A 72,089-nucleotide genomic window follows, 5' to 3' on the forward strand; every position below is an offset into this window, starting at 1 on the left:
GATTGCCTACCTAGAAGAGGTTGCCTACCAGTTCTTTATGTAGATAGATGATAATACAGAAAAGAATATAGGCTCCACTAGGATAAAATATGAGACTTTGGAAGCTGTGGCCAGTAAAGGCATTACCCAACCACCTATCCCTGACATACCAGTTGGGAAAGTCTGCTCTACAGTACTTACCTAGAAGTAGACTTGATGCTTAAAGGCTATGTTCATCTTCCACTTTAATTAAACCTCTGTTGTAATTTTTTTTCCTTCTCACCATTATCTGAGTGTCTCTGTTCCACATATCCTTACCAACATTTGGTACTATCATTTTACTCTTTTTAATTCATTGGTTTCTACTTTACCTTTTTAAAAAAAAGAAAATAGAAGGCAGTTAACCACTACTATTGAATGCTTCTTGCGTGTATTTTCATTCTTTTCTATTTTATAATGAAAGTGCTTGGTACTATGAACTCCTCTGAAGTCACCTTTTGTCTACCATGTGTTTTTCTCATTTTCATTATTTTCTAGCTGTTTGCAGTTGTGGTTTCTATATTGTCATGGAACCAGGAATTAATGTCAAGAGGTTGGGGTTTTTTTCTTTTAAATATTCAAATTTTGCTTTTTACTTTTTTTTCCCCTATAAAGTCAGAAACATAAGTCCTGGGCCTGAAAAAGAAAACTATAGTAATTAAAACAGCTACCTTGGTTGAATACCTACTGTGTAATATAGTATTTTGTTCAGTGCTTCACATACAATGTTTAATTTAGATCTCTCAACAACCTGTTCTTTTACACAGGAAACAAAGACACAAAGGTTATGGATCACACAGTAAATGGTGAATGCAGGATTTGTATCCAGGTGGTATGACTCCAAACCCCATTCTTTCAGTCACCATGCTCTACTAACTTATACAAACTATTATCAGAAATACTCCCAAATAGCACCTGGGTGGGTCAGTCATTAAGCCTGAGCCTTCAGCTCAGGTCATGATCCCACGGTTCTGGAATCTAGCACCACATTGGCCTCCCTGCTCAGCAGGAGGCCTGCTTCTCCCTCCCCCTTTTCCTCTCCCCCTGCTTGTGTTCCCTCTCTTTCTCTCTCTGCCAAATAAATAAAATCTTAAAAAAAAAAGAAATCTTCCCAAATAAAAGATTAACTATCAGAAGTACATTAAAGAATAGAAGATCACATTGGGGCACCTGAGTGGCTCGGTGACTTAAGCCTCTGCTTTCGGCTCAGGTCCTGGAATCAAGCCCTGCATTGGGCTCTCTGCTCGGCAGGGAGCCTGCTTCCCCCTCTTTCAGCCTGCCTCTCTGCCTACTTGTGATCTCTCTTTCAAATAAGTAAAATCTATTTTCAAAAAAGAAAATAGAAGATCACAGAGATAGCAGTGCAGTTTTTTGATTTCCCCAAATCCATTGAGGCATAAATCATGCACAACATCTACAACAAATCTCGATGACAATGAGTCCCCATGGTCCCAAAAGTTGTTCAGGTAATGACAAACTCTAAGACCTGAATGGTACTGGCTGTCTGTTTAGAAAGCCACAGAGAAAAAGCAGTGGGACAATGGATAACTTTGAGAATTAAGAGATCCCCTAAATCAACAGGTTTCCACTAGAAAGCATGACAGGCTAATTAGAGAACAACAGCCCAAAAGGAAGGTTCCTACAGATGTCAGTTAGCTGGTGAATTAGAGGGGACTGTGCTAAGTTCTGAAGATGTTGGAGTAGTCTAGGTCCTTATGAACTTTTTTTGTTGTTGTTCCTTATGAACTCGTGAAGCTAGCAAATAAAAGCTTTACTCCCAAACAGCTCAATTAAGCAGAAACTGCTGGCTATAGACACAAAATTGATCAGGACAGGGATAGTAGGGACAAAAGAAAGATAATGTACAGACAAATGCAGGAGAGACTCAGAAGAAGCAAAATCTCAAAATGAGGTCATTTTGTGAAAATAATAGAATTTCATCCTTTCTACCTCCTAAAAGGATAGGAAAATATATTTCACATAGACGTGAACAACAGAATTGTAGAATTTAAAACAAAAATAGAGAACAAAACACAAAAGTGCTTTAAACCAAGTTATAAGAATTTAAGAAAACTATGAAAGCTAGAAATGAATTAGAAAGGCTCAGATTAGTGGATGAAATATTTTAAAAGGTCAGTGACAATTCAGCGAAGTACTAGAAATTAAAGGGAAAAAATCACTTTTAAAACTGAAAACTCGGGGAGTGCCTGGGTGGCTCAGTGGGTTAAAGTCTCTGCCTTTGGCTTGGGTTGTGATCCCAGGGTCCTGGGATCGAGCCCCGCATTGGGCTCTCTGCTCAGTGGGGAGCCTGCTTCCTCCTCTCTCTGCCTGCTTCTCTGCCTACTTGTGATCTCTGTCTGTCAAATAAATAAATAAAATATTTTTTAAAAAAAAACTAGAAGGGATTCAAAATAAGTAAGACACAACTAATAAATTCCTAAGAAGAGGAGCATAAAAAGGAAGAAAATGCTTTCCATCATAACAAGAGACTTAAAAAGGATTCAAGAAAAAGTGTTACAAAATATAGAAGACTTGATACCCATATAAAAGGAATCTTCAGAGAAGAAATTGAGGCAATGGAAAAGAATATTTAGAAACTATACAGAAATCCAAAGCAATAGAAAAGAACAAATACTTAAAACCAAATGCCAGTCATTTAGATTAGTTCTCAGCTCATAGGCATCCAAACCACAGTTTTGGCTGGGTCTTTGTTAGCCTGTACCAATAGGGGACAGTAGAGGACAGCTGCAAGCATGAGGGAGAAAGGATTTGTTCCTTCCTGTCTGCTTCCTGGGTTTTATGTCTGCTTGTGGTTGTGACCATCATTTCAGAAATGTTACTTCATTCTGGAAGCATCACCTCTTTTCCCTAGCAGGAACTCATTCCAGGTGCAATTTTCACAACACTTACAGGGCCACTTTCATCATGCCCCCGCTGTGGGACACCAGCAGCCCCTCTTCAGTGATCTGGGTCTTAGGCCCAAGATCAAACCAGCACCAGCATCCTTCCTCAGAGGTCTGACTCAGTTCCATGAACTCCTATCTCCTTTATTTTGTTCTCTCATTCCTGAGAATTTAAGCTGCTACTTCTACAACATTTTGGTGTTTTTATTCTTTCAGTAACCTACTTAACTCTATACTTAGTTCATTTGTTTTCATATTCCCTCTGCTCAGATAACCAACATGGCTTCTCTGACTTTACTGGACCCTGACCAATACGCTGTAATTCAAGGGAGCTTCCCTGAAATTAGAAAGACTTTAAGTGTTGGAGCCCAGGGGTGGCTCAGTCGGTTGAGCGTCAGACTCTTGGTTTCAGTTCAGAATCATGGAATCAAGTCCCAAATTGGGCTTTGTGCTAAGTAGAGAGTCAGCTTGAGATTATCGAGCACGCACGCACGCGCTCTCTCTCTCTCTCTCTCTCCCTCTTCCCCCACCCCCATCCCTCCTCCCACTCACATGCTCACTAGCTCTCTCTCAAATAAATCTTTAAAACAAAGAACGACTATATATTGAAAAGATAAAGTGTGTGCCTAGGCATGTGACCCAGAAGAGTCATGGCCAGAAATACTTCTATTGTTTAAAGAAATTCCTCTGAGAATCCAGGCCAAAAAGCCAAGACACTTCTAAGGGAAGGTAAATCTCATGATTTTCATAGTTCTTCATAATGACATTCTATACCAGAATACAAAGAAGTAACATAAACTTACTCAGGATTTTATATCCAAAGAAATTGACTTATTTTTTATTTTTTAGATTTTTAAGATTTTATTTACTTATTTGTGAGAGAGAGAATGAGAGAGAGCACGAGAGGAGGGAGAGTCAGAGGGAGAAGCAGACTCCCCACTGAGCAGGGAGCCAGATGCGGGACTTGATCTGGTACTCCAGGACCATGACCTGAGTCAAAGGCAGTCGCTTAACCAACTGAGCCACCCAGTCACCCTGTTTTTTAGATTATTTATTTATTTATTTATTTGAGAGAGAGCACAAGCATGGGGAGTGGCAGGCAGAGGGAGAAGCAGGCTCCCTGCTGAGCAGGGAGTCCTTGATCCCAGGACGCTGGGATCATGAGCCAAAGACAGACATTTAACTGACTGAGCCACATAGGTGCCCCACGAAATTGACTTTCAAGTATAAAAACCACAGGCAAACTATCAATATGCAAACTCATGGAACCTTGTTTCCATGATCCCTGGACCTGAGTCATCTACTAGAGAATGTGGTTCAGATAACTAGATTTATTAGAGGGGCATTAACATGAAGGGTGATAGTTTTATCAAGTATCAAGAAGGAATAATAAAATTAGAATCCCACTCTTTTGAATTAATAGATCTAGGCAGTGACCATCCGTGGCTGCTACTGTCACTACAGGAAGCCAGGCGTTTTACACTTCCCGATGGGAAGCGTAGCACCAGCTGAGCAGTGCATCCCCTCGGAGGTCTGAATTTTAATTCCACAGGATTCTTCCAGGCTTTTAAGGATTAAGAATTCCAACCTCTCCTCTTCCTGCCCCCCCACCCACCCACCCACTCCTAGTGCTAGAGGTGGTAGAAGCTCTGGAATTGCTGCTTCTATAGCACCTTAGTGCTCTCACTGTGCCTTCTTAGCTCTAGAATTCAAATAACTCATGTGGTTTCAGTCTCCCAGTCGATATAGAACCATCCATGAAGTAATCTTGCCAAAATAATTCAATCTTTAATTTCATCAAGACCCTAGATCTAATACTCTGGTTTCTCTTCAGATCAAATGAATTTTCTGCCTTTAAAAAAAAAAAAAAAGTTAAGGGGCACCTGGATGACTAAGTTGTTAAGCATCCACCTTTGGCTCAGGTCATGATCCCAGGGTCCTGGGATTGAGCCCTGCATTGGGCTCTCTGCTTGGCGGGAGGCCTGCTTCTCCCTCTCCCATTCCCCCTGCTTTTGTTCCCTCTCTCACTGTCTCTCTCTGTCAAATAAATAAATAAAATCTTTTTTTTTTTTTTTAATGAAACTTCTTTAAAAAAATTTTTTTTTAAAAACCTAGATCTAACTGCTTGTTTTCTGAAAGACACGGGTCAGAGAAACATATTTAACATCATTAGGATGTAACCAGCAAAACCCAAATCCTGGAAGACTGTACAGAATAAACAACAGTTTAACAAAAACTTACAAGGAAAAAGTAAGATACAACAAAAGATTCTGTAGCTTAAAAGAGAAGTCGGAGTCATGTCAACAGATTGTAGTATGTGAAACTTGTTTGAATCCCACTTTAAACAAATGTGAACACTGGATATTTGATGATATCAAAGAATTGTTATTTATGAGGGTATAATAGTGACATTGTGCTTATGTGTGTTTTAAAAAGTCACTGCCTCTTAGTAGATGAAATTATATGAAATCTGGGACTTCAAAATACTTTGGTGGAGGAGGAGAAGTATATGAGAACTGAGATGAAACAAAATTGGCCATGATTTCATAGTTGTTGAATCTAGGTGACATGTACATAGGGACTCATTGTATTGTTACTCACTTTTGTATGTGAAGTTTTCTATAATTAAAAATATTTTATTATTTTTTAAAGATTTTATTTATTTATTTGACACAGAGAGAGAGACCACAAGTAGGCAGAGAGGCAGGCAGAGAGAGGGGGGAAGCAGACTCCCCGCTGAGCAGAGAGCCCGATGCGGAGCTCGATCCAGGACTCTCAGATCATGACCTAAGCCGAAGGCAGAGGCTTAAACCACTGAGCCACCCAGGCGCCCCAATAATTAAAAATATTTTAAATGATGAACTATTACCCATGGGTGTTTATGCCAGGAATGTAAAGGTGTTTCAATATATAAAAACTATAAAATATATCAAGTTAAGAAAGTAATATCAATAAATATAACATTTGTACCTGATTTGATTTTATTTTAATTTTATTTTATTTTTTTAAGTAGGCTTCACACCAACATGGAGCCCAACGTGGGCTTGAACTCAAAACCCTGAGATCAAGACCTGAGCTGACGTCAAGAGTCAGACGTTTAACTGACTGAGCCACCCAGGTGCCCCTTGTACCTGATTTTAAGACATAGGTAAAATTAGAACAAAAAGCTATTTCTTATCAAAATATAAGTAATATTAGTATTAATATATACATATAGACCCAGCCAATAATTAGAATATTAGAAGCACTGTTCCCAAAAAATATCAGAAACCTACCAACTATTAACCTTATGTAATATTTTAAAATTAGACTATATTTAGGTAATTGTAGATTCATATCAAGTTGTAGGAAATAATAGAGATCACACATATCATTCACCCAGTTTTCCCCTATGGTAACATCTTGCATAACTATGATACAGTATCACAATGGGAAATCAAACATAGATACAATCTCTTATCTAGGTGTACCAGCTTTACACGCACTTGTGTGTATGCAGTGTTATCATGTATAGACTCTTATAGTCACCACTATAATCAAGATACAAAACAGTTCCATCAATACAACAATCTCGTATGACATTCTTTTATAAATACATCCACCTTCCACTCCCCTTCTCCTCTTCCTAACCATTAACAACTACTAATCTATTTACCATCTCCATAATTTTGTCATTTCAGGAATGATTGTAATCATACAGTAGGTAGCCTTTTCGGTTGACTTTTTTCATTTGGCATAATATCCTTAAAATCTGTCCAAGTTGCTTTGTGTATCAACAGTTTGTTCCTATTTACCCGAGTAGCATTATTAATGTAACACAGTTTAACAATCCATGCATTGAAGGACATTTGGATTTTTTCCTGTTTTGGATTATTAGAAATAAAGCCACTGAGGACATCTGTATACATGTTTTTGTGTGAGCATAAGTTTTCATTTTTTTGCAAGTTTAATAAATCACATGATTTTTTATGGGATTTCTGTATCAGGTTGCAGTTTAAAAGAAGTTATATGAAGATAATGATGTACAATCAATATGAATCTTGTTAAATCTCTCTTCCATGGACTTTCTCCATCTTCCTGCTCAGCAATAAAAGGCATTTTTAGGTTTATATAAACATTCTTTACAGTTGTCCTCTTAACAAAAAATTAGTCTATAAGTAGCACTAGGCATTTAGTAAATAATTCACAGGCCAATAAATTTAATTGTGCAGTTGGCAAATGTAATGTGAAAGAGCTTGAAACCTTAAGACTGGGTGATCTGCAGTGTTTCCAACATGTCTTTGACTGCTTTAAGAGAGTATTTGGTTTCCTTCTTACTTCGACCTGCAAACTGATAAGCTCTGTTTATTTGACCAGCTGCCCAACTAGCGTATTTCATGTTGTCCTTTTTTGTTTTTGCACTTGCTTTTGCACTTGTTTTTGCACTAGCACTTATAGAAGCAATATGAATTGCTGACATGAAAAGCCCAAACAAAGCTCTCATATTTCTGTTGCTCAGTTTCAGTGCCTCTGCAAAATACTTTCTTGAAAGTTTGAGGTTTTCAGGTCCACCTCGGGTATATTTAACTTCAGCATACTGCTGACAATGTAAGTGACTGTGTGGATTAGCCATCATTAGCTCCTCTAAACAAAAGGTTGCCTTAGCATAGTCATGTTCATTGATAGAAAGTTCTGCAAGTTCATGCCAGGCTTCTTGGTCCCCAGCACTTTGTTCCAGATACTCATTCAGTTCCCAAATGGCCTCGACATTTTTCCCCTGGGCTTTTCAAATGACAATCAGGAGTTCTTGCAGCAGTGTTAGCTGGATCTTCTTGTAAAATTTTACCATGTAGTTGTATAGCATCATCATATCTTTCCATGGCTTCAAATCTTATGCCAGTTAGTCTCTTGACTCCGTGACTGCCAGGGAACTGTCTTCTCAAGTCCTGAAGACAAAACGATGCCAAGTCATCTCAACTATAGTCTAGGGCTGCAATCATCACTTGCTCATATATGACCCGAATATCATCTCCAAGCTTAGATCCATATTCATTAATTAATTCTTCTAAACTTCCACAATTTGCTCACTGTTTCATGAGTTTTCTTCTCTCCATTTTCTCATTTCATCTCGCATTTCTTCCCAAAGCTCTAAGACCTTTGCCATCTTCTCAGAACCTGGAGGCAGGGAATAAGTTTTCATTTTTCTAGTCTAAATGCCCAAGAATACAGCTGCTGTGTTGTATGGTAATTACACAATTAGTTTTATAAGAAACTGCCAAGCTTGGGGCACCTGGGTGGCTCAGTCGGTTAAGCATTTCAGCTCAGGTCATGATCTCAGGTTCTGGGATAGAGTCCCGCCATCAGGATTCCTGCTCAGCAGGGAGTTTGTTTCTCCCTCTACCCCTCCCTCTACTTGTGATCTCTCTCATGCTCTCTCTCTCGGTCAAATAAATATTTTTAGAAAGAAAGAAAGAGAGAAACTGCCAAACTTTTCCAAAGTAACTATACCATTTCATAGTCCCACCAGCAATGTATAAATAATCCAGTTTCTCTGCATCCTCAGCAGCATTTGGTGTTGTCAGAACTTTGTTTTTAGCCATTCTTACAGATGTGTAGTTCTATCTCATTTTAATTTGCATATCCCTGAGGGTAATGATGTTGAAAACATTTGCATGTGGCTATTTGTCATCTATATATTTTCCAAGATGAAACATCTCTTCATTCTTTTTTTTTTTTTTTTTTTTTTAGAGTTTATTTATTTGACAGAGAAAGATACAGCCGGAGAGGGAACACAAGCAGAGGGAGTGGGAGAGGGAGAAGGAGGCTTCCCGCTGAGCCTGATAGGAGCCTGATGCGGGGCTCCATCCCAGAACCCTGGGATCTTGACCTGAGCCAAAGGCAGAGGCTTAACCCACTGAGCCACCCAGGTGCCCCATCTCTTCATTCTTTTGCCTGTTTTCAAATTTGATTGTTTTTATTGTTGAGCTTTGAGAAATCTTTATATATGTAAATATTAGTCCTTTATTTTTCCATTTATGGATTGTGCTTTTGGTGTCACAACTAAGTTTTCTTTACCAGACTGTAGATCCCAGAGATTTTCTATTTTTTTTAAAAGATTTTTTATTTATTCATTTGACAGAGAGAGAGAGAGCAAGTGAGCACAAGCAGAGGGAGAAGGGAGAAGCAAGCTCCCCACTGAGCAGGGAGCCCAATGTGGGGCTCAATTCCAGGACCCTGGGTCATGAGCCAAAGACAGCCACTTAACCAACTGAGCCACTTGGTGCCCCCAGGTTTTTGTTTATAAGGGTTTTATACTTTTACATTTTACATTTAAGCTTGTGAAATATTTTGAATTAACATTTGTATTTAGGTCAGAATTCTTTTTTCCCCTTATGGATATCCAATTGCTCCAGCATCATTTTTTTAAAATTTTTTTTAAAGATTTTATTTATTTATTTGCCAGAGAGAGAGAGAGAGAGAGAGAGAGTGAGCACAGGCAGGCCGAGTGGCAGCAGAGGCAGAGGGAGAAGCAGGCTCCCTGCCGAGCACGGAGCCGGATGTGGGACTTGATCCCAGGACGCTGGGGTCATGACCTGAGCGGAAGGCAGCTGCTTAACCAACTGAGCCACCCAGGTGTCCCACCAGCATCATTTTTTGAAAGGCTATCCTTCCTCCACTGAACTTATTTTACATCTTTGTCAAAAACAATCGGTTAGGGGTGCCTGGGTGGCTCAGTGGGTTAAGCCGCTGCCTTCGGCTCAGGTCATGATCTCAGTGTCCTGGGATAGAGCCCCGCATCGGGCTCGCTGCTCAGCAGGGAGCCTGCTTCCTCCTCTCTCTCTGCCTGCCTCTCTGCCTGCTTGTGATCTCTCTCTGTCAAATAAATAAATAAAATCTTAAAAAAAAAAAAAAAAAAAAAACAATCGGTTAGACACAGACATTCAGCAAACTAGAAATAGAAGGGAACTTCCTTAACATGACAGAAAGCATTTATTTAAAAAAAACAAAAAAAAAACCCACACACATACAGAGCTAACAGTAAACTCAATGGAAAGCTTAAGAGCTTTCCCCTTAAGTTCAGAAACAAGGTAAGAATGCCCACTTTCATCACTCCTACTCAAGATTGTACTAGGAGTCCTAGACAGAGCAATTAGGCGAGGGGTGGGGGAAGGAAGGAAAGAAAATGAAAGAGAAAGAAAGAGAAGGAGAGGAACAAAGGGAGGAAGGGAGAGGGAGAGAGAGAAAAATCCATTTTGTTTGAGAAATTGTAGATGGTACTGTTTTTCATTTTGGTTTCCACATTTTCATTGTTCATATAAAGAAATATTATGTTTTGTGTATTTATTTTATATCCTGCAAATCTGCCAAATTCACTTTGTTCTAGGAAGTTTTCTTGGTAAAAATCTCTGAGATTTTCTACATAGACCTTGTCCCCAAAACAGACAATTTATTCATTTCTAACTGGTATGCATTTTCTTTCTTTTTCATTCTATTCTGGAAGTATAAACTTTTAAAATACTACACAATATTATCAAATAGAAGCACAAAAATATTTACTGAGTATACCTAACATGTGCCAGATAGCTATTGGGAATACATCCTTGAACAGAATAAAATTTGACCTCACATGGAGCTTGCATTCTAGTGAGAGCTGATAAACCATAACTAAGCAAATAGGTCAAATATATACTGACTTTGAAAGTGTTAGATAATGTGTAGAAAAGATTCTGGAGTCATGTGTTTGAGAGGAGAGGGGATCTAGTTCACAAATGGAGGAGTTGACCTTTGCTAGAAATATGGACATTTCATCCGTTGTAATAGAAGAAAAGAAATATACAGGTACAGATGTAGGTAGGTCAGGAGGTATGACTTTAGAAGCTTGTGGAACTTATTTTCTGAGTGCTTCTGTTTTCTCAGTGAAATAGGAAGCAAGGTTATCTGCTGAAAATGAAGATGAAAGAGAAAGCATTAGACATTTGAAGAAAGAGGATATGACATGACATAGATTTTAATAGATTAAAGAAAAAGTGTGTGGTTGCTAGGCAGCAGAGAAGGGTCCCTAGAGATTAATAAACAGAATCTAAAGACAGCAGTCAATATATATGGATTAGATGGAGAGTTGGATTTGAGATGATTTTGATTTTTGCCAAATGAGTTCCATTAATCAAAAATGGGGCAGAGGAATTAGAACATTTGCAATTCTAACTTATAATTATAAGTATTAAGTACTGTTTTATTTATTTATTTATTTATTTATTTATTTAAGATTTAATTACTTGTTTCAGAGACAGATCATGTAAGAATGCCATGTTTGGGGGAGGGACAGGAGAGGGAAAGAGAGAATCTCAAGCAGACTCCCCACTGAGCATGGATCCCAATGTGTGCCTTGATCTCATAACCCCAAGATCATGACCTGAACTGAATTCAAGATTCAGCAGCTTATCTGACTGAGCCACCCAGGCATCCCTTAAGTACCATTTTGTTGAGTGCTTACATCTACTAGGAACATTAAAAAGGAGAAAAAGAAAAAGTAAGGTTTTTTATTTACATGATCTCATCCATTCTTACATTATTTCTAGGAAATAATGTTGACTCTTGATTCTACTCCCTGTTTACACAGACCAGATTTTCTAGGAAGATGGTAAGGGAAGTGAACAAGCTAGAAGTGGTTTTTTAGATTAAATATAAATGGTTTAAACTCTCCAACAAAAAGACAGAGATTGGCAGGATGGCTTTTTCTTTTTAATACCTTTTTTTAAAAAGATTTATTTATTTATTTATTTATTTTTGAGAGAGAGAGAGAGAGCACAGGCAGGAGTGAGAGGGGAAGAGAGGGATAATCTCAAGTAGATTCTGTTCTGAACATGGAGCCAACATGGAGCTCAATCTCATGCCCCTGAGATCACAACCTGAGCTGAAACCAAGAGTTAGATGCTTAACCAACTGCAGAACTGAGGTGCCCCAGAATGGCATTTCTTTTCCTTTATGATTTTATTTATTTATTTGAGAGAGAGAGAGCAGGGGAGGAGCCAATAGAGACAGACAAGACTCCACACTGAGCACAGAGCCCAATGTGGGGTTCAATCCCATAACTCTGAGACCATGACCCAAGCCAAAATCAAGAGTTGAATGCTTAATTGACTGAGCCACGCAGGTGCTCTGGCAGAATGGCCTTTTTTATAAATATGCAACAATATGCTGTCTAAAATAAAAGTATTTTAGATTCAAAGAAACAGGTTGAAAGTGGAAAAATGGAAAAATATATTCTATGCAAATAACAAAAACAGAACAGTGGTGGCTATACAATATCAGACAGAATAGAGTTTAAATGAAAAAGTTTACAAGAGGGGCACCTGGCTAGTTCAGTCAGTGGAGCATATGACTCTTGATCTACGGGGTCATGAGTTCAAGCCCAACATTAGGTGTAGAGTTTACTTTAAAAAAATGAATAAATAAATAAATAAGTAAACAAACAAATAAACAAAAATTTTTAATTAAAAAAGTTACAAGAGGGGCGCCTGGGTGGCTCAGTGGGTTAAAGCCTCTGCCTTTGGCTCAGGTCATGATCTCAGGGTCCTGGGATCGAGCCCTGCATCGGGCTCTCTGCTCAGCGGGGAGCCTGCTTCCTCCTCTCTCTCTCTCTGCCTGCCTCTCTGCCTACTTGTGATCTCTCTCTGTCAAACAAATAAAATCTTAAAAAAAAAAAAAGTTACAAGAGACAAGCACATATATTAATGGAAATGTCAAATACAGCAAGAAGATATAATGGTAAAGATTTTTGCACATAATGACAACATAAAAATATTTATGAAGCAAAAATTGACAAAATTAAAGGGAGAAATGGTTCTACAATAACAGATGGGAACTTCAATATCCTACTCTCCATAATGGATAGAACAACCATACAGAAGAGAAGTAGAGGATTTGAACAACACAGTAAGTCATAACTATATTTAATAGGCATATACAGAACACTTTACCCAACAATAAAATACACATTTTGCTCAAGTACATGTTCTCCAAGACAGACTGTGTGTTAGGCCACAATTAAGACTCAGCTGATTTGGGGCACCTAGATGGTTCAGTTGGTTAAGAGCCTGTTTTCTGGGTATACACACAAAAGAACTAAATGCTGGGTCTTGAAGAGATGCCTTTACACTAATGTTTATAGCTAAAACATGGAAGGAACAAAAGTGTCCATCAATAGATGAAGAGATAAGCAAAATGTGGTATATATATACAATGAAATATTATTAGCCTTAGAGGGACGAAATTCTGACACATGCTACAACATAGATGAAACTTGAAGACATTGTGCTAAGTGAAATAAGCCAGTCACTGCAAAACAAATACTGTATGATTCTATGTATGTGAGGTCGTCAGAGTAGTCATAATCATAGAGACAGAAAGTGGAATGGTGGTTATAAGGGACTCTATAAAATAAATTCCAGGGATGCCTGGGTGGCTCAGTTAGTTAAGCCAATGCCTTCAGCTCAGGTCATAATCCCAGAATTCTGGGATTGAGTCCTGCATTGGGCTCCTTGCTCAGTGGAGAGCCTGCTTCTCTCTCTGCCTCTGCCTGCCACTTTGCCTGCTTATGCTCTCTCTCTCTGACAAATAAATAAAATCTAAAAAAATAAAAATAAAAATGAATTCCGGGGCGCCTGGGTGGCTCAGTGGGTTGAGATTTGCCTTCAGCTCAGGTCGTGATCCCAGAGTCCTGGGATCGAGCCCCGCATCGGGCTCTCTGCTCAGCAGGGAGCCTGCTTCCCCCTCTTTCTCTGCCTGCCTCTCTGCCTACTTGTGATCTCTCTCTGTCAAATAAATAAATAAAATCTTTATAAAAAAATAATTTCCAGAAAGGAGTTGGAGGGGTAAATAATTTTCCAAAATAGCACAATCAGTTCTTTTCTAAAAACTAGTATTACATGTGTAATATATACCTGTATGCCCAGAAAGAGAGCACTCATGATCAAGTAAATGGAGTAAAATGTTATCAGTAGGTGACACTCATTAAATGATGCTATATGGATGTTCTTTGTATTATTCTTTTTTTTAAAGATTTTACTTATTTGACAGACAGAGATCACAAGTAGGCAGAGAGGCAGGCAGAGAGAGAGAGAGGAAGGGAAGCAGGCTCCCTGCTGAGCAGAAAGCCCAATATGGGGCTCAATCCCAGGACCCTGGGATCATGACCTGAGCCAAAGGCAGAGGCCTTAACCCACTGAGCCACCCAGGTGCCCCTTCTTTGTATTATTCTTATTCCAACTTTTTGTAAGGTTGAAATTATGTACAGATTTTTATAAAAAATGTTTTTAATTTCCCAGATTAGAGAAAGAGTTGTATAAATGCTAGAAAGGGTTGATTAAAAATGCCTTACAAGATAAACTTTATAATTCTTTCCCACATCTATTACAAGACTGAAGACTCTTCAGACTGTCAATATTCGAGAAAGTGTCAACATTACTCTGAAAAAACACACAGTTATGGTGCACGGCCCCAGAAGAACCCTGCAAAGGGACTTCAATCACATCAATGGAGAACTCAATCTCCTTGGAAAGAAAAGGAAGAGACTCTGACAAATTCTGAGGAAACAGGAACTGGCCACTATTCCCATGATTTTCATTAACAGAACATGATCCTAGGTGATCACACTGAGCTTCCATTACAAAATCAGATTGTTTATGCCTATTTCCCTATCAAGCTTATTATTCAGGAGAACCAGTCTTTTGTTGAAATCTGGGATTTTTATGGGTGAAAAATACATCCTCAGGTTTCAAATGAGGCCAGGTGTTCCTTTTCCACTATCTCAAGCCCAGAAAGAGGAGTTAATTCTTGAAGAAAAGAACATTGAATTTCTATTAAATTCAGCTGCTTTGATTCAGCAAGCTACAACAGTTGACAAGGATGTCAGAAAAATATTTTATGGTATCTGTGTCTCTGAAGAAAGAACAGTTCGGCAGGCTAATGATTAAGATCTAAGTTAGCTACAGAAACAACACGATGCCAAATGATTCCTAAGACCTATTTTAGTAAGTAAAAATTGGGACCTCCCACTACAAAACACTTAGACCCTATAATATACACATACTTTACATACACAAAAGTCAATTCAAAATGGATTTAAGACTTGAAAGTAAAACCTGAAGTGATAAAACTCCTTGAAGAAAACATAGGTAGTAAGCTCCTTGACATTGGTCTTGGCAATTCTTTTATTTTTTTTGGATTTGACACAAAGCAAAGGCAACAAAATATAATAGACACAAGGAGATGTCTCATAATGATAAAAAAATGAGAAATGAAGTATAGAATGAAAATGTCTAACATAATCTAACCAAAGTCTCAAAAGGGGAAAAGTCAGAGAATGAAGAAGAGCCAATATGATAGAAGAGATAATGGCTGATAATTTATTGGAACTGTTAAAACTATAAATTAATAAATACAAATATATATATATATATATATATATATATATATATATATATATAAAGAAGTATGATAAAAATACACCTATATCTGGAGCACATGGGTGGCTCAGTTGGTTAAGCATCTGACTCTTGGTTTTGGCTCAGGTCATGATCTCAGGGTTGTAGGGTCAGGCCCCACATGGGGCTCTGTGCTAAGTGTGGAGCCTGGTTGAGATTCTCTCCCTCTCCGTCTGCCCCTACCCCCCTCACTCTCACTCTCTCTCTCTAAAAAGAAAAAATAAAAAACAGAAACCTACATCCGAGCTATAGTGTCATACAGAATTTTAAAAAAAAGAAAAAAGAAAAAAGACCAGAATGAAAAAGTTCAGGTACAAAGGAATGAAACATTGATAGCAGATTTCTCGATGACAACAATGGACAGAGAACAAATGGAATACTATTTTTAAGCACCAAGAGAAAATTGTTATCAAATTTCTGTAGCCAGAGAATCTATTTTTTTAATAATGCAAAGACAAAATTTTTTTAGAAAAATCAAAGAGTTCATCACTGAGACGTCTTCACTAAAGAAATTACTAAGGGGCACCTGGATGGCTCAGTCAGTTAAGCATCTGCCTTCGGCTCAGGTTGATCCCAGGGTCCTGGGATTAAGACCAGAATCAGGGGTCACCTGGGTGGCTTAGTGGGTTGAGCCTCTGCCTTCGGCTCAGGTCATGATCTCAGGGTTCTGGGATTGAGCCCCGCATTGGGCTCTCTGCTCAGCGGACAGTCTGCTTCCCTCTCTCTTTCTGCCTGCCTACTTGTGGTCTCTCTCTCTGTCAAATAAATGAATAAAATCTTTAAAACAAAAACAAAAACACAGAATCAGCCTCTCTGCTCAGTGGGGAGTCTGCTTCTCCTTCTCCCTCTGCCCTCCCCACCACCACCCTTGCTCATGCTCTCTGACTCTGTCTCAAATAAAATTAAAAAAAAAAAAAGAAAAAAAATAATAAAAAAAATTAAAAAAAAAACAGAAATTACTAAGGAATATACCTCAGGAAAAAGGAAAAAAATAATTTCAAAAAATTCTCAGGTGCAAGTAATAATGGTAAACAAAGAAATTGGTAAATATGCAAGTATATTTAGACAAGTACTATTATTTTTTAAAGATTTTATTTATTTATTTGACAGAAAGAGAAATCACAAGTAGGCAGAGATGCAGGCAGAGGGGGAGGGGGAAGCAGGCTCCCCGCTGAGCAAAGAGCCCAGTGCACAGCTTGATCCCAGGACCCTGAGATCATGACCCGAGCCGAAGGCAGAGGCTCAACCCACTGAGCCACCCAGGAACCCCTAAACAAATACTATTATTAATAATTTCTAATTCCTGTGGTCAAAAAAAGTAAGACTAGGCAGCAATACTATTTTATTGAGAGGGGCAATCAGATTACAAAAGTGTCCTAGGTCCATGGTTTAATTGTGGGACTGGGTTAAAATATTGACTAACTTTATACTCTAAGTATGCATATTAATACATCCCAGGAAACTACTAAAATAATAAGAATGTATAACTTAAAAACCAGCAGAAGAAAAATCTGGAATTTTTTAAAAAAATCATTGCGGGGCACCTGGGTGGCTCAGTAGGTTAAAGCCTCTGCCTTCGGCTCAGGTCATGATCCCAGGGTCCTGGGATCAACACCTGCATCGGGCTCTCTGCTCAGCAGGGAGCCTGTTTCGTCCTCTCTCTCTACCTGCTTCTCTGCCTACTTGTGATCTCCATCTGTCAATAAATAAAATCTTAACAAAAAATAAAAAATAAAAAAATCATTGCAAAAGAAAAATAAGGCAAAAAACAGGGAGGTTAAGTTAAACAAATTTATGTGAGAAGTAAACTGGCATAAACATTTGAATATATCAATAATTATAATAATTCTAAATGAATTCAACTTGTCCATTAAAAGAGATTGTCACAGTGGATCTGGTAAGAATGGCTAAAGCCAACAACTTAGGAAACAACAGATTTTGGTGAAGATGTGGAGAAAGGGGAACCCTCTTGCACTGTTGGTTGGAATGCAAACTGGTGCAGCCACTCTGGAAAACAGTATGGAGGTTCCTCAAAAAGTTAAAAATAGAACTGCCCTATGACCCAGCAATTGCACTACTAGGTATTTCTCCAAAGGATACAAACATAATGATTCCAAGGGGCATATGCACTTCAATATTTATAGCAGCAATGTTCACAATAGCCAAATGATGGAAAGAGCTCAGATGTCCATCAACAGATGAATGGATAAATAAAATGTAGTGTGTGTGTATATATGTATATATACACACACACATACACAATGGACTATTATGCAGCCATCACAAGGAATGAAATCTTAACATTTGTAACGATGTGTCTGGAACTAGAGTGTATTATGCTAATGGAAGTAAGTCAGTTGGGCAAAGAAAAATACCATATGATTTCATTCTTATGTGGAATTAAAGAAACAAAACTGATGAACATAGGGGAAGGGAAGGAAAAATAAAATAAGATAAAAAAGGAGATGGAGACAAACCATAAGAAACTCTTAACTATAGAAAACAAACAGAGTTGCTAGAGGGGAGGAGAGTGGGGAGATAAGGTAATTGGGTGATGGACATAAGGGGGTAATTTGATGTAATGAGCACTGGGTGTTATATACAACTGATGAATCACTAAATTCTACCCTGAAATTAATAATACATTATATGTTAACTAACTTGAATTTAAATTTTAACAAAGGGGAGAAATTGTCATAGTGGATAGAAAAAAAACCAATTTATTATATTCTGTTCAGAAAAGACATAACTAAAACAAAGATCCAAACAGGTTGAACTTAGAAAGGTGAAAAGGATACAGTTAGCAAACACAATCTAAAAGTTGCCGTAGTGGGGCACCTGGTTGAGCGTCCAACTTTTGATTTCGGCTCAGGTCATGATCTCAGGGTCCTAGGATCAAGTGCCGCATTGGGAAAATTCTTGGGATTTTCTCTCTCCCTCTCCTTCTGCCCCTCCTCCACCCCCACCCTCGCACTTGCACTCTCTCTAAAATAAATAAATAATCTTTAAAAAAATAAGAGCTGCCATACTACATTAAAATCCTAAAAATAAGTTTTATGACAAAAAAAAAACAGAAAAGATGATCATAAATTCAGGGGCCCCTGGGAGGTCCAGTTGGTTAAGCCTCTGACTTATTTTCCACTCAGGTCATGATCTCCAGGTTGAGAAATCAAGCCCCACATCAGGATCCAAGAACAGCAAGGAGTCTGCTGAAGTTTCTGCCTCTCCCTCTGCCCCTCCCTGTATGCTCACTCTCTCTCTAAAATAAATAAATCAATCTTTTAACAAAAGATCATAAATTCAGTGTATCCGAAAGGACAATTTTTTAAATTTAAATTTGATTAATTAACATATAATGTATTATTGGTTTCAGCAGTAGAGGTCAGTGATTGATCAGACTTGTGTAATACGCAGTGCTCACTACATCATGTGCTCTCCTTAATATCCACCTCCCAGTTACTCCATCTAGAAAGAACAATTCTAAACTTACACATTCCAAACAACATAGCTTTAAAATATCTGAAGCAAAAACATACATTTGCTGGAAGAAATGGACAAATCTACCATTATACTTAGAGAATTAAACACACGTATCTCAATTATAGATAAAAAAAACAGGGGCACCTGGGTGGCTCAGTAGTTAAGCGTCTGGCTTTGGCTCGGGTCATTAATCTGCGGTCCTGGGATTGAGACCCACATTGGACTCCCTGCTCAGTGAGGAGTCTGCTTCTCCCTCTCCCTCTGCCCTTCCCCCCACTCATGATCACAAGATCTCTCTCTTTCTCACACTGGTTCCTTCTATCAAATAAGTAAATAAAATCTTTAAAGAAAAATAACAGACAAAAAAGAAAGTTACAGATGATTTAAAGAATGCCAACAGGAGGTTTGAGTCAATAGATAGAAATCAAACCTCCGAGGCGCCTGGGTGGCTCAGAGGTTAAAGCCTCTGCCTTCGGCTCAGGTCATGATCTCAGGGTCCTCGGATCAAGTCCCGTATCCGGCTCTCTGCTCAGCAGGGAGCCTGCCTCCTCCTCCTGTCTCTCTCTGCCTGCCTCTCTACCTACTTGTGATCTGTCAAATAAATTAAAAAAAAAAAAATCTTAAAAAAAAAAAAAAGAAATCAAACCTCCACCCCAAAATTAGAGCACACATATTCTCAAGCACACATGGAACATTTACAAAAATTGACCACCAGGACATAAATCAAGTTTCAACAAATTAAAAAAGAATTGGTATCATCCAGACAATATTCTTTGATCACAATGCAATTGATCTATAACTTAGTGACAAGGAAATTATTTTTTTAAAGTATACATTTTTAGGGGCACCTGGGTGGAACAGTTGGTTAAGTGTCTGACTTTGGCTCAGATCACGATCAGGGTCCTGGGATCGAGTCCCGCATCTGGATCGCTGCTTGACGGGGAGTCTGCTTGTCCCTCTCCCTCTGCCTACCACTCCCCAGCTTGTGCACACGCACTCTCTCTCAAATAAAATCTTTTTAAAACATTTTTTTTTTTAAATTAAACAGATGTCGCTGACTTCAGCTTCTGTTGATTGTGAATTTGGAAATTTGGATCATTACTCCAGCTGAAAACAACTAAAAAGACCAAATATAATATATTTTTTTAATCTTCCTGAAAGGATCAAATTGCTGAGGAAATACCAGGCCAACACTGAACTCAGGGCAAAAATGTGAAGAGTTTGAACTTAACATTTGATATCAGTCATGCTCCAGTGTACAAATGCTAATCAAAAAGAGCTAAGAGTAATTTTTTGACACCTTTCCAAGCCGAAGAAGACAAAATTTGGAGTCCAGAGCCTACCAAGAGAAAACAATAAAACCCCTAATCTTATAGCTGGACTGGCAAAGGGATACAGCCTAAGAGTAAGAGGGTACTGCAGGTAAACCAGACCTTGAATATCCTGAAGCCAAGCATAAAGTCAAGACTGAAGTTGGATTAAAGGGAATTAACATCCCAAAGCCCAGCTTTAGTACCCTAGGTACCTAGCAAATGCAAACAAAAATCCTTGGAAAGCTTTTCTAGTACAAAAGTTATTTTTACAAATAACTTTACAAATACAATTATCAACACACAAGCATAAACAGACACATGAGGACGCAGGACAGCAGGAAAGAAAGTAGGTACAAAGGTGCCTGGGTGGCTCAGTGGGTTAAAGCCTCTGACTTTGGGAGCCTGCTTCTGCCTCTCTCTCTCTGCCTGCCTCTCTGCCTACTTGTGATCTGTCTGTCAAATAAAAAAGTCTTAAAAGAAAAAAAAAAGAAAGCAGGTACAAACAACAGAAATGGGGGAGGGGTGCCTGGGTGGCTCAGTCAGTTGAGTGACCAATCTTGGTTTCCGCTCATGTCATGATCTCAGGGTCAAGAGATCAAGCCCCAAGTCAGGCTCAGCACTAAGTAGGGAGTCTGCTTGAGAATTTCTCCCTTTCCCCCTTCCTCTGCCCTCTAGAAAAATACTGTAAGTAAAATTAGGAACCGGATAAATGAGTAACAGCAGTTTAGATAAGCCCTAGAGAAAATTAGTGTACTGAAAAGTAGATCAGAAGAAACCATGTTGAAGAAAGCACAGAAAAATAGAGATAAAAATTCAAGAGAAAGACAACCACAGAATGGAAGAGAATATTTGCAAATCGTATCCAATAAAGGTATATTATCCAGAATATGTAAAGAATTCTTGAAGCATCTGGTGGGCTCAGTTGGAAGAGCACGGGACTCTTGATCTTGGGGTCATGAGTTTAAGCCACATGTTGGGTGTCGAGATAACCTAAATAAATAAAAACTTTTAAAAAAAGAATCCTTACGGGGCGCCTGGGTGGCTCAGTGGGTTAAGCCACTGCCTTCGGCTCAGGTCATGATCTCGGGGTCCTGGGATCGAGCCCCGCATCGGGCTCTCTGCTCGGCGGGGAGCCTGCTTCCTCCTCTCTCTCTGCCTGCCTCTCTGCCTGCTTGTGATCTCTCTCTTCAAATAAATAAATAAAATCTTAAAAAAAAAAAAAAAAGAATCCTTACAACTCAACAACAAAGAGACAGTCCAGTTTTAAAATGAGCAATGGACTTGAAGGGTGCCTGGGTGGGACAGTTGGCTAAGTATCTGACTTTGGCTCAGGTCATGATCCTGATCAGGGTCCTGGGATGGAACCCCACATCAGGTTCCCTGCTTGACGGGAGTCTTCTTGTTCCTCTCCTTCTGACCCTTCTCCTTTCCCCTACTTGTGTCTCTCTTTCTCTCTCAAATAACTAAATATAATCTTTAAAAAAAAATGAGGGTGGCTTAGTCATTAGGCATCTGCCTTTGGCTCAGGTCATGATCACAGGGTCCTGGGATCGAGCCCCACATGGGACACCTTGCTCAGCGGGAAGCCTGCTTCTCCCTCTCCCACTACCCCTGCTCGTGTTCCCTCTCTCGCTGTGCCTCTGTCTGTCAAATAAATAAATAAAATCTTCTAAAAAAATAAAATTGAAAATAAGTTTAAAAATTTAAAAATGAGCAAAGGACTTGAATAAACATGTTTTCAAAGAAGATGGCACAAATAGTTGATCACCATAAGAAAAGAGGCTCAATGTCATTGGTCATTAAGGAACTACATGTTTTTTTTTCAAAGGTTTTATTTATTTGAGAGAGAGAGAGAAAGAACAAGATATTGACAGAGAGCACATGCAGGAAGGAGAGGGAGAAGCAGGCTCTCCACTGAGCAGGGGATGTGGGGCTTGATCCCAGGAATCTGGAATCATGACCTGAGTCAAAAGCAGATGCTTAACCAACTGAGCCACCCAGGCACCCCAAGGAACTGTTTTTTAAAATCACAATGAATTACTTTAGACCCACTAGATGGGCCATAGTCAAAAAATTAAAAATATAAATGTGAGAAATTAGATCCCTCATACATTGCTGGTGGAAATAGAAAATGGTATAGCCACTGTGGAAAAGTTTATCAGTTCTTCAAAATGTTAAAAAGTTACCATGATGAATCGCACTTCTAGGTATAGATCCAAAAGAACTGAAAACACATTGTTCACACAAACTTGTACATGAATGTTCATAGCATCACTATTCGTAATTGCTAAAAAGTGGAAAACAACCCAAATCAGCTGATAAACAGATAAAATTGGTACATCCATACTATGGGATATTATTCAGCCATAGAAGGAAATGAAATATTGGTACATGCTAGAACATGGATGAATCTTGAAAACATGCTAAGTGAAAAAAGCCAGACACAAAAGGTCACATATCATATGATTCCATTTATTATGAAATGTCCAGAATAAGGAAATCCAAAAAGACAGAGTAGATTAGTGATTGCCAGGGGCTGGCAACAGGAAGGAATGGGGAATGACAGTGCAGAATTTCCTTTGGGATGATGAAAAAAATGTTCCAGAATGGGATAGTAGTGATGGTTGTACAGCCTTGTGAATATACTAAAAAACACTAAGTTTGGTGGTATGTAAATTGTGTCTCAATTTTAAAAGAGTATTTTTTTAAAGTCATCTCTACTGCTAATGTGGGGCACAAACTCACAACCCCAAGATGCAGAGTTGCATACTCTACTGATAAGCCAGCCAGGCACCCCTAAAAGAATGTTCTAAAAATATAAGAGAAAAATAAAAGATGTAAAGTAGTCATATAGCATGGTGGCTTGGGCAGTCCAGTTTATGCCCATTGTCCTGAGGTTAGTACCTATAGTTGCTACTAATAACGTAAGTGTTACTATAAGTGTCCCAGGATGGGCACTATTGTCCAGGATGGACAATAAATTAGTCATCTAGTCATAGAGGATTTTTTTTAAGATTTATTTTATTTTTTTTTTTTTTTGACAGAGATCACAAGTAGGCAGAGAAGCAGGAATAGAGAGAGGAGGAAGCAGGCCCCCCACCGAGCAGAAAGCCTGATGCGGGGCTCGATCCCAGGATTCTGGGATCATGACCTGAGCCGAAGGCAGACGCTTAACTGACTGAGCCACCTAGGCACCCCGAGGATTTTTTTTTTAAAGATTTTATTTATTTATTTGACAGAGATCATAAGTAGACAGAGAGGCAGGTGGGGGGGTGGGGTGAGGAGCAGGCTCCCCACTGAGCCCGATGAGGGGCTCTATCCCAGGACCCTGGGATCATGACCTGAGCCAAAGGCAGATGCTTAACTGACAGCCATCCATTTAATTCTCTTTAAATTAACGATATAAGAAAAATATTTGGGCGCCTGGGTGGCTCAGTGGTTTAAAGCCTCTGCCTTCGGCTCAGATCATGATCCCAGTGTCCTGGGATCGAGCCCCGCATCGGGCTCTCTGCTCTGCGGAGAGCTTGCTTCCCCCTCTTTCTGCCTGCCTCCCTGCCTGCTTGTGATCTCTCTCTCTGTCAAATAAATAAATAAAATCTTAAAAAAAAAAAAAAGAAAAAGAAAAATATTTGTCCACCAATACATTTAATTTTTGTAAAGATTTTATTTATTTGAGAGCGAGTACGTGTGGGAGGGGGTGCGGAGGGGCAGAGACAGCAAGAGAAGCAGACTCCCTGCTGAGCAAGGGGCCTGACATGGGGCTCGATGCTAAGACCCTGAGATCATGACCTGAGCTGAAGTCAGATGTTTAACTGACTGAGCCCCTCAAGTGCTCCCTGAGAATTTTTCTAATGAAGAAAGACATTAATTCAGAGATTAAAGAAATCAAACTTTCTGGGGCACCTGAGTGGCTCAGTCAGTTAAGCTGGAGACTCTTGATTTTGGCTCAGGTCATGATATCAGGGGCCTGGGATGAAGCTCTACCACCATTCCCCTCAGCCCCAGCACCGGGCTCCTCGCTCATCATGGAATATGCTTGAAAAATTCTCTCCTATCCCTCCCCCATCTCTAAAAGTAAATAAATAAATCTTTAAAAAAAATAGTAACTGACCATCTAGAATTCTATATCCAGGAAAAAAAATACCCTTCAAAAGTGACTCTGGCATAGGGGTGCCTGGATGGCTCAGTCAGTTAAGTGTCTGCCTTCAGCTCAGGTCATGATCTCAGGGGCCTGGAATGGAGTCAGGCTTCCAGCTCAGCTAGGAGTTTTTTCTCCTCTCCCTCCCCTCTCTGCCCCTCACCCCCACTCATGCATGTTCCCTCTCAAATAAATAAATGAATAAAATATTTTAAAAATGAGGATGGCATAAAGATACTTTAAAGACTATTCACGGAGACCATATTTGCCAATTTACCTATTCCTTAAAATTTATAATTCAAAAATCAACACTTCAATGGGATCGGGAGGGAGACAAACCATAAGAGACTCTTAATCTCACAAAACAAACTGAGAGTTGCCCGGGGGTTGGAGGGTAGGGAGAGGGTGGTTGGGTTATGGACATTGGGGAGGGTATGTGCTATGGTGAGTGCTGTGAAGTGTGTAAGCCTGACAATTCACAGACCTGTACCCCTGGGGGTAATAATACATTATATGTTAATAAAAAATAAAAATAAAAAATTCGAAAGAGTGAAAAAAATCAATACTTCGGCTTTTTCACAGTCCTTTGAGGGCATGTGGATGTGTGTAGACACAGACATTCCCAGCTAAAGTCAAACAAGGGGACGGTATGCCTTCTTGTGCCCACTCTCCTGCAGAATGGACCCAAGGGCGGCGATGCTAGGGAACAGCCCCATGCAGCGCAAGGAGCTCCAGCTCTGGGGCCCGCTGGACAGGGTTTGGATCATAACTCTGGCACCTATTAGCATGGTAGCCTCAGGCAAGTCCCGGAACACTTCTTTTTGGTCAAAGAAAGAAAACAGAATCTACCAGGATAAGTTGCTTTTAGGATTTAAAATTATAATCTATGTGAGCTCTATGTGTGTGTGCATTTTCATTGAAAAAATTTTTTTTTCAAACTGGGTCATATTTTCCTCCTTTGCATACCTACTAATCATCAATTGGATGGCAGAAACAAATCTACTTTGTTGGGCACCAGATATTCTTGTACTTTCATAAACCTCCTTGATCTTTGTTCTGATTCAGTTAAGTTACTTGTAGACAGTATGATCCTTTTTGTCCTTGTTTTCATAATTGGCTTGGTGGTCTGAAGTGGTGCTCAGTCTAGGGCTAATCAGACTGAGGCAAGACCTTCCTAAGTGTTCTCCCAGTGAGAATTATGAGATTTTCTAGTCCGGCTGGTGGGACCTGGCACTATTTTCAACCCTATGTGAGTGCGAGGCACTGTTCTCTAACCTATTCTAATGGTTGTATCTTTTTTTTTTTTTTAAAGATTTTATTTATTTATTTATTTTTAAAAGATTTTATTTATTTATTTGACAGAGCGATCACAAGTACGCAGAGAGGCAGGCAGAGAGGGAGGGGGAAGCAGCCTCCCTGCCCAGGACCCTGAGATTATGACCTGAGCGGAAGGCAGAGGCTTAACCCACGGAGCCACCCAGGTGCCCCCTAATGGTTGTATCTTGACCTCAGGAAGATTCTTCACACACATGAGCTGATTACTCTGCTGAATATTTGAGGGAGACCTCTACAAACATCCAGAGTTTCCAGGCTATGCACAAAGAGTTTAGAAAACAATACTCATGTCCCTACAGCAAGAAAAAGCTCAACGTACTGACAGTCAACAGCTCTTCTTGGATCCATCAGAAAGTTAAAGTCAGAGGGCAAACTGCTGCTCCCGTATTGAAGAGAGCGACAGGAGACAGACAAAGGCACAGAGCAGAAGCCTGGGAGGAGCGGCCTGCCGCTGAAGCCAGCACCCGTAGAACACTTCAAACTGTGGAAAAGCTTGAGAGTTCAAAACTCCAGGGGCCCACACTCCTGCTCTTATGGGGAGGTTCCATGCTTTTGTGAGTTTTACCTCTGGGACCCCACTGGTTCTCAAAGAGAAGACTAGAGAAAAATCCCTCTTGTGCTTCCAGCAGGAGGAGGGGGAAAGTAACCATTCTGAAATTCTTCCAGATCATTCTGTTCTCACTTACAAGGCCTGCCCTCAAGGGAAACCATTTTGCCAGAACCTAATTGACTAGGGTTTTGCCAAGGCTTAACAGACTTAGGGGAAGGAAAATACCCAACCCAGGCTCACTGACTGAGACCTAATCATAGGACTACAGAATGCCTCCTCTGCCCCCATACCTCACCACCACCTCAGTAGTGTTCCCGTATAATAGCAGAGGATTACAGCTGAAAGGACTGCAAGCCCAGACCCTACTTAAGGAGTCTCTAGGAATACCCAAGACAGCAAGGGAAAGAAAACAAGGACACCAAGGGAATTTCAGCCTCTAATACCACGGCTGCATGAAACAGTAAACACAGCCTAACTCCTAGCCAGGTAGACCTAAAACATCACACTAAAGGACTATCTGCTTCAGTTCGTTTTATCGAGTGTCTGGGGCTGTCTGTCTGGGTAAGGCTATCTCTTTTTCTAGCCATCTGGGATGCTCAGCTGCATCTCCCGTAACTCGCAGTTCGCTGACCTCTGCTTGGTTCCTCTTCCTGCACCAGAGGCTGGAAAATCTTCCAAGGCAGTGTGCTGGGGCAACTAGGAGCTTCTCCTCCTTTGTTTCTCATTTCTCAGCAACTTTTGTCCTTTGACAATGGTCAAATGGTTTGAAAACCATTACTTTTGATATGCTGCCTGAGTTTTCATTTATTTTTTGTTTTTTTAATTTTATTTTTGTTTTAGGCAGTCAGGTAAATCTGGTTCCTATGGCTCCATCTTGGGCATAAGGGGAGGTCTTTTAATCTTTATATTTGGAATGAGTTCTTTAAAAGTGTGCTAAGGGCACCGGGTAGCTCAATCGATTAAGTGTCGGACTCTTGGTTATGGCTCAAGTCATGATCTCATGGGTCGTAGGACTGAGCCCCGCATTCGGCTCCACATTCAGCTCGGAGTCTGCTGGAGGATTCTCTCCCTCTGTCCATCCCCCTACTCGTGCACTCTCTCTCTCTCTCTCTGTCTCTCTAAAATAAATAGATCTTTTTTAAAAATAGTGCTAGAGATTGCCCATCTTAAACAGGTGGTACTACAGAAAACCTTGTCACCATATGCAGAAAGTACCTTCTTCAGAACTAAGTAACAAACAGAGGACATTCCATCCCTACACAAATGGCTCCACACTATTATTTGAATTTATCTGCTTTCCAGTTTTGTGTTCTCTCTGATTATCTCTGCATTTCATTTAAACATATATATATTTAAGGGCTTACAAATACCTGCCCCTGTACTAGGCTATGGGTAGCAAGACAGTATAATCTGATCACCTCAAAACATTTAGACACACAGATTCACAAAACAAACTTTTTTAAAGATTTTATTTATTTGGGGCTCCTGGTGGCTCAGTCGGTTAAGCATCTGCTTTTGGCTCAGGTCATGATCTCAGGGTCCTGGGATCGAGCCCCACATCGGCCTCTCTGCTCAGCAGGGAGCCTGCTTCCTCCTCTCTCTCTGCCTGCCTCTCTGCCTACTTGTGATCTCTCTGTGTCAAATAAATAAATAAAATCTTTAAAAAAATTTTGTCAGAGAGACAGACAACACAATCAGGGGGATCGGTAGGTAGAGGGGGAAGCATGCTCCCCGCTGAGCAGGGAGACTGATACGGGACTTGATCCCAAGACCCTGGGATCATGACCTGAGCCAAAGGCAGACGCTTAATGGGCTGAGCCACCAAGATGCCCCCACAAAATAAATTCGATATGCTGTATAAGAACTATGTTTAAAGCATTATGGGGATTGTGAGGAGCAATCACTTGACACACTTGCTAGACAAGGGGTGGGGGATGACAAATAAGCATTTGGAGAAGGTATTAAAAAATGGTGACCCCTTGGGGTACCTGGGTGGCTCAGTGGGTTAAAGCCTCTGCCTTTGGCTCAGGTCATGATCTCAGGGTCCTGGGATCGAGCCCCACATTGGCCTCTCTGCTCAGCAGACAGCCTGCTTCCTCCCTTCTCTCTCCCTGCCTCTCTGCCTACTTGTGATCTCTCTGTCAAAAAAATAAATAAATAAAATCTTAAAAAAAAAAAAAAAGGTGACCCTTGAGGCAAATCTCTAAGAGCCAATAGACGTTGCCTTGGTAGGAAACAAAGAAGCTCTCCACAGAGAGAACAACCTCTTGGCAGAAGCAAACACTTGGCAGGTGTTCTTCACCTTCAGCATGCTAAATCAAAGCAGCTCTTTTTCTGTTTTCTTTTCTTTTTTACTTTTATTCAAGTAATCTCTACACCCAACATGAGGCTCGAACTCATGCCTCAAGATCAAGAGTGGCTGCGGCGCCTGGGTGGTTCAGTCGTTAAGCATCTGCCTTTGGCTCCCGTCATGATCCCAGGGTCCTGGGATGGAGCCCTGCATCAGGCTCCCTGCTCAGCGGGGAGGCTGCTTCTCCCTATATTCCTCCCCCTGCTCCTGCTCTGTCTCTCGCTTTCTCTCTCTAAAATAAATAAATAAAATCTTAAAAAAAAAACATACTTTTAGACCACATTTTACATGTAATCTACATATTTAAGGAATATAAACTTCAATATGAGTTATGGAATTTAAGCACCACTATAAATGGCACAGGAATAGAACGTGAGGAGTCTGGCTGGCTCAGTCAATAGTGTGTGTGACTCTTGATCTGAGGGTTTGAGTTTGAGCCTGAAGTTGGGTATAGAGACTACTTAAAAAATAAAATCCTGGGGCACCTGGGTGGCTCAGAGGGTTAAGCCTCTGCCTTCGGCTCAGGTCATGATCTCAGGGTCCAGGGATCGAGCCCCACATCGGGCTCTCTGCTTAGCAGGGAGCCTGCTTCCCCTCTCTCTCTGCCTGCCTCTCTGCCTCCTTGTGATCTCGCTCTCTCTGTCAAATAAATAAATAAAATCTTTTAAAAAATCCTTTAAAAAAAAGGAATAGAACTTAATCCTATTAACACATATTCAGAAGGATGGATCAAATTCTAAAGGTTTCCAGATATAGGATACAAAAGTTCTAGAAAAATCTCCAACAGTTAACTCTGGCCTGCTCTGGGTCATCCTCCTTCTCCACTTGACAACTATATGAACCAGGGTGATTAATTCATCTTTTTTTTTTTTTTAAGATTTTATTTATTTATTTGAAACAGAGAGAGATCACAAGTAAGCAGAGAGGCAGGCATAGAGAGAGAGGAGAAAGCAGGCTCCCCGCTGAGCAGAGAGCCCGATGCGGGCCTCGATCCCAGGACCCTGAGATCATGACCTGAGCCGAAGGCAGAGGCCTAACCCACTGAGCCACCCAGGCGCCCTGATTAATTCATCTTTTCAGATTTCTGTTTCCTTATCTGTAAAACACAGATAATACAGGACCCTAACTCATAATGTTTTTATAAGGGTTAAATGGATTGATGTGTGAAAAGTTTTTTGCTAAGTACATTATAAGGACTCAACAAATGTCACCTACCTTTTATCACAACCTGAGTTGCCACTGTCTTCACATGAGCTTGCCAAATTCATTTTTTAGCAAAGAGAATTTTACTTCAGAGGCAAGTAAAATTTTTCTCTCCTTTTTTTCCTAAGATTTTATTTATGTTTTTGACAGAGACACACACAGCGAGAGAGAGAGAACACAAGCAGGGGGAGTGGGAGAGGGAGAAGCAGGCTTCCATAGAGCAGGGAGCCTGATGTGGGACTTGATCCCAGGACCCTGGGATCATGACCTGAGTCGAAGGCAGACGCTTAACTGACTAAGCCACCCAGGTGCCCCTTTCACCTCTTTCTTTTATTGCCCTAGAAGATCAGTTCCCAAACCTGGCAAGGCATAAGCTATTCAGATGGAGTCCCGTCTGTCCTACCCCTGGAGGCTCTGATTCACTAAGTCTTGGGAAAAGCTAATGAAACCGTAGTTGTAAAAGCTCCTCAGGTGATTGTGAGGCACAGTCACCTTTGGGAATCACTATGTTAGAGCACAACTTCTAAATTCCTTGTGTTCTTTCTGCTCTAACCAGCTTGTCTGAACATGAGCTGAAGAAACCTACTCTGTGTAAACACTAAACATAGCAACTTGTTGGTTGGCACCTGGTATCTTTTCTGGGTCTCAGTTTCCTCATAACCAAAAGGAACTAGATGGATGAGATGATATTTCGTGGTTCTGTAAGCCACTTCTTAGAGCATCTTATAAAGAAACCAGGCTCCAGTAATGGCTGTGTAAAACAAGACATGATAAGAAAAAAAAAAAAAAGGGGGGGGGGGGGGGAGGAGAGAAGAAGAAATAGGAAGGGTATTAAGTGAGGATGAAAACCCACAAGAAAGAAGGGGGTTAGGAAATGACCACAGTGTCTACTTTCCAAAAGGATGAACAGCTTTGTCCAGGGAAGAAGAAAATGGTAGAAGAGAAGAACTGCAAGCAGCCTGTGGAAGTAAAGGCACCCCACGTGGATCCAGAGGAAATTTAGGCTCAAAAGAGAAGGAAACAAAATGAGTAATGAAAGAATGTGAAGGATGGTGAAGGGAAGAGGCCCAATAGTCAGGAGCACGTAAAGGACTGGACACAACATATGACAGGAATCTGAAAGATGAAAGACCTCACAGGACACCTGGGTGACTCAACTGGTTGAGTGTGGGACTCTTGGTTTTGATTTGATTTGATCTCATGGGTCCTGGGATTGAATCCTGTGTCATCCTCCACATTTGGGGGGGTGGGCCTGCTTGAAGATTCTCTTCCCCTGCCCTTCCCCCTATGCACATGTGTATGTGCCCTCTCGCTCTAAAATAAAATAAAATAAAATAAAATAGAATAAAAGTTTAAAAAAAAAAAAAGATGGAAGAGCTCTCCCCCAAAAAGAATCAGATCAAATATATAAGATTACAACAGTGTTACATTTATATAAAGCTGTGCTATAAATAGATTTTAAAACCTGCAAGTTCATGGACTAAGAAGATGTGCTGCAAAAAGATGAACAATTTGGATGGAAAGGAAGACAATTTTGAGAGGGGCTCCTGGGTGGCTTGGTGGGCTAAAGCCTCTGCCTTAGGCTCGGGTCGTGATCCTGGGGTCCTGGGATCGAGCCCCACATCGGGCTCTCTGCTCCGCGGGGAGCCTGCTTCCTCCTCTCTTTGCCTGCCTCTCTGCCTACTTGTGATCTCTGTCAGATAAATAAAAAAAAATTTTTTTAAATAATAATAAAAAATTAAAGTTTTGAGAACTTTTGTTTTGTTTTTCTTTTGTTGTTGCTCTCGTTGTTGTTTTTATTTTTTAATTTTTTATTAACATATAATGTATTATTAGCCCTAGGGGTACAGGTCTGTGAATGGTCAGGTTTACACAATTCTCAGCACTCACCATAGCACATACCCTCCCCAATGTCCATAACCCAACCACCTTCTCCCTACCTCCCTCCCCCCAGCAACCCTCAGTTTGTTTTGTGAGATTAAGAGTCTCTTATGGTTTGTCTCCCTCCCAATCCCATCTTGTTTCATTTTTTCCTTCCCTACCCCCCAAATCCCCCACATTGCCTCTCAAATTCCTCACATCAGGGAGATCATATGATAATTGTCTTTCTCTGATTGACTTATTTCACTCAGCATAATACCCTCTAGTTCCATCCACGTCATTGCAAATGGCAAGATTTCATTTCTTTTGATGGCTGCATAGTATTCCATTGTTATTTTTAAAGTAGGTTTCATGCCCAGCATGGAGCCCAGCATGAAGCCCAGCATGGAGCCCAGCATGAGGGCAGGGCCTGAACTCATAACCCCAGGATCAAGACCTGGGCTGACGGGCACCTGGGTGGCTCAGTGGGTTAAGCTGCTGCCTTCGGCTCAGGTCATGATCTCAGGGTCCTGGGATCGAGTCCCACATTGGGCTCTCTGCTCAGCAAGGAGCCTGCTTCCCTCTCTCTCTCTCTCTCTCTCTCTCTCTCTGCCTGCCTCTCCATCTACTTGTGATCTCTCTCTGTCAAATAAATAAATAAAATCTTAAAAAAAAAAAAAAAAAAAAAGACCTGGGCTGAGATCAAGAGTCAGATACTCAACTGACTGAGCCACCAGGTGCCCCTGGCAAAGATTTCTTAAATTAGACACGAAAAGCACAAACTATAAAAGAAAAAATAATAAATTGCATGTAATCAAAGTTAAAAACTTTTGCTCTTCAAAAGACTGTTATGAAAATGAAAAACTATGCCACACATTGGAGGATATTTGCCAAACAGAACCAACAAAAACTTGTAGCTACAATATATGAAGAATTCTTACAATTTATTTTTTTTTAAGATTTTATTTACTTATTTTATTTACAGAGAAAGAGAGCGAGCACAAGCAGGGGGAGCGGCAGGCAGAGGGAATAGCAGGCTCCCCGCTGAGCAGGGAGCCCCACACGGGACAGCTGAAGACAGACGCCAACTGACTCAGCCACCCAGGCACCCCAGAATCCTTACAGTTTAATAAGAAGAAGATAATCTAATTTTTTTTACTTTGCAAAAGATAGATACTTCCCCAAAGAAGAGATACTGATGTCAAATAAGTACATGAAAAGATACTCAACATTATTAGTTCTTAGGAAAATGCAAATTAAGACCTCAAAGTTATACTACTATACAATCTACTAGAACACGTAACACTAAAAAGACTAGCAAAATTTACATGTCAGCAAGGATGTGGAGCAACTAGACTTCTCATACACTGCCGGTGAGACTAAAAGACAGTATGGGCACTTTGGAAAACAGTCTAACAGTTCCTTTAAAAATGTAACATATAGGGTGCCTGGGTAGCTCAGTTGGTTAAGCAACTGCCTTCAGCTCAGGTCGTGATCCCGGAGTCCCAGATCGAGTCCCACACTGGGCTCCCTGCTCGGCGGGGAGGCTGCTTCTCCCGATGACCTCTCCCCTCTCATGCTCTCTCTCATTCTCTATCTCTCAAAAAAAAAAAAAAAAAGGTAACATATATCTATATCTACCATATGACCTGCTATTCTGCTCCTAAGTTATTACCTAAGGGAAATGAAAGCCTCTGTCCACACAAAGACGTGTACACAAATATTCATAGCAGCTTTATTATAATACCCCAAACTGGAAACAATCCAAATGCCCACTGAATTAGTCACAGTTCTCCAAAGAAATAAAACCAGTAGGAGATACAGACATAATATAATTTATTATTAATATTTTATGTATTAATATTCAATGTATTAATTTAATAATATTTATATTAATATAAATGAGATTTATTATAGGAATTGACTCACATAATTATGGCAGCTGAGAAGTCCTACCGTCTGCCATCTGCTAACTGGGGAATCAGGAAACCCGGTGATCTGATTCAGTCCATGTCCTAAAGGCCTGAAACCTAGGGGAGCTGATGATGAATGTCCCAATCTGAGTTTGAAGAACCAAGAGGAGCGCCAAGGGCAAGAGTGTATGTCTACTCGAGCAGAGGGCAAATTCACCCTTCCTCTGCCTTCTCTGAACAGAAGCTTCTGTTCATGTCCTCAACAGATTGGATTGATCCCCCACTGCACTGATGAGGGTGATCTTTTCACTCAGTCCACCAATTCAAATGCTAATCTATTCTGGAAACATCTTCACAGACACACCAAAAAGTAATGTTTTTTTACCAGCTCTCTAGGCATCTCTTAGCCCAAACTGAGACATAAAATTAACTATCACACCCATCAAGTAAATGAATAAACAAATTATATTATATCCATACAATGGAATATCACTCAACAGTAAAAAGGAACCAACTGTTGATACTCAAAACTACATGAATGAATCTCATTAATTTTGTTGAATGAAAGAAGCTGGGCCAAAAAAAGGTAAATTCTGTATTACTTCATTTATATAAAATTTTAGAAAAGGCAAACTAATATAGAGTGACAGAAAGCATCCCAGTGGTTTCCTAAGTGAGGAGAAAAGGCTGCGTTACAAAGAAGCAATAGGAACTCTGGGAGGTAATATATATGTTTATTATTTCGATGCAGCTATGGTTTCACGCATGATCACACACTACCAAAACTCACCAAGTTATACACTTCATATATGTACATTTCATTGCCTTAATTATATTTCAATCAAGCTGTTACACGTTCGCTGAATTAGTGAGTCTCACATACTAGGAACTCTAAGACATTCAGGTATACTGACAAGTAATACAAGAAGATCTGTTACATATCCAAATCACATTCCTTAGAGACAGAATGGGTGAGTTTCTTAGTTTTTTTCTCTTGTTTTGTTTTGTTTCCATAGAAGCAGCGCCTGAGACAAGGGCTTGGATGTATGTAGTTCATTTGGGAGATGCTCCTGGGAAGTAAAGGAGTGGGGAAAGTGAACTAAGGAGAAAAGCGGACCAGGGGTTGCCTGCAGATTGATAGGGGAAAGGGCAGTAATCAGATGGCTAAGGGGCTCAAGAAAGATTCTGGGGGTGGGATGGACACCTTCGTTAACTCGACTGTGGTGATGATTTCATGGTGTATACATATGTCAAATCTTATCAAATTTACACTTTAAATATATGAGCTTGTTATGTATCAGTTATATTTTAATAAAGCTGTTTTTTAAAAATATTCATCATGTTTTCCAGTGTAAAACAGACTTGTGTGAATATTTTGTCCAACTTGTTCTGTCCTCTGGTAAAACAAATCTGTTGGATTCAGCTTCCAGCTCAAAGAACTAGTACCAGATCTGTCCTTCTGCTGTAAACAACACCAGAACTACACAAAGGATATTAAATGACTACTGATTGTACATTATGCATTAGTTTGCTAGGGCCGCCTTCGTAAGATACCAGATTGGATGGCTAAAATACCACAAATTAATTTTCTCATAATTCTGGAGGCCAAAAGTCCAAGACCAAGGTGTCAGGAGGTTTGATTTCTTCTGAGGTCTACTTTTTTGGCTTGCCAATAGCATTGTTTTACTGTGTTCTCACATGGCCTTTGCATATGACCTTTGTATCTCTTCCCCTTCTTATAAGGCCACCAGTCTTACTGGTTTAGAACCCAAACTTATGACCTAATTACCTGTTTAAAGGCCCTGTCTCCAAATACAGTCACATTCTGGTACGTACTGGAAGGTAAGACTTCAATATATGAATTTGGGAGGGATATAAGTCAGTGCAAAACAAACTGGAAAGCAGACTACGCTGTACCGTGATCCACAAGAAAAGAGTAATGAATGAGGTAAGTGCTCGTCACAGCCGTCTGCCTGGAGGCATTATTCAATTCACTGCGTAGGAAGGAGGCCCCAAGCAGAGCGTGATGGTCTTGCTGCACTGAGAAGAGATGGGTGTTTGATGAGGCTGAAGCAGCTGGAATCTGTGGAACATATTACTAGAATGGAGGGAGCTACGCAAAGAAAGAAATCTGTGTAAGGCTTTTTAAAAAATATATTTATTTATTTATTTGAGAAAGACACAACGAGAGAGGGGAACACAAGCAGGGGGAGTCAGAGAGAGAGAAACTGGCCTTCCGGCCAAGCAGGGAGCCCGACGTTCAATCCCAGGACCCTGGGATCATGACCTGAGCCAAAGGCAGACACTTAACTACTGAGCCACCCAGGCGCCCCTGTATAAAGCTTCTTTTGCATTCTCAGCAGAACACTAAACTCTGCACATATAGAATGAGATTCCATCAGGTCAAAGAACAACTATTTAAAATTGAACAGCCAAGGAACCGTAAGACGAACCCAGAGATTCCACAGACCTGGGAAACATTGGCATTCTGTCTATCCAAAACGGAAGAACCTTGTTACACACCTGAGGCATCCGGCAAACACTAGAATTAGCTCTTGGGAAAAGGCCATATATACATATATATGTTATTTTCCCTAATTTTCAGATTTGTTTAAAATATATTTGAGTATATAGGAAAAAAATAATATTTTTCTAGGGGTTATAACACAAGTAGAAATAAAGTATGACAATAACACAAAGGATGGGGAAAATTTGTCTTAAGGTTCTAACTTCTCTGTGAAGAGGCATATATTTGATGGTAAGGAGTGGTAAGTTAAAGGCGCATACTGAAGCTCTAAGGCAACCACTAAGACACACTGAGAGGAATAACTAGTAAGTCAATAGAAGGAATAAAATGGAATACTAAAAATATTCAGTGTAGCCAAAGGATAGCAGGAAAAGAGGGAAAAGGAAACAACAGAACAAACAGAAAACACGTAAGATAGGAGACTTAAGTCTAACCATATTGGTAATTATATTAAATATACGGCCTAAAGTAGACTCCAATTGAAAAATAAAGATTGTCAAATTGGTTGAAAAAGCAAGCTTCAATATACTGTCTGAAGAAATGAACTTTGGGGACACCTGGGTGGCTCAGTCAGTTAAGCGTCTGGCTTCAGCTCAGGTCATGATCTCAAGGTCCTGAGATTGAGCCCCTCATTGGGCTCCCTGCTCAGTGGGGAGCCTGCTTCTCCTTCCGCCTCTGTTACTTCCCCCCTGCTTGTGTTCTCTCACTCTGTCAAGTGAATAAATAAAATCCTTAAAAAAAAAGAGAGATAACTCAAATCTTATAGAGGATGGCAAATCTTACAGAGGACGACAAGACTCCAAGAAAAATGACTAACCAAACAAGCTCAGGAGCTTGCCAAAATTCCATATGTGCTAAAAATGAAACTCAATGGGTCGGAATAAGACACTCAAGAAGTGTTTTTTTTTTAAAGTAAGCTCTAGTGGTGCCGTGGTGGCTCAATCAGTTAGGTGTCTGCCTTTGCCTCGGGTCATGAACTCAGGGACCTGGGATCAAGCCCCACTCAGGCTCTCTGCTCAGCGAGAGCCTGCTTCTCCCTCTCCCTGCTGCTCCGCATGCTTGTACTCTCCATCAAAAATTAAAAAATTAAAATAAAGTAAGCTCTATGCCCAACAGAGGGCTTGAACTCAAAACCCCAAGATCAAGTCGCATGCTCCACCGACTGAGCCAGGCAGACACCCCAAGACAGGTTCTTTTTACTCACAGCACAGCAAACAGCAGGTAACACCAGATTCCCTCCCTACTCCGCTCTCTGGTTTCAGAGAAATAGAAAATCCTCCTGCCAACTTGCACTCTAGACTCTTAACACTTTCCTCTGCCTCCAAAACTCCAAACTTCTGTTTTAGAGAGTAACTTCTTGCCTGTCCTTGTCTCTTTCATGAGCTTTTTTAAAAAGATTTTATTTATTTGAGGACCCTGCGATCATAACCTGAGCCACCCAGGCAACCCTCTTTCATGAACTATCATCTATCTAACAGAAAGAGACTCAGTGAGAGAGGGAACACACGCAGGGGAGTGGGAGAGAGAAGCAGGCTTCCCAGCTGAGCAGGGAGCCTGATGCCAGGCTCGATCCCAAGACCCTGGGATCATGACCTGAGCTGAAGGTAGACACAAGAACTGAGCCACCCAGGCACCCCTCTTTCATAAACTCTTAGTACCAGAGTCCACACAGTGTTCTCAGAGGTGCATCCTCAGATTCTTCATCTTGTATATGCTCCGTGGACAATCTTACTTGGGCGCATGACTTCAACTGTTAACCTATAGGCTGATGAGCCCCAAATACATAATTGCTTGCGCGCACTAGTCTTCCCTGAGTTTCCTGTGAACATACGGGGTTTGGATTCGGATATACCACCAGACACCCCTTTCAGAATTGAGTCCCTTGCTCCCCGACCTTTCCTACAGGCTCCTAACTCTATCCCTTTCTGGGAATTGTCCTCAGTTGAAAGGCCTGAGTTTATGCCCACCCTTCCCCCCATTCCACTAGAGACAGATAGTCAATATTCTGTGGGACAAAAAGGCTCAGCCCCTTACATAATTTGGGATTTCATGGATTGGCCAAGACCTGTTCTATGTCAACTTCCAACTTTCCCATCTAAGCCTGTTTCCTTTTTACCCCTTACATGTGTTATTGCTGAGTGCACTGCTTGTTAAGTCTCCATCTAAAACAATACCCCAGAGGATCTGGCTGGCTGTCAGTTGAGCATGAAACCCTAATCTTGGGGTCATGAGTTCAAGCCCTCTGCTGGGCATAGAGCTGAGAAAAGTAAAAAATACCCAACTGCCTACTACTTACATAGATCATTCCATTTCCATGCTTCAGCGTATGTCAAGGACTAGTGAATGGTTGTGACAATAAATTAAACTTACGTGACCAACATAAAGGCTCCAACACTTAAGTGGAATATATATATATAGTTTCTCCCCCTTTACACCTACGTAGACCTCCCCACCAGAACATCTTTTCATCTCTGTTATCTCCATTTTAAGTATGTATCTGGCACAAAAGAGACAAAATGTCTTGCAGATAAATTGTTTGTCCTTTTGGCTAAATCAAGTGTATTACTGATAAATGAAAAAAATGAACAAATAACGAGCCTATGAATTTCAAGACTCTAGTGGTCTCAAAACAATACTGCACTTTTAAAAAATAGGGGCGCCTGGGTGGCTCAGTGGGTTAAGCCTGTCTTTGGCTCTAGTCATGATCTCAGGGTCCTGGGGTGGAGCCCCACATCAGGCTGCCTACTTGAGATCAAATAAAATCTTTAAAATACATACATACATACTAAAGAAACAAAAACCCCAAAACTGTACCTGCATATTCTCGCACTCCTTCCATTGAGCGGTAGAGGGTATTTCCCCTCCCCATTAATCTCATTGGGACTGTGACTGTTTCTACCAAGTGTAGAAGTGACAAACCTATGTCAGAGAGGTCACATCATGCAGCTTCCCTCAGGGTTTCTTGGGATGCTTATTCTGATGGAAGGCAGCTGCCACCTAAGTTTGACTACCCTGGTATCTCACAGCACAGAGATTATGACCTGAGCTGAAGGCAGACCCTTAACCAACTGAGCCACCAAGAAGCTCCAATTGCTAAGTCTTTAAATCCCTGAACATGGCATTTTTTCCCCCATATGAACCTTGAATTTCTTCCCAGTCTTTTTCATGCTCAACCTCTTGGTAGTTTTTAAGTGCTAGGCTTCCTCTTGCACAGGTTTCCAAAGCAAATCCCATGGGAGCAGTGACTGCTTTGGCTTTCAACTCTCTGTGCTTTTTCAAGTAATACTGAGCAAGATGTTCTAAATTCTGAGCTTCCTCTATTTAATTACAGCAAGCTAACAAATTAGAGCTTTCTGAAATTCTGCACTAAGTAACGTGGCCCACAGTGACAAATCAACAGAATTACCTTTTAAACACGTGCTTCATACCTTTTCCTGAACAAGTGCTTAATTAAGCTGGTGCCAAACAACCCTTTGACTAAACTTGTCAAATTTCAACAAAATAACTAGAGTGAAGGGAGAAAAGCAGATTTTACTTCCAAATTTCTTTATTGAGCCGATTTTACAGTCGATTCCAACAATCCTTCCCTTCTACTTCTATTCATCTACTCATATTTCACACTGCATATGAAATTCCAATTCATTTTAACTTAAAGAAATTGCTACTCAGGGTAACCCAAACATGATTATTTGGCAAGATGGAATTCTAACTCTGTGCTTCTTTGTGAAGTAATGTCAATACTCTATAACCGTCATCTGACAATTCTTTGGGGGAAATACAAAAGCAGGATACAAAATGGTATGCCTAAAGCCCAATCAAGGAGGGGTATGTAGTTATAATTGCTGTATTTCACTACATGCTGATTTTAGGAATAAAACCTATAAAGAATCAAGGCAATTTTAAAATATTGATGGCTTAATCAGTTAAATTAGGACAAGAGCCAAGGAAGGGCCATCAGGCTGATCAGTAATTAATGTTGAAGCAGCTCGGCCAGAAAGCCCGAGTCCTGAATCACCATGTTCCATGCCCATGTCACCTAAAAACAAGGTGATGACATATAAAGAAAATATTACAAACAAAAAGTCCTACTTAAACACAAAAACCAAAACAAATAAAAGCACAATCTGATTTAAAAATGTCTTTATTAACAATTAGGCTGCTCATTCCTCTTTGCCCTGTTCTTCATTGGTTTTCTGGACAGAGTTCACCTGATCCTGCCAATTAAAAGAAACAATTACTCCAAAAGATGTTAAGAATCAGAGTTGTCAAACACTCACCGTTTAGCACTAACCAAGTAAACTTTTTAATATCAAAGTAATACTAATCAAGAAATGGGATATTAACGTACTTAATGATCATTAAGTACTATATAGTTAAGGATTAAGATGCAGATTATTTTACCACCAGCCTTTGTCACCAGCTAGTTGATTCACCTTTAGTTCCATTTATTAGAACTTTAGTTGCAACCACTGAGAAGGGAGATCTTTTAACACACTCCACTACCTGGCACCTCCCCTAGGTTTAAAATCCAGTCAATTACTTAACACTATTTCTACCTTACTCTTAAATGATTATGACAGCCCTTTAACTGAGCTATAATCTAACTATATATCCATTTGTATTAGATGATGAGACAACAGGCTACTGTCTACCTACTACTTTTTTGTAAACTTGGCATGCAGCCCTGTCCCTTTGTTTACATACAGTCTATGACTGCTTTCCCAGCTACAACAGCAGAACTGAGTTGCCCTTTAAAACTGCCAACCCTTCTAGGACATCATCAACTCTAGATGACCCCATCTTATAAGTATTTGGTTAAAAAATAGGCAATTTCCAATTTTCCAAACCCTCTTTTGCACAGTTCTATGTACGGAGGCAAAAAGACATACAAACTCCTACAGAAAACTAGAAGTCCCTTTTCTTTTTCTTTTTTTTTTTTTTTTAAGATTTTATTTATTTGACAGAGACAGAGAGAGTGGGAACACAAGCAGTAGTGGGAGAGGGAGAAGTAGGCCTCCCACTGAGCAGGGAGCCCGACGTGGGGCTTGATCCCAGGACCCTGAGATCTTGACCTGAGCTGAAGGCAGAGGCTTAACCCACTGAGCCACCCAGGCGCACCGCCCCCCCCCCTTTAAAAGATTTTATTTATTTGACACAGAGAAACACAGTGAAAGAGGGAAATGAAGCAGGGGGAGTGGGAGACGGAGAAGCACGCTTCCCACTGAGCAGGAGCCTGAGATGGGGCTCAATATGGGGCTCGATCCCAGGACCCTGGAATCATGACCTGAGGCAGAGGCAGCCGCGTAACAACTGAGCCACCCAGGCGTCCCTACAGTCCCTATTTTTCTGAGGGTTGAGGCAAACCAACAAGGCCTACAGCCTCAAGAGGGCTATTAAAAGGACTGTAAATATTTTTAGTAGTATAAAAACATTACTCCCTACATAGTTTTAACACAGAGTAAGTTAAAATTAAATATTCACACACAAGTAGTTATTTCTGTAACACCCAAGAGTTCTTCTGAAGGGAGTTTACAGAATAAGAAACATTCAACTTACCTAGATAGTTCCTCAGTCTAATAGGCTGCGGCTTTCCTTCATGGTTCACGTTGTGTGATGTCGTCTTGAGACTAATAGCTTATCCACCTATCATTAAAAATATCTTATTAAAATAACATGTACAGCATACTACATTTTCATTAACTATAGTGTGTACATCTTATTCTCCACATCACCAAGAGGCACATTTTTGAGCCCACCCAATCAGTGGTTTTTTTCTTTTGTTTTGCTGTTATTGCTTAGAAAAGACCTGGTCCACACTACAGTTATAGTCTTCTAAAATTTCCTCACACCCACAGGATTTTTCCTCCTACCCAAGACTGGACTGTTCTCTAAGTAAATGAGAATTTTCTCTTTTTTGACAGACAGAGATCACAAGTAGGCAGAGAGGCAGGCAGAGATGGGGGTGGGGTGGCAGTGGAGGGTGGGGGTGGAGCTGGCTCCCCGCCAAGCAGAGAGCCCGATGTGGGGCTCGATCCCAGGACTCTGGGATCATGACCTGAGCCGAAGGCAGAGGCTTTAACCCACTGAGCCACCCAGACACCGCAATAAAAGAGAATCTTAAGGGAGATTCTGAATGGGTCAAGAGTGGAATTTAGAGTTCTAAAAATATGGCATTTTTCCACTAATTCAAGCTGGTTTCCCTTTACATAATCTTGTATCTCTATTATTTTTGGATTTATTTACTTATCTGACACAGAGAATGCACAAGCAGTGGGAGCAGCAGGCAGGAGAGGGAGAAGCAGGCTCCCACTGAGGAGGGAGCCCAATGCAGGGCTCAATCCCAGGACCCTGAGATCATGACCCAAGCCAAAGGCAGACGTTTAACCAGCCAAACCACCCAGGTGCCCCAATCCTGTATCTTTTCTTAAAACTGAAACATAAAACACACAATAGTCTATTAATTTTAGGTATACAACACAGCTTCATCCATGTACCTTCTGTCAACTCGTCTATCGTCTGACACTTTTATAAATAAAATAGTCCCCACTTTCTCAAGCTCACACACCCATTTTAAAGATTTACTTGAGAGACAGCATGAGCGCATAAGAGAACATAAGCAGGGTGAGGCAGAGAGAGAGAGGGAGAAGCAGGCAGAGAGAGCTGATGCAGGGTTTGAACTCAGGACCCCAGGATCATGACCTGAACCACGGGCAGACACTTGACTGAGCCACCCAGGTGCCGTCCGCATGTTGTTTTCAAAAACAAAAACACATGGGTATTATCTCAGAAGTAAGCATTTTAAAAATCACATTTGGGGCGCCTGGGTAGCTCAGCCGTTAAGAGGCTGCATTCGCTCAGGTCATGATCCCAGGGTCCTGGGATCAAGCCCCACACTGGGCTCCCTACTCAGCAGGGAGCCTGCTTTTCCCTCTCCCCCTCCCCCCCACCCTACTTGTGTTCCCGCTCTTGCTGTGTGTCAAATAAATAAGATCTTAAAAAAAGAAAAATCAAACACGTTTCACCCCACATAGCTAAATCACATTACTTAACCTTTGTTAACAAATCACACTCAAAAGTCTTCTACAGGTTAGGACTTCTAAGGAAACTTACTTGAAGTGAGTGAGTACTCCAGTATCAGCCAACCTCAATCATTCTTACCTAAAGAATAATAAGAGAAAGTTAATATAAAAGACAAGGGTATAAAGGTTTGAAAATGCTAGTTAACTTTAAAATTTAGAGAGTAAAATTCCAGAGACAAAGATTAGGGGCAAGTTACAGCATTTAAAAAAAAAAAAAAAAAAAAAACCCAAAAAAAAAAAAAAAAAAAAAAAAAAAAAAAAAAAAAAACAAAAAAAGAAAACAGGAAGAAACTTGATGGGGGGAAAAAAATCTAAAATTATTTTTATGTAAAGTAATAAAGTAGACAGCTCAATTCAAAGAATAAAAACTGTACCTTATTTAAAATACAAAAGCCTATCTGCTATTTTCACCAGTCTGAGCACAATCAAGTTTGACTGCAACCCAAAATATACTATCCCTTATGTGAAGGTATGTGACAACGTTTACCTTACCAAATGAGTTTTAACATCAGCTCTCTTTTCATATAAAAGCACGTACCCTGCTCCCCATTCAAGTATGTCTTCCGGTCTCAGGTGGACTGACCACCTGCATCAGGAGTCCTCCAAGAGTGCCCTCCCCCATCCACAGTACACAACAATGCAGTTGTTACCCTGCAATCCTCTGTATTTGCCTCTTTCTTTCCCTCCAAGTCCTCACTGAGTTTTCAGTTAGGGCAGGGAAGCTAGGCCTTATTCGGGACAGCAAGGAACCTGAGTTTTTCTGAGGGAGAAAACATTCACCTTCACTATATATGCCTGGCAGGGCCACGGTGCACAAAAACCAGAAAGATCAGCCTTAATTCAAGTTCCAGGTTTTTCTTCCTCCCTGATTATCAGTTACTGCCAAGGGGATTAAAAAAAAAAAGAGCTCCCTGTTGCACATGTACCATCCATAAGGGATACTATATCGTTTGCATTCTCCCCCATTCTCCAGATTATCCTATCCTGCATCCAGCCCCCTTCTCACCCTCCAAATAAAATCTTTTCAGCACTGGTGTTCAAAAGCAACATTTTTATGGTTGATGGTTTACCAACTGTGAGATTTCCACAGTTGAGTCTTAAAAATTGCCAATCATTATCTAGCAGCAATGACAGATGATTAGGAACAGTCAAATCCTCAGAATTCTTTCCCTAATAGGCAGCCATTTGAGAACTGCACTAGCTGACAGAACACTGAAACATTATCAGCTAAAGCCAAAACCAAATAAAGGCCCAGAACAAACATCCTGGCTCTCTCAAACCTGTCCAAAATCATTAAGGGAAAGGCAGTAAATGCAGGACTGTGGATCATGTCACTGCAGCTGACAATGATTAACAATAGGAGACATGCAACCCCCATTTAGGTTAAAAGTCCAAAACTAGTCACACGCATCTCTTCTCTAGGGGAAAAAATGAGACTATTATGCATTCTTTGTAGGTTTTGCAACCTGTGTGAAGAGCACCCATTCCATTTCTTTCATCTTTCAGAAAGCACCGGTATCTGTTCCAAGGGCCTAACTGTACGAAAATGCATTCTGGCATCACACTTCTGAACCTTAGACCATTCTCATTAAAAAGAATAATTTTGGTTTGTAACAAGAAAAGACTATGAAATACAATGCAAGCACCTCGGTATAGTGTTGTTACTGCAACCCATTTATTCCCAGCTTTTTGAGTGAGTGAGACCCTCTACACTAAGATTCACAAATTATAGCTACATACAAATCGAAACTAGTAAGAATCGACTTAAGTCACAGGTTTCTCATTTCAAAGTGCAAAAACCTATTCATCTTGAAATAAGCAGAAATGAAGCAAAATTAACCACCCTCCCCAGTAATGTTCCTCAAGTCCATAGATTATAACAAGTACGTTCTCTCAAAATTGTTACTGGCTGTTAGGAAATAAACTTGAGCTTTTATTTCTAAGCACTCGAATCACTAAATCACGGCAGCAAGTGTTGGCCACCGATTTAATGAATTATGCCACAGGAAAACCCCATCAGGGTTGTATGTCAATTTAGTGACACTCTCGTCACTAATACTGAGCATTATGTTTGCACTGCATTGTACTATCAATATAGAACTAAACTAGTCACCATTTGCTTTTTTAATAGGAGAGTCAAGTTATTTGCTTGAACAGACTACATATTAAGTACCAATTTGTCCCCACCTTGTGAATTGCTTGCCAAAGAACAAGCCATTTTTCTTGATAGAGTGGAAGAAAATTCTCATAGTCATGAAGAGTTTTCACCGGCATTTATGCAAAGTAAACCGAACTTTCCAGTTACAGAGCAGAAAGCATTATACATGATAGCTGTTTCTCATGCATGCTATCTAAAAACCAGCTCAGAGACCAAAGTTAAGTTGAATTGAGGTCTGGAACAACAGTTGATGCAAAGCTTACAAAGCTTAAGTCCTAAGCAACAAAAGAAGGTGCTTTTGAAGACTTTTCTTTTTCTTGGGTGAACATTTTGGATTATGTAACATCACATCCCTAAAGCTAATAAGGGAACCAAATTCGAAAAGCTACTCTGAACATGTGCAGTTATCCTACAGAATACGACGAAGGCTTAGGATTGGGAAATGATTCCCAACATGTATTCAACTGCAGGCAAATCAACATGCCACACCACTTTCCCCCAGGTTTAGAGCAGAGACATATTTAGATAAGTCACATAACTTGAACTATACACATTAGATTCCCACCTAAGCCCACATTAGTAACAAAGGTATTCCCATGAAGCCCATTTAAAAAAAAAAAATTTTAATCACATTACAAAAAAAAAAACTGTACTTTGTCTTAATTCACTCAACCTACAGAAATTACCGAGATTACATTCTGAAATCAATATTGCTGACCTATGAGGTCAGTTTGCTACAACAGAGACTCAGTATCACATGCTATACAGTCGTGTCAAGATGCTTAAAAGCACTCTACTTCCCACGTATGGTTTGATTCCCTCTCCCCCACACCACTGATATGCTCCAGGTTCTCTTCAGTTACAATGCAACTAAAGGAAACCACGCAACTGAATCAGACATACCAAAGAATCAAGTTTGCACTTTTTATCTGAGAACTGCAACAGCACTGAATTCTGCCTGACAAATTACAGCTCTAAGCCCAAACCCACGCAGTTTTGATAGAAACTAGCTTTACCATACAAGTGTTAGGTGCTGCACTGTAATTTCATTGTCAGAAGTGTGATGTCAGAATGCCCACGGAATAAAAGTACATAGCAAGTCACCAAGTTAGATTATATTGCTTGTTACCTACCTGTATGCAGTCGGCAATGAGAATCTTGGAGCAAGCAGGAATACTACATCCGGGTCCTAATGTCCATTGCCATTTGCGGTACTACGTTCCTCACAGTTACGCACTGCAGAAATGCTGGCTAAATGCAGTTATGTAGCAGGCCACTACTTTAAGAGTGCATAATTGCAGTCCAAGAACACCAGAAAACATTCCGCCACAACATAGTGGCGCCCAAGAAAAGCCAAGTATCTAAATTTTTGTCTGCCATAATATGCCACTTATAAAAAATTGCACAGGCGTACCGTTACAATTTCCCAAATTATTATCTGTTTATATTAGTGGTATAATACATCTATAAAGAGTGGTGGGGTTTATAGTACTTCTACTTAGAAGGAGTTTAATTAGTGTTCTAAGCCAAGAGGATTAGGATTTCACTGAATGTGAGCCATTGGGTTAATCTTAGACGGTACCTACTAAATACACTGGGGTCTCTTAGAGAATGCAATTTTTTAAGATTAGGAGTAATAGGCTTAAAACGATCAGCGTTCCTCTTAACACAAAATTATGAGAGAAAGTAGAGGAGAGGAAATGGGGGCAGGTGGTTACTTTAAATGAGAAAAATGACTAAAATACTTCAAAGGTACTACACTCCCTTTTCCCACCCCACATTTCATTATCAGCTTTTAGGAAATTCCTTTTTAAGATGATTTAAATTCACATTAGTCTAAAAACTATCATATGCATTCCAAGACTTATTGAAAGTCTATTTGAGTAGCTTACAACCCTTGGTACACTGCTGTTTCAGTGATGAAAGGCAAAACTTAGTTGGAACTAAGCAACATTATTTGCTAAACGACGTTTAGCAATTCTACAGCCCACAGTAAGGCTATCAAAGCCACAACTTTCAGGAGATTATCCATTAGCATCCTTCACCACTCTTCAAAGGTACAGTACTAACAAAAGCTTATTTTAGGGGTCTGTGCCAGCATCCCTTATAAAGAAAGGCATGTAATCTGAAAAATAAACTGAAACATTAATTTTATAGGCAGATTTTCCCACTTCCCCACCAGCCCCCGCCCACACACATTCAAGTTCACCCTCTGTGGGTGTCCCATGAACACCCCTTATTTTATCATTAGTGGAGTCCCTACCATGCAATTCAATCAGATTGTAAGGGATTCCTTTCAAATCCACACCCTTGTTTCCATACAGATAACCTCATACATATCACCAATTGAGGACTTAGGACAAAAACTTCCTTATTGATAGAATAGTGGTAGAACTACTACCCATTTCCAAGTGTCTTGGTGAAGAAATGATGATTTTCTAAGGAGACTCTCTTCCTTAATTAGCACACCATGTACCTGTCAGTCACACAAGCAGAACTGGGTGACATGCCTATAATTATATTCCACTAGTGTTTTACTTTTAGTATTATCCAGTTTCCTATGCAGAAAGTGCTCAACTGTTTCAACAATAGGTTTCCCTTTGTACTCAGGCACAATACTAAGCTTCAGCATTTTAACCAAGATTTGATTTAGAATTTTACTTTTGCCAATTAGCACCAAGAACAGAGGTGAAAAAGAGGAAGACACATTCCATAGTGAGAGCTCTGTAATGTACAAATTTGAATGGAAACGTTAACTAAGAACAAGCCAAACCGTTCATTACTTTACCTACTTTTAGGAAACTGTTCCTCTGCTAACATATGCACTGGGAAAACAGGTTCCCGTTGTACTAACAGACAACAGTAACAATCTACTTTAATAAAAGTCAAAATGTCTTTCCTAATGGAAGGAGATTCAATGAAGTTGACAATCAACTGACAACACCATCGAAACACTCCAAAACTTTATGGTGGGAAGAAGGGCTATTTGTACTGTGTAGCATAAGCAACTCTCTCCAGAATTAGTGCTACATTGAAAGTAAACTATGGAAAAACATGTTAACAAATATTTTACAGTAAGAATTGTTATCTGCAACCCTATTTGTCATTAACAGTCACCACTAGTTCTTAGACAAGAGAATAAGTAGATTGTTACAGTCCTACAGATTTTGCCCACCAGCAGTAGCACAAGGAGATGTAAAAGTTACAGAGTACAAATGCATACATAGCTAAAGCTACTTTATGGCTACTACGCTTCTTACTTTCCAGTTGCATTTTTCAGACTAAACCCCATCTTCATAAATCACTTGAAGTAATACATGAAAAGGCTTCATGTTTAACAATCTTTAATTCAAATGTGAAAGTTCAATACAAGCCATATGTAGGGCTTGGACTTGTTCTTTTAAAAACAAGAATGGAGAAATGCAACAGAATGATCTTTCCACTTTTTCTTCAGAAACTTTCAAGGAAAGGATAGATCATAGGGCCATAAAGATCCATTTAGTCATACCCACTTTCTCTCCCTACCGATAGTCTTTCACCCATTCCATCATCTTAATACACATTCCCGAAGGAAGATTTACAGTTCAGCTTGCTTACATAACCATTTAAAAATACTTAGCACCAGCTTGCTTCCTATAATGCCAAACAAATCAAATCATGAAACTACTTCAATATGCATTTCTTCTTTTTAAAACAAGGGGGTACTTGTTTGTAGAAAGCAATACTTAGCCTACAGATACATTTCCCAGAAATGGCAGGTGCCATTTGAAGGCCTAGAAACGCTCATGCTTTCAAAGTGGAATACCTAGCCTAATGTGCATAGAAGCATGAATGGCAAAGTTGAAGATCAATATTATAACTATTTTTTCTATTTATTTGAAGCACAGTAAAAAAAAAATTGGTACACTTTGGAAATTCAGTGGCACAAGGTACACTGCCATAACTTGAGGGACATTATACAGTTAAAAAAAAAAAAGGAAATAAAAAAAAAAAATTCCCGTTTGAAACACTGCATTACATAATTTTACCTGCCCAAACAGACCATTTACAAATATTAGGTCAATAAACTGCTAACATCCATAAAAAGGTAGCTTTCTTACTAAAATGCAAGAATTTAAAAGATTGGTATCTAAACAAGAAAAGACAAAAACAAACTGGAATGAAAACCTAGGTATCACATCTAAAATCGGGGCTTTTTGTTTGGGCCTTCATACTCTTCTCTCCCTCTACCATATCCTGCTGGAGTTCCAGGCCCCATTCCTCTAGGACCCTGTCCACCCACAGGTCCCGCACCTCCCTGCCCAAAGCGCTCAGTACGCTATTGGAACAGTAAATTAACAGTTCATTATATGTAGTTGATGTCCATGTGTGTTAAGTAAATATTTTAGAAGGTTCCGTAGTCAACGTTCGTCGATACAATCACCAATGAGTCGATCCACAGGTACCGGGAACATAGAAAGGAAAAAAGGGTAATTTGAAAATTAGTTTACGATAATACATGCCTTGTGGTATGTTCCCACTTGAGCCATTCTCATACACCTGTTTCAAAGAATAGGTCTTCCCTGTAGTGCTAAAAAATTTAAGAATTAGTGCAGATGTGAAAACCCATTCCAAAATGAGTTTTAAGAAATTTCACATCAGATTAACCCACTGGAAAAGCTTGCAAACTTCTCACTTTCAAGGTCTGAACAGGAAATTTATTTTCCAAGTAAGCCTAACAAGCCCAACCAGACAGATTCAATGCACTCAATGAAGTGACAAAGACCTACTCACCAGTTAGTGGCATGAGCTGCATAAGAAACCTTGTGCTTTTCAAGATCTTAAGACACATCTGCTAACTTGCAGAAATCTTAAAAAGTTCAAAGTTTTAATAAAATGCTACCAAACTACAAAAAGAAAAAGCATAAAAGACTAACATAACCGGCACAGTAACTTCATTAAAAAGTGTTGCCATATTCTCACAGGTATACCACCTTCAGAACCATCACTACGTAACCAGAGACAATTATGTTCACAGTAGTCTGTACTGCTGCAAATTGATTGAATATACAGCCCACCCCCACACCAGCCCAGCTTTTTCTTCAGGTCTTTGGAAGTCCACTGGTTAGCTATGATTCCACGTTTTGGCTTTTTCTCAAACAACCTAAACACCAAGCTCAAGTAACTGCAATAAAGCAAGATTTCATGATTCCACCTAGTTTTAAGTACTTCTAATCTGAGAAACCTATAGTCCCCAAACAGAAAAACCCTATAGATATGCATAGCACAGAAGCCTCAACTATCTTTCAAATTCCATTCAAAATAAATTACTGAGAGCATCACTCCAAAAATGCAGGGGGGGGGGGGCATCAGGGTTTAACTGTTCCTATACATATTTCCAATATGTTTCCTACTAAATACTATAGAACTACTTAAAAAACTAAACCTCAACCCTCTAAACTATTTCTCAAAATCCTAAAAATTTGAGGGTTTTAGCACATTATGCTGTGTATCTCAAAAGCTCTAAGAAAATTTTTGGGTTTCACGATTATGTTATTACATCATCTTAAAACCCTACCTGTTACAAGGGACATACAAAGAACCTTAATTGTGGGAACATCATGTCAAATTAGTTTTACAAATCTGATACAGACCTACAATCTACCTTTTAGAAAAGCATATAAACCAAAATGTTACCCACAGTATTTTTTAAAATTTAATTTAAAGAAAGCTAGTAACACTATGTTTTAACCCAACCAGGTACTTATGATTCTAATTCTCAAAAAACCTTATGTAGATTTTAAATAGACTAGGCCCCATACCAAATCCTTATACTCCTATATGTAAAATATATAAAAATGTAAAATGAATCTAATGAGCTTCGTGCTGAAGCTTCCCTCCTCTGCCAAAAGTTTGCAGGTGAACCAATCAGATTCAGTTCAGTTGTGAAAATGCACTCTTCTCTAAACCCACCTCTAAATCCACTATTCAATTTTCCTACGATCTGTAAAGCCCTAACACAGCCACTCAGACCAACTCACTTGGTGGTTCTAAAGCATCCTGACAGGCTATCTGTACAGTTAAAATATGAAAGCATCAAGAAGGTTCAGATCAAATGCACACAACTAGTATGCTTGAAACTGTCAATGATTTTTGCTATCCTGTAGCAAAATAGAGATGTCAGTTTATTTTAGAAGGTACACCTATGGACAGGCCCAACAAGTGGGAAACGACGAGTCAAAACCGTGAACAACTCCCTTTTCATGGGTAGAAACCACACCAAATATAGATCAAAGTCCTACACATCACTAGAACATGCCTAAAACTATAAACTACAAGTCTGATTCATACTTATGGCAAATATCAGCTTAATGAATGACAGTTTGCCATTTGATTACTCTCACTTGGATGTAGAATAATCAGGTACATCATCTAACATTTAGAATTTGAATTTGCCATGTGCTAGAGTGCAAAAGTACACAAGCAATATAATAGAAAGCACCTATGTCTACTTATTGCCAAAGAGAACTCCAACACACTACTGACAGCGTTGACTTGTTGTTGGCAACCATTGCTGTTTAGGTTACCGCACACAGAGTTCTTCTATGTTGCCAAAGTACTCCTCGATATTATGATTTACGTGATAAGGGAACTAAAAAGAGGTCCAGTTACCTACTTAAAAAAGAAAAAAAACCAAAAAACAAAAAACAAAACACACACACGTAAGTTGTGAAAAATGAGAATTTCCTTCGTACTACGTCATACAGGATACATTACCATGTCGCTTCCCATCATGGAACCACTCATGGTTGCTGGTGGGACTCCAGGATTAGCTTCATAACCTATGCCACCTCCACCACCTAGAGGTGGAAATTTCTGGCCTCCTGAACCATAGGGATCTAGGAAACAAAAATGCTGGTTACGACTCAACCAGGACACTGCTCTCTAATGGTATTGCTAATTTGATTTTCCTGCTTACCTCCCATGTTCATTGCTCCTCCACCACCCATTCTCATGTCTCTTTCTCTCTGCAAGAAAAATAAAAATAAACCCTTTCATACACCCATACTATACCTAAAAAATTTCCAAAACTTAAAAATCGGTTAAGACTACACGTAAAACCAATATTCTGAAACCAAATGTTGAGAACTCAATCATTAGAAAACCTGTAAGGCTTCTTCCCACCCAGTGAAATCTTTAGGCCCAGCCAAGAAAATAAAACTTTAAAGTGTATTAATCATAATAACACACTTGTATAAAGAAGGGCAGTGAAGTAAAATGACATTATTTGAGTTAAGTTTCATTTTAGGTACCTCCAAGTTTTGTAGACAACTCCAATTACATTTCAAAAGAATTTTACTTACTGGATCCATGTAGCCCATCCGGCTATAACTTTCCTCTCTTTGGCGTCTCATTTGTTCTTCCATTTCACGCTGACGAATCATCATCTCTTCTTCCCTTCTACGTCGTTCTTCTTCTTGCCTGGAAATATTCATCAAGCATATAAACTAAAGTGTCATATGCATCTTTTAAAAGCCATTTTAAAGAAAGCTAGTAATGTGCCTCAGAGCTTTACGAAGTCTAGATTACAGCAAACACACATGAAAGTGTGGTGTATAATAGACTTAGAAACATTCTGGCAAAGAAAACACATCATCAATCAAAACCTTACATTCTACTCCAACTTTGTGTTAAACCAACACTGACACAGTATGTAACCTCTCTGTAGTCCATTAGACTTGCCTGCAAAATTTAGGCCCATCTTTTCCTCTAAATGTTAATCCAGAAGCAAAGGCTTATTAGCTTAACAAAATTTTACCTTAGTTGCATTTCTTTACGTTTCTGCATTTCTTGATTGTGAAGTTCTTCCATGCGTCTTAATTCTTCCTGGCGTCTCATCAGATCTGAACATTAGAAAATTGTTTTGAATTCACGTCAATGGGACTATAAAAAAATTTCAAAAACCAACTGATCCTATCAGTGAAATTTACACAAAAGGGTCTTTTACCTTGACGCAAAAGATTTGCCTGATGCTCATGATAGGCATCTTCCATTTCACTTTCCAATTTGTCTTTTGCATCTTTCATGTTTTTTTCAACTTGTTCCCTTTGCTGTTTTTCCATTTCATCCAGGGATTTCCATCGCTGAGAATATTCATACTCAAATGTGCCATGTTGGGCAAAACGAGGAGGCGTTTCTCTCTCCCTGACAGTATTTAAACATGAACCAGTTTGTGGACACACACAAGAGATACTACCTGATTGCCCTAAAAACACAGATGTCCCCCCGGCCTATCACATGTAAGAAATCCCAAAAGGCAACGGCCCCCATGGTTCATGTAAAATAGCCTACATTAAAAATGGCATGTTCCAGGGGCAGCTGGTTGGCTCATTCTAACTCTTGATTTTGGCTCAGGCCATGAGAGTGAGCCCTGCCTCAGCAGAAGTCTACTTAAGATTCTCTCCTTCTTCTCCCACCCACTGCCACGCCACGCGTACACAGCCGTGCTAATAAACAAATCTTCACCAAGTAATAAATAACAGATCCCAGGACAATAAATCCTGGGAGATAAATCCCACCTTCCTCATTTCCTAATTTTATTTCCTCTAACCAAATTCCTTTTCAAGGACTATTTTTTTTTTTAAAGGATGTTATTTATTTATTTGTCAGAGAGAGAGCACAAGCAGGCAGAGTGGCAGGCAGAGGCAGAGAGAGAAGCAGGCTCCCTGCTGGACAAGGAGCCGGATGCAGGACTCGATCCCAGAACACCGGGATCATGACCTGAACCAAAGACAGCAGCTTAACCGACTGAGCCACCCAGGCATCCCTCAAGGACTGTTTTTTTAATCCTTAAAAAGATAGGTATTCATCATGCAGTTGTTCGAAGGCCAAACAAAACTGCATATAAAACATACCTATCTCAGTAACAAACATTAAGCATTTGACTATCTCTGCTCCAAAACCTCTAAACTTCCTGACCCTTATATTTCTATCAAGCACATGCATTTCAAAGAATTTCTCATTCTCTAAGCAAAACTGAAAAATTACTACAAGTTCTCATTTGCAATTAAAAATTGCTCAGATTAAATCAATCTTACTTTTGATACATTGGATTCTTCTGTGCAAGTTTTTCAGGAAGGCCATCTTCATCATCTAATTGTTCAAGTGGTTCCACAATGACTGGACGAGGAGTTCTAGTAACAGAAATGGTTCCATCTTAACTGCTTTCAGTTTTATCCCAACTTCTTCATCCAAGTTAATAAATAAAAATTAGTATAAGCATATGAACTTACGTTGTCAGTAAGAAAACACCTTCACTGCATCTTTCAAAGGCTTTTCTTGCTGCTGGTTTAGAAGCAAATTCAACAATGCCTTTCCCTGTAGATCTCCCACGATCATCCACAATTACAACAGCCCTTTCAATAGGACCAAATTGGCTAAAGGCTTCTTCCAACAGTTCATTGGAAACGTAAGGTGAAAGATTTCGAACAGAGAGAGCGGCAGCATGTGTGGCAAAACGAACCCGAAGCTGTCTACCTCTCATGGGTGTATCGTCAAGTTCAGCTTTGGCAATTTCAGCCAATGCCCTAGATTCCTGAAAGTATCAGACATATTCATGTTAATATAACTTCAACATCAGTTAACACCCACTCTAAAACTGTCTGTCTGTCAAAAGCTTAACTCCCTTCCCTTTCTCCAGCTCAGCTCAAGATCCGCAGGCAGCTCTCCCTGACACCACCCAGGGTAGGTAAAGGTCTTACCCACCCACTCCTCTCTTTTCTTAGTACCAACAATTATTCACAATACAACAGTCGCACTTTTTGTAAAAAACGATGAAAATTTTAAAGACCAACTTACTGCTGTTGGCTCTAACACTAGAGTTTGCAGTAGCAAAAAACAAGGGAAAACCCCTCTAAATCCACATTAAAAAGAGAAAAAAAAACTCACAAGTTTAATAAACCCAAATCCTTTGCCTTTATTGATAAAAACTTCTCCTGGTTCTCCGTATTTAGCGAAAAGTCTTTTAAATTCATCCTCTGTGATATCAGCAGGTAGATTCCCAACAAACAACCGACAACGCTGAGTGTAAGTTTTCTCTCCAGGCCTCCTCAAGAGAGACAAGTTGGCTTTAAATCCCTAATGAAAAAGGAAGGAAATTTTCAGAAACCAGTGACCTTAGCAAGTAGAAAAATCCGGTAATAACGTTCGCTTTCCCAGACTGGGTAGTACCACCAATCGGGTTGCTTTTCTGTTCCGTTTAAAGTCAAAGTCAAGATTCCGTATCTGAGAGATTTCCAACGTATTAACTATCCAAACATCAAACAGCCCAAACCATCCAAAACACTCGAGAATGGACCTATAACCCTCTCCAAACTCGACTCTACACAATCAACATCAGCTGTATATGTTAAGTATTCCTAGCAAACCTAAGTCGTAGCACACATTAAGTTAAAAAGGCCACCATCTATCAAGTGAAAAAAAGGATGCGAAGAAAATCCTGCTATCACCCGTACCTTTGTTCCTGCGCTTTTAAGGTCTCCTCCGACCTGGCCAACCCTGCATTTCACGCTCTACTCCGTCCCCAGGATCTTCTACTTTTAACAAGGCCCAGCACAGCTTCTCATCGCTGCCTCCTCAGGCCACCCACCCTGGGTTCTCAGCCAGCTGGGAGGCTAGCCCGGGGCCAGGAAGAGGACCCACGCCTTCCGCCCCTCGCTCCGGCAGCGGCCCCGCCCTCCGCCGCCCGCGCGCACGCGCCTTCCGGTCTCCGACAAAATGGAGGCGGGGAAGGGAAAGAGGAGGGGGCCGCCGCCATCTTAGAGAAACCGACGCGTAGCTCCGGTAGACACTCACCTCTGAGTCGGAGATCTTTTCCTCGCTGCGGCCGCCTGGCCCGCCAGGCGGGGGCCCCTGGTGATGCTGCTGGTGGTAGGGCGGGTGGTGCTGCCGACCTCCGCGGGGCTCCCCGCCGCCTCGGTGCGGCGGCTTGGGGTGACCGCCAGGAGTGCTTAGGCCCGGACCACCGCCGGGCTTCGGCCCGCCTGGCATTTTGCCGCCTTTCGGGCCTCCGGGCCCTGGGCCCTGCTTAGGCCCGGGGCCCGGGCCCCCTGTGGGTGGAGGCGGCGGGCCCCCGGTCTGAGGCGGGGTGGTGGGGACCCCGCTGCTCGGCGGCGCGGGCGGGGGCGCCCCGGGGGGCGCCGAGGTGACAGCGGGCGGCGGGGTCGGGGTGGGGCCCGGCCCCGTAGGGGCCCCGGAGGTCGGAGGAGTGGCAGGCGGTGCCGAGCCGGAGGCCGGCGGAGCGCTGCCCACTCCGGGAGCCGGGCCGGGTCCCTGAGGAACGACGGGCTTGGACGAGTCCTGTGGCGGCGGCGGCGGCTGATGCGGCGGCTGATGCGGTGGCGGCTGAAGCGGCGGCGGCTGCTGCGGTGGCGGCTGCTGCGGCGGTGGCTGCTGCTGTTGCTGATGCGGAGGCGGTGGCGGGATCGGGGGCTTGGGGCCACCCTGGCCCGGGCCGGGCCCCAAGGGTCCGCGGTTCTGATTGAGGCCCATGCCGGGTGGCGGGGAGCGGAAGTCGTGGAGGCCGCCGCGGCCGCCGCCTCCTCCGCGCCGGTGGAAGCCGCCACCGCCACCGCCACGGCTCCGGAACCGGTCCCGAGACATGTCTGTGATCAAGGGGCGGTCGAGGCAGAAGCGGAGAAGACGCTCAGGGAACGTGGAGGCCACCTTGCTTCGCACAAGATGGCGGATGACACAGGCGGCGCGCCGCCTTTGTCCTCCTCTTATATAGACCAGCTGGTATGGCCCCGCCTACTTCTCAATCGGTAGCTCCAATAGCCAATTACAAGTACGGTACTTGATGACACTAAGTTACGGAGCGCTAATCTTTCCGATTGGCTTCCGGATGAGAGAAGGGAGGCATAGGGGGAGGGGCTGAGGTTTCCAGTTGGCCAATGAGCGGAAAAGGAGTTGGCTGTAGGCCACTGTGATTTGCTGTGAGAAATTTGAATGGGTTCGCCAGAGCAATTGTCCCTGATAGCCAGGGCCCTATCAGCTCCTGGGGAGAGATGTTAGAGGACCCTTTTCTTTTCTTGATTACCCCCCAAGAGCTGCCTGCCGGTATTCTTGCCCGAAAAGAACAGATGTTCTCCGGTTCAAAAGCATAAATTACTTGTGCTTACTACCTACTCTACCTTGTGCTGGGCCAATTAAATTAGAGAAATAAAATCTTACCGATTTCACACACAGTCTTATTAATTTCATTTTGGACCCTCACTGGAGTACAGATTTGTTTTAGCAATAGAAACTTCGGAATAGGCTTAAATTAGTGCACTCTGTTCAAAAAAAATTTTAATTGTGTACGTGCGTGTGTATAGACTAGTAATTTACATACACAAATCACAGAAGGAATATAACATTTTCTTTACTTCCACTAGTACTGGGGCATCTGCCTTCGGCTTGGGCCATGATACCAAAGGTCCTTCGGTGGAGCCCCGCGTTGGGCTCCCTGCTGGGCAGGGAGTGTGCTTCTCCCTCACTCTCTCCCTCTGTCCTTCCCCTGCTTGTGCTTTCTCTCCCCCTCTCTCTCAAATAAATAAAATAAAATAATCCACTAGCACTCAACACTTTGTGAACAGATTAAGATACTTTATTTTTTTTAAGATTTTATTTATTTACTTGACAGACAAAGATCACAAGTAGGCAGAGAGTCAGGCAGAGATAGAGGAGGAAGCAGGCTCCCTGCTGAGCAGAGAGCCTGATGTGGGGCTCGATCCCAGGCTCCTGGGATGGAGACCCGCATCGGCCTCTCTGCTCAGTGGGGAGCCTGCTTCCTCCTCTCTTCTCTCTCTCTCTGCCTGCCTCCCTGCCTGCTTGTAATCCCTGTCTGTCAAATAAATAAATAAAAATCTAAAAAAAAAAAAACAAACCTCGGTTAAAACAAAACAAAACAAAACAAAACAAAACAAAAAAACCCTCTAACTTTGAAGTACCCCAGCCATGTCCCTTAATACCCTTCCAAGTTACTGTCATCCATGGACCTTTTGATGGATCATTCCTTCCTTTATTAATACTAGCTCATGGCTCTTTGTCTTCCTTTCCATCTCTACTTCTGCTCATCATTCAACATCTATTTGGATGACTGCCGGATATTCTGTTAATTCTTCACCTCCAACAATCTTCCCTTCCATCCTATAGTATCCACCTAATCCTCCACATAGTTATCCAGTGTTTGTTATTGCTAGTAACTATACTGTCTCTGAGATCTCCTTTTAAGCATCTCAACTGTCTGAACAATAGTAACTCTGATTTTTTTTACTTACTCAAAACCTTCAGATCATTAAATGTATTACTTTTTCACTTTCACATTCTTATATTCATAACATCTGTCACCAGGCTTAGATGTTATGATTGCTCACAAATACAATTCTTGTTTTTCTCTTTCTCCATTGTACTCACTTGGTAAAACCCCAATTCTAAGTGGACCCAACAATTCACTTTCTTTAAAAGAGCTGAGGCTTTCACTTTAAATTCTTGACTACAAGCCTCAAAAGGGCATTAGACTTTTCTGGCAATCTTACTGAATCTCACTAGTAAATTCACTTTCCCACTTCCCCACTTCCAGAGATAGTGTATTTCATGCTTTCTCTCTTCAAACTCTTATACCTTCTTCTCTCACTTCACCATAACTAATTTTCCTATTTTCTTTGAGAAAATGCAAATCAGAGAGGAACACTCATCTAGATGGAAAGCCTCAAGCCTGCTTGTATTTGTACCCATCCTCTCTGTCTTTCTTCCTGATACCACGAAAGATGTGTCTTCGCCCCTATCAAAGGGCAGACCCCTCCTCTAGTGCTGTGGATACCCACCCCCCGAATGTCTTCTCAAGGATTTTTCCTCACTGTATCATCAGTTACTTCTACTGAGACACAACCATCTTCAAAATAAACAAAACTTTTATCCTTTCATCTCATTTCTTCATTCTTTTTTTTTAAGATTTTATTTATTTATTTGACAGAGCGAGATCACAAGTAGGCAGAGAGGCAGGCAGAGAGAAAGGAGGAAGCAGGCTCCCCACTGAGCAGAGAGCCCAATGTGGGGCTCAATCCCAGGACTCTGGGATCATGACCTGAGCCAAAGGCAGAGACTTTAACCCACTGAGCCACCCAGGCGCCCGTTCATTCTTCTTTACAAGAAAACTAAAACAAGTTGTCTACACTAGAGGTCTCCGTTTCCTCACCTCAATTTCATCTTAAATCCACCCTAATCTGTCCACCCTTCTCCTCTTAAAAGATGCCTTGCCTGGAATGATAGTGATCCACATATTGCAAAATTCAATAAACACTTCTCTATAATTAACTCTTTTTACCTGTTAGTAACCTTCCACATGGATGGCTGTCTTTGATGAAACACTTTTCTCACGGGCCTGTGTGACACCACACTGATGATTTTTCTCCTGTTTCAGAGATCCCTCTCTGTCGCTGACTCCTCCCTTATAGCACTTCTAAATGCTGAGATATTTCAGAGCTCATTTCTAGACACTCTTTAACAACTAACTGTTCTCTCCTTATGTAGATAATCTCTTCAAGACCAAATACCACCTAAATGTTAATAATCTTTAAATGTATAATTCCATAGTAGGGTAGGTCTGTCTTCTGAGTTCCTATGGCATATATTCAACTACTTTTTTTTTTTTAATTCAACTACTTCTTGGACCTCTCCACTTGGATGTCTCCCTGGCATATCAGATATAGTATATCTAAACTGGACCTCTTGATTTTATCAACCTAACCTGGTGGGGCACCTGGGTGGCTCAGTGGGTTAAGCTTCTGCCTTCGGCTTGGATCATGATCTCAGAGTCCTGGGATTGAGCCCCGCATTGGGCTCTCTGCTCAGCGGGGAGCCTGCTTCTCCCTCTCTCTCTCTGCCTGCCTCTTTGCCTATTTGTGATCTCTCTCTCTCTGTCAAATAAATAAATAAAATCTTAAAAATAAAAAGCCTAACCTGTTCTTCCCCACAATCTTCCCCAGCATACTAAATAGCATCACCTAGTTAAAAACAACAAGGATTCATCCTCTTCATAAAATCCAGAACTCGGTTCTACCTACTAAGTATATCATGAATCTATTTACCTCCTCCATCTCTACCACTATAACCTAATCTTTTTTTACCTCCATCTCTCAGCTAAATTACTGCAACCACATTTTAATTTGTCATCTTGCTGTCTTTCTGGGTGCTCTCTAATCCATTTTCCATACGGTACCTAGGGTGATCTTTTAAGAAATATAATTCAGGGGTGCCTGCATGGCTCAGTTGGTTGAGTTTCCCACTCTTGATTTCCACTCTGATTATAATCTCAGGGTCACAGGATCAGCCCCTCATGGGCTCCCTGCTTAGTGGCGAGTCTGCTCAAGATTTTCTATTTCCCTCTCACTCTGCCCCTCCCCCCATAAATAAATCTTTTTTTAAAATATTTTATTTATTTATTTATTCGAGAGAGTGGAAGTGCCCTTGTAAGAAAGCATGGGGGGGGGAGGGGCAGAGGGAGAGGGATAAGCAGACTCCCCACTGAGCAGGGAGCCACCCAGGTCCCCTGTATATAAATAAATATATATTTTTTAAGATTTTATTTATTTACTTGACATACAGAGATCACAAGTAGGCAGAGAGGCAGGCAGAGAGAGAGGAGGAAGCAGGACCCCTGCTGAGCAGAGAGCCCAATGTGGGGCTCTATCCCAGGACCTTTGGATCATGACCTGGGCTGAAGGCAGAGGCCTTAACCCACTGAGCCACCCAGGCGCCCCTATAAATAAATCTTTTTTTTTAAAAAACCATAGTTCAGGGGCGCCTGGGTAGCTCAGTGGCTTAAGCCTCTGCCTTCGGCTTGGGTCATGATCTTAGGGTCCTGGGATCGAGCCCCGCATCGGGCTCTCTGCTCAGCGGGAGCCTGCTTCCCACTCTCTCTCTGTCTACTTGTGATCTCTCACTCTCTGTCAAATAAATAAATAAAATCTTTAAAAAAAATAATAATTCAGATGTCATTTTCTTCTCTTATTTAAAGGCCCTACAGTGGCTTCCCATTGCTCCTAGAATAAAATTTAAACACTAACTTACCAAATTCTGATCTGATGTGACCCCTGTCTGCTTTCCCAGTCTTTTTTTTTTTTTTTTTCCATTACGTAAACTCTACCCCCAACATGGGGATTGAACTCACAAGCCAGGGATCAAGAGTTGCATGCTCTACTGACTGACCCAGCCAGGCTCCCCAACCAAGTCTTATCTGTCTAGTTGCCTGACAACATCCACTTGTTCTTAGGATTTATCAGGTTACTTTGTCTGGATACATTTTGCTTCAGGGTACTTGGACGTTCTGTTTACTCAGCCTTGGAGTGCTTTCCTTCCCCCCCCCCCCGCCCCACCCCCAACTTTCTACAGTTATAGCTTCTTCATTCTTCTATCTCAGCTTGAATGTCACCTCAAAAAAACTTCCCTGCCAACCACCACATCTAAAATAAGCCTCTGTTACACCATGCTGTACATGGTGTCATGTACAGAACAGCTCTCTTCACACATTGGGTTTATCTTGTGTGTTTCTTCACTTGTTTATTGTTGATCTCTGTTAGACTGGGATTGGGAGCCTGAGGTGTTTTCTTGTTTGTTTGTTTTTCTGAGAGAGAGACAGCAAGAGAGAGCACCAGTAGAGGGAGGGACAGGGGGAGAGAGAGAAGCAGACTCCTCACTGAGCACAGAGCCCCACAGGACTCAATCTGGGCTCAATCCCAGGGATCCTGGGATCATGACCTGAGCCAAAGACAGATGCTGAACTGAGCCACCCAGGCGCCCCTCTTAGACTGGGATTCTGAGTCTGAGTTCTTTAAGGCTGTACCACTGGTAGCTAACACAGACACCAGTACAGGGATGCTTCATAAACACGTGTTGAATGAATGAATGAATGAGTGAAATCATAACACTGAAAAACAGGCTCTGGTTCATCTCCAGGCTTTTGTCCAAGATCCTTCACTTTTCTTTCTTTTTTTTTTTTTTTTTAACATTTTTAAAAAATTTATTTGACAGAGAGAGAGACAACACAAGTAGGCAGAGAGGCAGGCAGAGGGGGAAGCAGGCTCCCCGCAGAGCGGAGAGCCTGATGCGGGGCTGGATCCCAGGACCCTGAGATCGGGACCTGAGCCGAAGGCAGAGGCTTAACCCACTGAGCCACCCAGGCATCCTGATCCTTTACTTTTCTAACACACTCCCTAAGTGGTACCTATTGCTTAGGGAACTTAGGAGGATTATACGGAGTGTTTAGCAGTTTCTCAGCCCTCAGTAAATCCTAGCTATCGTTGGGAAAAAATCAGGGATCTCTAAAGGCATTTGAGTATTGAAGACAAATGGAGTTCAGTAAAGTCTTGTTAGTGTATTCTTGAAAGGCAAAGAAGTTTGGAACGATTTTTTTTTTTTTTTTTTAAGAATCTGAACTTATTTGGCAGCTCCTGGGTCACTGAGTCTGTTAAGCATCTGACATTTTTTTCTTTTTTTTTTTTTTTTTAGCAATCGACTCTTAATTTCGGCTCAGGTCATGATCTCAGGGTTGTGAGAATGAGCCCTGTGTTGGCCTCTGTGATGTGCTTGGAGCCTGTTTAAGATTTCTTTCTCTCCCTCAGGGCGCCTGGGTGGCTCAGTCGTTAAGCTCCGCCTTTGGCTCAGGTCATGATCCCAGACTCCTGGGATCAAGCCCTGTATCCGGCTCACTGCTCAGTGGAAAGCCTGCTTTTCCCTCTTCCACTTCCCCGTGCTTGTGTTCCCTTTCTTCCTGTGTCTCTCTGTGTCAAATAAGTAAATAAAATCTTAAAAAAAAAAAAAAAGATTCTCTCTCTCTCTCTGCCCCTCCCCACCCTCGTAAAAAATAAATAAAATAAAATTGAGTTCTATTGTATTTATTTATTTTTATTTATTCTTAAGTAGACTCCACGCCCAGTGTGGAGCCCAATGCTAGACTTAAACTCACCACCCTGAGATAAAGACCTGAGCTGAGATCAAGGGTCAGGCGCACCAACTGAACCATCCAGGCACTCCTATTTTATGTATTTATTTATTTACTCAATATATAAATATTTCTTTATTGATTCAGTAAATATTTATTTATCTATCTAAGACTTTATTTATTTGAGAGAGAGATAGGAAGAGAGAGCATGAGTGGGGAGAGGGGCAGAGGGAGAGGGAGAAGCAGGCTCCCTACTGAGCGGGGAGCCCAAAGCAGGCCTAATCCCAGGACTCCAGGATCATGACCTGAATCAAAGGCAGATGCTTAACAGGCTCAGCCACCAGGCACCCCTATTTTATTTATTTTAAAGCAAACTCTATGCCCAATGTGGGGCTTGAGGTCATGACCCCAAGATCAAGAGCTGCATGCTCTACCAAATTTGCTAGCCAGGAGCCCCTTTCTTTTCTTTTTTTTTTTTTTTTTGAAGATTTTATTTATTTATTTGACAGACAGAGATCACAAGTAGGCAGAGAGGCAGGCAAAGAGAGAGGAAGGGAAGCAGGCTCCCTGCCGAGCAGAGAGCCCGACGTGGGGCTCAATCCCAGGACCCCAGGATCATGACCTGAGTCAAAGGCAGAGGCTTTAATCCGCTGAGCCACCCAGGCGCCCCCAGGAGCCCCTTTCATACATTTTTCAAGAAAGTCTATTCTTGAATTCAACAGTAGACTAAAAGAATGATCCACCCCAGCTAAGTAGGGTTTCTTAGGAATAGTGGGATGTCTTAACATCAGGAAGGTTATTAAGGTATCAGAAGAAAAGTATTAAGATAATACATCCCATCAATAAATAAAAACCAGGTGTAGGAGTGCCTGGGTGGCTTAGTTAAGTGACGGCCCTCGGCTCAGGTCATGATCCCAGGGTCCTGGAATGGAGCCCCACATCCGGCTCCTTGCTCAGTAGGGAGCCTTCTTCTCCCTCTGCCTACCTGCTGCTCCCCCTGCTTGGCTCTCTGTCAAATAAGTAAATAAAATTTTAAAAAACCACAGGTGTATGCTGAAAAGGCATTTGATAAAATTCAACACTCGTTGAGTTATACACATTTTAAAAAATTGAAACAGGAGGGGCGCCTGGGTGGCTCAGTGGGTTAAGCCGCTGCCTTCGGCTCAGGTCATGATCTCAGAGTCCTGGGATCGCGCCCCGCATCGGGCTCTCTGCTCTCTAGGGGAGCCTGCTTCCTCCTCTCTCTCTGCCTGCTTGTGATCTCTCTGTCAAATAAATAAATAAAATCTTTATAAAAAAAAATTGAAACAGGAGGATTCTTCTTCTAGAAAGTCTTTATTATATTATATTGAATGAATTCAGATTATACCAACCACATTCGGAAATGGAAAAGTAGTAATTTCATGCATTCTACATATCGGGATTATCTGCCAGTTAATGACCACTTGCTTTTTTTTTTAAGATTTTATTTATTTGACAGAGAGAGATCACAAGTAGAGAGAAAGAGAGGAGGAAGCAGGCTCCCCGCCTAGCAGAGAGCCTGATGTGGGACTCAATCCCAGGACCCTGAGATCATGACCTGAGCCAAAGGCAGAGGCTTAACCCACTGAGCCACCCAGGCAGCCCTGACCACTTGCTTTGTACCAGACACTCTATTATCTCCATTCATCTTAACAACAATGCTATGAACGAGATACCATGATTATTTCCATTTTACAGATGAAGAAACTGAGGTTTACCGAAGTTTAGTGACTTTCCCAGCAATGCACAGCTATAAATGAGCTGGGATTTGAATCTGAATCTCTCTAACTTGACATTTCAAGCTCTGAGCCTTTCAAGCATCAAGCCTCTATCCTTCCTCTTCTTTCATTCCAGATGTTAATGCTTAGGTTCAATTTTAAGCTTAGTTATTAATTTTTAAAAAGTACACGAATAGTACACTCACACATGTTAAGTGTAAAAGATTCAGGTAATGAATACATTTCTAGAATAAAATCTGACCTTCATTCACTCTTTCTCACTCTATTGTTAAAAGTACCAAAAGGAAATTTCTTTAATATAGTAAGAAACAGCTGCCTCAAATAACAGCCAATATGATAACAGTAGCCAAAATTAATTGGTCATTTACCATATGCTAGACACTTGTGTCAATATTTAATATTGAATTACCATTTTAACTATAAGATTGATGGTATTGTTTTCCTCATTTTACGGATTAATACACCACTGTAACCCCAGCGAATACAGTAACATGATTTTTCACCTAAGCTTCTTAAATGGTGCTGTAAATGCTCTCCTCCTTCCTATTTTCCAGGCAGCACCCAAAATCAACTTTTAAAAAAATCAAGACTGATGGGGTGCCTGGGTGGCTCGGTTGAGCCTCTGCCTTCAGCTCAGGTCATAACGCCAGAGTCCTGGTGTCGTGCCCCACATCAGGCTCTCTGCTTAGCAGAGAGCCAGCTTTTCCCTCTCCTGGTCCCCCTGCTTGTGCTCTCTCTCTCTCTCTCTGTCAAATAAATAAAAAATTAAAAAATTTAAAAAAAGCAAATCTGATGCTTCTTACCCTACTCTTTAAAACTCCCTGTTGGCTGGGGTGCCTGGGTGGCTCAGTGGGTTAAAGCCTCTGCCTTAGGCTCAGGTCATGGTCCCAGGGTCCCAGGGTCCTGGGATCGAGCCCCATATCGGGCTCTCTGCTCAGCGGGGAGCCTGCTTCCTCCTCTCTCTCTGCCTGCCACTCTGCCTACTTGTGATCTCTGTCTGTCAAAAAAATAAAGTCTTTATTTAAAAAAAAAAAAAAAACTCCCTATTGGGAAAAAAAGAAAAAAAACTCCTTATTGGGGCGCCTGGATGACTCAGTCAGTTAAGCCTCCGACTCTTTGATTTTGGCTCAAGTCATGACCTCAGGGTCATGGGATCAAGCCTCTAGTCAGGCTCTGGTCTCCGCGCTCAGCAGGGAGTCAGCTTGAGATTCCGTCTCTCCTTCTCCATCTGCCCCCGCCCCCAAATAAATAAATCTTTAAACAGAACAAAATGAAACACTCCTTATTGTCTTTGAATCACCCTTAGGAGAAGCACAAAAAGCTCCGAAGTCCTGAGGCTGTCCTCCATTTCTCTGGCCATCACATTCTTCTTCCCTTGTCTCTCCCTCTCGCATCCTTTGCTCAAGTCACATGACTGCTTCTAAGTTAAATTTATCATGCTCTCACCTGAAATAGCCTCCCTCTGGCCACTCTCTTTTCACATTTTGTTAGCTCCTATCCGTTGCTCAGGACTCAACTAGTACCTCTCCTTCTCTGAAGGCTTTCTGTGACCCCAGAGACCAAGCCACTTCACTCGATTGTCATCCTGTTGTTTACTCTCCTAACATCATTTCACTGATCGTGGAGACTTTCTAAATCGTACCCTCTAGGTTGTGAGATCATGAGCGAGCAATGACTGAGGTTCTCTGTTCACCGCCATAGCCCCAGAGCATAGTGTTGTGACACTCTATATGGATTTGGATGAATGAAGAGATGAGTGAATGAATGACTCCATTAATCTGTCCTTTTCTGAGCCATTGAAGAATGCCCCCAGTCATCAGTGACTAATTTCAGATCCTAAGCACAACTCTGCAGTTCACATGTGTGGCAAATTATCCTGGAAGGCACGTGGAACAATCTTCACCTTGTAATAGTCCGAATGTGGGTGAGCCTATAATTCAAAACTATAATTACAATAAATAAGAAGTATAATTATCCTCTGGTTCAACTTTCTCTGAGCCTGGAAGGGTGGGGGATGGAGATAATACGCTCGCTGAAACACACTGCTGCTCCCTAATGAATATTAATAGAACTGACTGAATTTGCATCTGAAACTGCATCCCAGGGCTTGAGAATCCATGTTGGTCAGCTTAATTTGGGTTCATTTAGCTTCATGGCTCCAACTTTGCAGGGGCTATTCAGTTTCCAGATCTTTTGGCACTTGTTTCTGCAGCTTCATTGCACGCAGCAGAGGCCTCAAATTACGTTATTGGGGAGGAGCAAAGAGGGCACCTAAGCCCCCCAAACGTACACTCCCCTGGAATAAATGTTTCCTAGACAAGCCCAACTGGCGAACTCTAACGGTGCAGTAAAGATCCTCGCCACTAGGTGTCTCAGTGGCCGTGCCACTTCCTCCATCTCCTTGGAAAGCAGCTAGCTGCACACACCATTACTCTATTGTTACTGAGCCTCCAAGCAAAGAACATTTCTGAAGGTTGATTTCAACACTGGGTTAATTTTCCAGCAGATCTCATGAATAGCTAGATCGCCTCTCTTAATAATAGGAACATTGGATTAATCGCAGTGTCTCATTCTTCTTACTTTCCTTTGTTTAGGGAGGACATACTGTGTTGGCTGTACATGCATTTACTTGATTATTTTTCTACGTATTTATTTTTGCAGGAAGGAGTCTTCATCTGAGGTGATTATGATGTTCTACCTGATCTTGATCACCTCTCACCCCCCACAATGAACTAAATGTCCTTCCAGGCTCCCTGCACATAAATACCATATCACCTTGAAGACATCCATCAGTCTTGGCTGCTAAATTGACCACTTGAACTGATCTTAAAGGTGAAAAAAATAATTTAAAGAATCACCAAATGGAGGAAGATAGCACAGAGAAAGATCCCATATATATATGAATTTTTACCCTAAGGTGACATCCAAAATGGATGAAAAATGAAATAAAAGTTCAACAAATGATACTAGAATAACTTGTGCGCATGCACACACACACACACACACACACACAGATTATCAAACTAATTCCAGATGGATTAAAAAGATAAAGATATTATTAAATCAGATTGTGAAAGAATGAGAAAGAAATACATGTGACTATCAGTTCTTTGTCAGGAACGGAAATTTCTGAGATTTAATGTGATAAAATAAATACAAAACTAAACAACAATAAATTTCCTGGAAATCACCACGTGGAAAAAAAAAACAAGAAATAACGACGGCTAAAAATTAAACTGAAAAAATAGTTGCAAAGAAAAATTAAGTGGTTAATACCTCCAATATATAAAGAATTTACACAATCTTATAAGCCGAGATCCCAATAAACAGCCAAAATAAATGAACAAACATATGGAAAATATTCGACCTCACTGGTAATTACAGAAATGCAAATTAAATTGAGATACCACTCTTAATCTAGGTTAACACAAATTGAAACAGCCAATACTGATTTAGCATTTCCAGAAAATAATTTAGTATATCCTTCAGCAAATTCATTCTTTTTCTCTTCTTTCCCTACAGGCTCCCTGTCCCTCCAGCTGCTTCCCTCCCCCCCTTTCATTCATTCATTTTTATTCAACAAATACCCTCTGTGTGTCTGCTAGGTACTGGAATCTAGCCTAAATTCTAAATACAGGAAAAACTTTATGTACAAATTTGCTCATCTCAACATGACTAGTAATGGTCTCAAATTGAAAACATCCTACATTGTCATCCACAGACAAGGTAACAGAATGTCCTGTTTTGCTTGGGACAATCTAGGTTCATGCCTGATGTCCCCACATAATTAATAAATGGTGCCCCTTATTAAGACAACTTTCTGGCTTATTGACAGTTAAGTATCCTGAGGCAGGGCCAACTTTTGTAATTTGTACAAAAGCACCACTGAGATTAGCTGCTGCCCATTGAGTTACTGAGGTTGGGCAATTTCTGTTTTTTTTCTCTATTTTTCTATAATTTCCAGATTTTCCAAAGTGGATTTTATATGCATATGGGCTTTACATGCATTAACTCATTTAATTTTCACAACCCTATAATTATTCTTCTTTTCTTATTTCACTGCCTTTTTTTTTTAAAGATAAGGAAATTGGAGTACTGAGATATTAAATTACTTACCTAGAGTCATGCAGTTTTTAAGTGGTGGAACCAAGAATTATATACAGACAATCTATCTCCATACCTTTAAACACTAAGGTATCCTGCCCATAGTGATAACTCTATCAAAATGGGCTTCTTATACATTTATGGGGGAATAAAGACTACCTATGCTTATAAATGTTATTTGAGGAGTACCGAAAAGGTTTCTCTTTATTTCATAGAAACAAAGTATTTCCCCTTAAATCCACCAATTAGAAGCATATTATAAATAACTGATTTTTAAGAAACTCTTTAAGAGGCAAGTTCATAAAGAAATAAGTAAACTGTAGGAATCCCAAACATCACATTATGAATGTTTCTTTTTGATAGATGTTTATATGTCTGTTTAAATTTCATCATACTTTTTTTTAAAAAAGATTTTATTTATTTTTTTGACAGAGATCACAAGTAGGCAGAGAGACAGGCAGAGAGAGAGGAAGGGAAGCAGGCTCCCTGCTGAGCAGAGAGCCCAATGCGAGGCTCGATCCCAGGACCCTGGGACCATGACCTGAGCCGAAGGCAGAGGCTTAACCCACTGAGCCACCCAGGCGCCCCAGCATACATTTTATTTAAAGATTTTATTTATTTAGTTGACAGAGAGAGAGCAAGAGAAGGAATACAAGCAGGGGGAGTGGGAGAGGGAGAAGCAGGCTTCCTGCTGTGCAGGGAGCCTGATTTAGGGCTCCATCCAGGACCCCAGGATCATTACCCAAGCTGAACGCAATTAATGACTAAGCCACCCAGGCGCCCCTAAATTTCAGCATACATTAAATACACACAGTAAAAATATCTGTTTTAGGGTTGTCTGTCTGACTTAGTCAGAAGAACATGCAACTCTTGATCTCAGGGTTGTGAGTTCAAGCCCCACATTGAGTGTAGAGCTTACTTTAAAAAATATATTAAAAATACCTGCAGCAAGGGTTGCCTGGGTGGCTCAGTTGGTTAAGCATCTGCCTTCAACTCAGGTCATGAGCTCGGGATCCTGGGATCAAGCCCCTTGTCAGGCTCCTTGCTCACCTGGGAGTCTGTTTCTCTTTGTCTCCCTCTGCTCCCCACCCCTCGGCTCTCCCTGCTCATGCTCTCTCTCTCAAATAAATAAGTAAAATCTTTTGAAAAAAATAAACGTATTGGTGGACAAATATTTTTCTTGTATCATTAATTTAAAATGAATTAAACAGGTGCCTGGGTGGCTCAGGTCATGATCCCAGGGTCCTGGGATAGAGCCCTGCCTGCATCGGGCTCCCTGCTGGGTAGGGATTCTGCTTCTCCCTTTCTTTCTGCCTCTCCCCCAGCTTGTGTTCTCTTTCTCTGTCTCTTTCTCCCACTCACTCTCTCTCTCAAATAAATAAAATCTTTTAAAAAAGAAAAAAAAGGGGGCGCCTGGGTGGCTCAGTGGGTTAAAGCCTCTGCCTTCGGCTCAGGTCATGATCCCAGGGTCCTGGGATCGAGCCCCGCATCGGGCTCTCTGCTCAGCAGGGAGCCTGCTTCCTCCTCCCTCTCTCTCTGCCTGCCTCTCTGCCTACTTGTGATCTCTGTGTGTCCAATAAAATAAATAAAAAATCTTAAAAAAAAAAAAAAAACTGGGATGCTTGGATGGCTCAGTCCATTAAGCGTCTGCCTTTAGCTCATGTCATGATCCCAGGACCCTGGGATCATGACCTGCATTCGGCTCCCTACTCAGTGGGGAGCCTGCTCCTTTCTCTGCCTGCTGCTCCCCCTACCTATGCAAGCTTCTCTCTATCTCTGACAAATAAATAAAATCTTTAACAAAAAATAAAAAGAAAAAACTTAAAAATCAGGGGTTTTTTATTATACATTACAGAAGGGCAAAATTTAAATTATTTCTCTAAAACAGATCCTGGTATTTTTAAGTACCACCTCACCCATCTGAATATACTCTGCTGGAACCAATCAATTAAACTCCCTTTATAGGCTTGAGTTGGCTAAAGAGTCACAGATCATGTTGAAGGTTGGCTATAGATGTCCCATCCATCATGTGTCGACATCTCTGAGTTTCATTCTCAACATTGGAAGCAGCACGGGTTGACTATGGAATCAAACAGGTTCAGGTTCCTATCCCAGCTCCATCTCAGGCTGTTTGTCCCTGGGCAAGTTTCTGAACCTCTCTGAGCTTCAGCTTCCTCATTCATACAATGGTAAGCTAATAATACCTCCTGGTGTTGGCTTGAGGATTAAGTGAAATGGGTCATACTAAGCACTAAACACAGGGTCTAGCTTCTAGTAAGTTCTCAGTTAAAGTTAGTTATTATTATCATCATGACATCCAAGTTGTGGGAACCCACCTGGGGCTCTCAGGTGGTGACTCTAGTTGGATGGGATCAGGTTTGAAAATAACTTCACAGGCTTGAGCAAAGAAGGACACAGCGGAAGCATAGCGTGGGTGACATTTCCCAAGAGAACACAAGGGAACAATCTAGAAGGGCAGGGCAAAACCAACAAGATCATCAAGACTGGTTTTTGGCAAGCATGCTAGGCACTGCAGCGGGGGTATCTGGGGCAAACTGGATTGAATTTTAATACCCCTCAGACCACAAAGGGGATAGACTTCCTGTCCTCCTGACACCACAGTACAAACCAATTGGGGCACTAGTCCTTCCCGCCTGGTCAGTGGGACTGCAGTGAGCGCAGCAAACAGCCTTTGTTGCCTCTGCCTCTCCTCAGACATCCCCAGAATGGGCCTTAGCTCCAGGTTAAGTGCTACTACTGACGGCTCTCATGATCATCGAGTAACATGCCTAGAGACTCCACGAACACTGTACCACGCTGCGGTTGCTGGGGAGCACAAACAACATGGGAGGCAGCATGCCTTGAAATCCCTTTGCCATCTTTTGAAGTCCAACTCAGGATCAAGGTTGTAGGGATTAAATGAGATCATACATATTTAGTACAGGGCCCAGCATGAAATGTTGGTTATTAATCGT

The 72,089-nt window shown here is 41.0% G+C and overlaps 1 protein-coding gene and 1 pseudogene across 1 annotated transcript; both read right to left on the reverse strand.

The window, feature by feature from the left end:
• Positions 1 to 6,161: 6,161 nt before the first annotated feature.
• LOC111143655 lies at positions 6,162 to 41,649 on the reverse strand (annotated as a pseudogene).
• LOC111143654 (splicing factor proline and glutamine rich) lies at positions 39,584 to 57,070 on the reverse strand. The gene is made up of 13 exons (XM_022497474.1): positions 56,125 to 57,070; positions 55,219 to 55,407; positions 54,564 to 54,865; positions 54,369 to 54,464; positions 53,279 to 53,475; positions 53,090 to 53,174; positions 52,635 to 52,752; positions 52,250 to 52,298; positions 52,048 to 52,169; positions 46,425 to 49,609; positions 43,165 to 43,212; positions 41,611 to 41,697; positions 39,584 to 40,268 (listed from the first exon to the last, which is right to left on the reverse strand). Exons 1-10 carry the CDS (start codon positions 56,929 to 56,931, stop codon positions 49,472 to 49,474), a joined length of 2,103 nt encoding a protein of 700 aa, XP_022353182.1. The 5' UTR covers positions 56,932 to 57,070; the 3' UTR covers positions 39,584 to 40,268; positions 41,611 to 41,697; positions 43,165 to 43,212; positions 46,425 to 49,471.
• Positions 57,071 to 72,089: the final 15,019 nt, after the last annotated feature.

Source organism: Enhydra lutris, unplaced genomic scaffold (assembly GCF_002288905.1).
Source record: "Enhydra lutris kenyoni isolate GAN:26980312 unplaced genomic scaffold, ASM228890v2 scaffoldscaffold9, whole genome shotgun sequence".
NCBI classification, from domain to species: domain Eukaryota; kingdom Metazoa; phylum Chordata; class Mammalia; order Carnivora; family Mustelidae; genus Enhydra; species Enhydra lutris.

What these genes read in the sequence shown, in the direction of transcription:
- LOC111143654 (XM_022497474.1), bottom strand. Translation starts at nt 56,931, where the DNA reads ATGTCTCGGGACCGGTTCCGGAGCCGTGGCGGTGGCGGTGGCGGCTTC. An exon ending in AAAAGATCTCCGACTCAGAG is followed by an intron (nt 55,408 to 56,124) that starts GTGAGTGTCTAC and finishes CTTTTTCATTAG; the next exon opens with GGATTTAAAGCCAACTTGTC. An exon ending in CCATGATGGGAAGCGACATG is followed by an intron (nt 49,610 to 52,047) that starts GTAATGTATCCT and finishes CTGTTCCAATAG; the next exon opens with CGTACTGAGCGCTTTGGGCA.